The following is a 72,089-nucleotide window of genomic DNA, read 5'->3' as shown; positions in this document are numbered from 1 at the left end:
ACTGAAGGTTCTTTTCCATCTGCTCTTGCCATAAGTATTTATTTGGTAGGCTTGTCCTTCAGTGATTAACAAGCCAAGAGAGTGACAATACTTTTGATGAAAAACTTATCAGGAAGTTGAAGCATTCAACATTTACCTTAGCAACTGTAGAATGTAAAATTGCAAGCAGTGCACTTGATGATGCCTTTCTATTGTGCATATGTATTTACATGTGTCCTTTCCTACTCTGACATTTATTCAGAGGAAGTAAATGAACCCTGAAAAATTATGTTAACAATTGATGTAAAGGGAATTTTGACAAGATGTCTCCTAAAATCTAAATTAGAGACCCAACAAAAAAGTGATTTATGATGCCATCCTAAATGAAATTACTGTTAATCAGAACAACAACCATAAAACAGCTGGAGATAGGGGCAGCAGCATAGACATTGGACATTGGCACAAAAGGGCATGTGGCATCTTAAAGACAAACTTATTTATTATAAAACATGTGGAAGCACCTTGGAGACCAAAATTTTTTTGGGGGAATATATCTTCTGGAAATCAAACTTCCCCTTTGACTCTTCCCCTTTATATCCTAAGGACTTGTATCTAGCTGTTCTATTGTTGACCAACACAGCTATCCTTTGAGTTCTATGAAACATTTATTCTAATATTGTATTGTCGAAGGCTTTCACGGCTGGAATCACTGGGGTGCTGTGTGGTTTCCGGGCTTTATGGCCGTGTTCTAGCAGCATTCTTTCCTGACGTTTCGCCTGCATCTGTGGCTGGCATCTTCAGAGGATCCACAAAATGTTGGGCGCTAGCAGCAGATGAAACTGACAAAAGAGCTTTAATGGTTGTGTGGGAAAAAATAAGACATCTTCTCAGCTCCTGAGCTCTGCACAGCAAGAGATGATTTGCAGATTACTGGGGGGGGGGGGGGGGGGAACTTGGTACTTTTGTGTCCTTAAAATAGGATGGCTCCAGCAGAAATAGGGTATCCTGAGGACACCTTGGGGAAAAAGCTGTGTGGAATTCCTCCCCAAGATGCCTTTTCCCTCCTTCTCCACAGAATGTCTTATTTGTGCTGTGCAGAACTGGCCAGAGATATTGAACAAAGGCCTCTGACCCCATGGGCTTTCCAGAAAGATCCCCTTTGACCCTCCCAGGATATCCAGACCAAACCAACACAATAGGAAAACAAACCAGGTGACTTTCTTACTCCCTAAGTCTATCTAATGTAGATCTTGTCAAGCCAGGGGTGTAACGAGACAGCCCTGGGCAAACTGTAGCCCTGGGCAAAACCTAAGTTGGATGCCCCCCCCCCCCATGGGCGGCCACTCCACCATGACCAAAAATTGTTTTGCACCAGGACATTGGTGCCTGCAGGGGGTGCGTTTTTAGACATATCAGCACTGAAATTTCAGCATATCATTAGGAGACTGTCCTTATGCCACTCCCCAAGTTTGGTGAGGTTTGGTTCAAGGAGTCCAAAGTTATGGACTCCCAAAGGGGGCACCCCATCCCCCATTGTTTCCAATGGGAGCTAATAGGAGATGGGGGCTACAGTTTTAAGGGTCCATAACTTTGGCCCCCCTGAACCAAACTGCACCAAGCTTGGGGGGTGCCATCATCTCCAGATGATACCCTGAAATGTTGGTGCCGATACATCCAAAAATGCACCCCCTGCAGGAACATTCTAGAAATTTGCCCAAGAATCTTTGTTCTGCATTGAGTTTTCTGCATTGCTGTCAATGGGGGTTGCAGGCTGTGGGGGGCCCATTTCTGAAGGCACAGTCTCAAAACTTTCAGGGTCTCATCGGGAGACTGCCCTAATGATACCCGCCAAGTTTGGTGCAGTTTGGTTCAGGGGGGCCAAAGTTATGGACCCTCAAAACTGTAGCCCCCATCTCCTATTAGCTCTCATTGGAAACAATGGGGGATGCTGCACCCCCTTTGGGAGTCCATAACTTTGGACTCCCTGAACCAAACCTCTCCAAACTCAGGGGGTAGCATATGGACAGTATCCTGATGATACACGGAAATTTTGGTGCCACTAGCCTAAAAACTGCGCCCCCCTGCAGGCCAAAAATGGAAAACCACTAAAATACCCAAAAACGAGCCCAGCATTTTGATGCCCCCCACAAGGTGATGCCCTGGGCAGCTGCCCACCTTGCCCAATGGGCATTACGCCAGTGTGTCAAGCAGACCTATAAGGGGAAGTTATGATTTCCATTTAGGGCTTTAAAGTTGTGTTGACTTCTTTTCTGCATATATCGGCAGCCTAGATAGATCTAAAGTGTTCAGGAGTTTGAGAAAATATTTTCCTTCTTGAGGAAATTATAAAAGATTGCATAGTTGATCATCTGTCTGTGGATATATATGTGTGTATGTGTGTATGCACGTATTTATAAAATTTGAAATAAAATTCTGAATCTGTAAAGGTTAAGATGCATTTCTCTTCCATTCAACTTGTAGATATGAAAATGTGTACAATATGCAACCATAAGGCATTCATTACTTCTCATATCATGTGGGCATTAACAACCAGAACTGGCTGCAGCTCTGTTTTGCATGTAGATGTATCCACATTTGTTGCCTGTAATAAGTTGGGCAGACTTTGTTGAATGCTTTACTTACTTTCAGTTCACTAATGTTTAGGATAATTAATTTAAATTTCACAGAGCTCAAAGGGATAAAGGCTAATGTTCAGTAGCCATCTAAACCCTTGCAAACACAAAAGTAATGGAATGTTTGATGTGAAATTTGAAATAGTAATTAATGAGAACTTTTGAGCATTCAATTGAGTTGTTCTATGCATAGATATTGCTTTAAATTAATTGCACTTAAGACAAATGCCTGTAGCCCTTCTCTTCTGTTCTCATATTTCCCAGTACAAACTATTTGGTGAAGTTCATCAGGGCACTGCTCTGTGAGACAAGATTAATTACCTCAGTCTAATTGCTTTATAATTGATTCCTGAAACCACACATTATTGATCATTTAGTTTTATTTGTATATCATTATTGTAAAGCATAAGAAAACTACTAATGGGATTGTTTGTTATTATGTTGCTGATGACTTGAATAAAAGGAGAGAAATTACTTCTTTGAGTTATATGACACTTAAATTTAAATAGAGCAGAATGGCTAAACAGTGCCTCTTTGGGTTGTCTGTAATAATGATGTGCAGCTCATTAAGGTCTAATAGCTCTAAATCTTTCACAAGAAGATCAAGACAATAGTCTCAAAAATGTTTGGCTCTGCCATTCTTGAGTCTCATTGTCATCTCAACATTTCCTGGCACTACAAAACCCAGTTAGCTTTTTCTATACATAGATGAAATCTTAGGCCTCTTGCATTGTAACAATAGACTCATTCATTATTATCTCATTGCCATCAGGCTGAAGTTTATTTAATGCAGCTGATGTTTAAATGAACAATTGCTGATTCCTTTGACCAACCGTTCCTTTTCTCCATTAGCATGAACTTAATAAGTATGCCTATCACTCTTCTTTTTCTACCAGAACCCTCCTGAAAGTCTCTTTGCCCTCAACATTTGCATGACAGGCAGAGTTCAATATATTGTTACATAGAGTCTTTCAGGGTTATCAGTTGCCAGTCATAACAATAAAGAGCATTAATAAACTGAGTCCAAAGGATATAAAATTCACAGCCAAACATGAAGAGAAAATTGATATAAGATCTTTTAATGGTGGTATAACACTTCAGATGATATTGAGAAGATGGGTAAAAGCTAAAAGGAAAGTGCTGGAAATGCAAAGAAGTGGATGGTGCGTTTTATCATATGTGATAGATGTGCAAAAAACAAACAAACAAAAAATGGAAAGAAACGCATGCCAAAATTCATAAAACTCTGAACTTTAAATTTACTATAGAAGCTAAGAGTATATTGCTGGGGATTTGCCCAAAAATCCAAAAAAAATTGGAAGAATTGTTTAGACATATAGTGGCTTCAGCAATATTCTCAGTAAAATGGAAAGCTTAATGGATTGATGGTCATAATAGAAGAACTCAGTTCAAAGTTTGGGAACTTTTTTAGAGATTAATAATAACAATCGATGCAGTGAGTTCCTTTTTCTATATTCTATTTCATTTTAATTTACTTTACAATATTGTTTAAAATCAATATTTGATTTATTAAGCGCTATGTAGGGTATTTATGATTATGATAATCATTGTATTGTGCCCATTATTATATCACCATTTACTGTTCATAACTGTTATAATCATTAATATTCTTATTGTATATTGTTTAATATATGTATATTTTTCTGTTTCTTGTTATGTAATTGTGATCGTTGCTTGAATATGGTTTTTAATTTTTTCTTTTCTTTTCTTTTATTCTTAACTTTTTTGTTCTGTCTATATCTATAGCAGGGGTCCCCAAACTACGGCCCAGGGGCCAAATGTGGCCCCCTGAAGGCATTTATCCGGCCCGCCAGGCATGGCGGTGATGGCTCCATTCATGTGCAGTGTGGGCTCGAGGGAGAGGAGGAACCGGCTCCAACGGCTGTTGATTGCAATTACATGATGGCACCCCCAAATCTCCATGAATTTTCTGACCCAGAGTTGGAAACCTTACATGTGGCAACACCTGCTCCGCCCTTCCCTCTCAGCTACTCCATGTGTTGCTCTCAGGCTTTCTGTTCCGCCTCGCTCCCATTGGCATCAGCCAGGCTGGCGAATCGCTCGCTGGCTGCTAGGGAGGAAAGAACCCAGGAAGATACCTGATCCTGGGTTAGATGGAATGTTTCATTGGGAAAGTTCTGCTTTTTTTTACAGGGGAAGGTATTCCACAGCCTCCCCAACAATATTTGGAGCCCACCCTGTACTTGACATACTTTGGTTACTGTTCTAAAAATAGACCATGACAGAAAGGCTGAAAGGTGAAATCAAACATTTTACAATCATTTGTGCATGGGAATTCGTTCACAGTTTATTTTAGTCCGGCCCTCCAACAGTCTGAGGGACAGTGAACTGGCCCCCTGTTTAAAAAGTTTGGGGACCCCTGATCTATAGGATTAAATAAATACAGAAAAAGAAAGAAAGAAACTGAGTCCTTCACTGACTCTAAGAACCCAGAGAGCTGGAACCAGTCATGTAGCTAAACTCTTTGGGTTTCTGGGTGACATCTAAACCTATGTGGCAAGACTGACACATTTAACATCTTGTAAAGTGATGATGGTGGTTCAAGTAGGAAAAGAACTTTTCATTTCTAATCTCACAACCTAGTTAACAGAAAAGCAAAGGGGGTGAATAGTTTAGCACTCCAATCCTATCCATTGTTTTTATGCTTCAAATTGCCACATCTTTTTCTTACAGTTGTTTGGCAGTACCTATTGTTCAAATTCATGAGTTTTCTATAATCATATTTCATTTTGCCCTCACTGAAAATGCACAGATTCATTCCTTGCCTCATAGACATTTCCATGTCCCACTGCAGGTATAGTTTATATGGGAAGGGAGAATCATGTGGTCATGACTCATGTGTTCGATGGTCCAAAGGAGTTTACCGGATGACATGAAGAATTACTATAACCATCTAAATGGAGGCATTGGCCCTTTCCACACAAGCCCCTGAAAACGTTTTGCAAATGTTTTCAAAACCCCTCGTTTGTCTGCACCCACCCCCTTGAGAATGCATCCTGGCTGCCATTTTGTGGTCATTCCATTTTTTATAAACTTCTTAGATTAATAGATATGAAGTTTCAAAGCCTCCTATGTAGCTATGTAGATACAACCCCCTGAAATTAAAAAACCTGATGGAAATACAGAATGAGAACAGCAGACGCAAGCACAGAAAATGGTGCCAGTGGCACCAACAAGGAAGTCTGGTGACTGTAGAGTAGCATGGGACATGTTTTAAAAAGATCACACAACAAGTGAAAATATTTTCAAAAAAGGGAACAATATGCAAATAAAATGTTATCAGGCAGGAGACAAAAGGTCTTGAGCTCAAAACCATGAAGAATTCCAAGGAGAAAACATTTTATTTCCTGCCTGAAAATGTTTTATTTGTGTTATGCAGAAATGACCATTATCTGCAAGAGAAGATGGATCACTTTGAGGAGATGAAGAAAGCTAAATGTCACATAATGCCATTAATTTTACCTTAGGGTCTTTTCACTTCTAAAACACATTATAAGTTTGACTTTTTGAATGGGACAGCACTATTTTCCTGGACATACTTCTAAACTGTAATTATTCAAACAGAGTATCAGGCTGTGAAATGGCTCTTTTGTGGGTTGCACCAATGTGCCAGCAGATACTTTTTGGGGTTGCACCAATGTGCAAGCATATATTCCTTTATTTATTTAAAATATTTATGAACCATTTTTCCCTAAACGGTAGACACAAGGCAGTTCATAGTAATGTTTACAAATTTACAATCGTAATAACAATCCACCTTCTAGAGGAACATAAGTGACAACCTCCATCCATAATACGTTTCAGGCAGCTTTAAAATCTTCTCCTTTCTTCTCACACAATAGGTACCTAATAAATTATCTTCATTAAAATATATTTTTTTCTTGTAAGGTTCTCAGTAATTGGTCTATCGTCAGTGATATCATTTACAAGTTAATTTTAAAAATCTAAAAGAGGCTGATTGTCAGAACATTATTTTACATTATCTTCCTTATTACAGTTCAAATGGACGGAAGCTTATGCTGACTGAATAAAATTATAGATCTTCTTTAATTACATTCAGTTTCTAAAGTAAACAAACCAATGGTGCTTACTTCATAGACAAACAGGATCTTACATTCTCCAGATGTATGTCACTGATTTCAATATATTGAGGTAGCACTAGGATAGGATACACCTTCTAATAAAGTCAATGACAATAGGTCCATTGCTTTTAATAGAGAAAGATTAACCTCTGGAGTTCTGAACTGCACACCTCTTCATGACAGAAGTATTAAAACAATCTAAGTTGTTCCAGCATGTCAATTGTGCAGGTATGTTTTAGGTACCTTGGCACTTAACAACAGGGGCATAGGTGTCCCAAACTGTCCCATTTTCTTCAGAACTCATTCATGGTATGGATTAATGGTGCAGATTTACATTTCTATTCTGGGTTCCACTTGCCCCCTCATGGAGAATGGCAATACTTGCAATTACAACATCTGTTGGTATTTAAAGTATGGTCCTGCAGCATGTTTTGCTGCTGGAAGCTCTAATTCAATCAAGGCAGATTAAAAAAACCTACATTTGTTTATAAATATGGAATGGAAACCTTCTCAGCCTCAGCAATGAATGGAATAAGGAAATAGATCACACTATTATGTCAAAGCAATGAGATATGGCCTTAAAGCTTATATCTGCTTTCCATGGATTTATATAGCAAAAAATGATGTTTAAGATATGCTGGACACCACAGTGACTCTTTAACAAAGGAATTAATAAAGTTTCTAATTGTTATTTACTGGACATGTCCCTTAAATGTATGCTTTGGGCATATGCAGTCATGGGGGAGGGGTTTGGAGGAGGGCAGAATACATTTTTTACTTAATTTTGTATTCAAATATTCATTGATATTGGATAATGTTTATGTCTTTTTAACCTATTTGCCTTTCTCTTGGAGGCTAACTGACTTCTTATATATATATATATATATATATATATAAACCTTTAATGGCATAATTAAAACAGCAGCAATATACCAGAAAAATGGCGACCTCAGTGTAATGAATGATACAATCTCCAGTACAGTTATAACCGTTTGCTGATGACAGAGCACAAAAAGTTAGCCAGCGCTTCCAATACACTTGCAGAACCACAATCCAACATCGTTACCACAATTGATAGATTAATATTATCAATGGGGGGTTTTAACCACGGGTTTAGATATTTATTCCTGGCTAAACTGTGTAACGGGCAGTGTAATATCACGTGTTGGATTGATTCTTCGTAAGCTGAACTGCAGGGACAAAATCTTTCATTAAAAGGCACTTTCTGTATTCTGCCCTGAGTGGTAGCTGAAGGGAGAATATTGCACCTGGCAAGGGTCAGGGCTCGTCACAATTTGGGTTCTAAGACCAAATGGAAATACTTGGCCATGGTATAGGGTTTTAATGGTATACCCAAGTGCAAGGGAGAGCAGCGTTTATTAGCCTGCTGCATCAGGTGACTATACTCGAGATCATACAATCTCTTTTTGATAGTCAGCTTTAGCTCATTGGCATTCATTAAAACCAATGCATCCAAGGATAGACCCATTTCATGGATTTCGCCTCAACAAAGGACCACCACTCCAGTTTTGGCTATGAAAGAAAGAGCCTGGTAGGTAAAGCTTTTGGTGACAGTTGTTAAAGCACAATCGTATCCAGAATTGGAAAGTCATGCACCATGCTCTTGTATGGAGTAGATGTTGGCCCACCTCCAAACAGACCGCAGCATATGGGACTGAGTGAGGTAAGCCGAGTATATACTATAGAGAAAGCATGACTGAACTCTTTCCATATCGCAGCTCCATGCTTGTATCCACAGGGGGATTCCTGAGAGTAATTGCATGGTGATTTTAGCATTAAATGCCTTAATGGCTGCAGGTACAAATTCATGACCTTTGGTGCGAAAATAGCGGCTAATGGCCTTGCAACTAAGTTTGCTTGATTCAATGGCCAATTTCCTTTGGGTAACCTGAGAGGAGTTATAATTAAAATGGAGACCCAGGTATTTAAAATGTTTGACCTGTTCAAGCTGTTCATTATTTATTGGCCAACTAAATGGTCTCCAAGAACAAGCAAAAACCATTATTTTTGACTTTGCAAAATTAAGCGTCAGGTTATTATGACTACAATATTCAACACAGCGTGCCAGTAAGCGTTTCAAGCCAGCTTTTGTACGGGAGAGTAATATAGCGTCATCAGCATACAAAAGTAAAGGTATGGTCATATGATTCAAAGCAGGGCAGTGCGAGGAATCCTCCATCAAAAAGGAAGCCAGATCACTTAAAAAAAGATTAAATAGGGTTGGGGCCAAAACACACCCCTGTTTGACACCCCTGTTAATTGGTATATAAGGACTAAGTATACCATCAGGAGAGCATTTGACTTGACAGGTAGTGTCATGATGTAAGGCCATTACTAGTGTAAGTAGCCTTCTGTCAATTCCTAGATTAACAAGTTTTCTCCACAGTAGATCTCTGGAGACAGAGTCAAATGCCCCCATGGAGGCTAACTGATTGTGAACTGATTGAGGCCAGGAGGGTGGAGTGCTGCGGTAGGCAGCCCAAGTGGGCTTCGCAATGCAGGCCAGCCAAGGAGCTGCTGCAGCACCTGTCCAAGCCACCCTGATCCCCACCCTCCTCCACTCTCCCTTCTGGATCCCGTAAGTGGGGCACAGGGAGGCAGGCGGGGACATGGGGACCCAATCATGCCTCCAGGTGCCATTTAGGCTCGGTATGCCACTGCTTTTACTATAGCTAAAAGATGGTATTATAACAGTAAAAAGATGAAAGATAAAAAGATAAAAGTGAGGACCTTAGAATTCTATAGTGTTTCAATGCATAGCATATAGATAGCATTGCACATTAATTAATTTTTAAATATTTGGAAACCATTTATAGAAAATTATGTATAGATCTGTAGTCACTACTGATATTTTTTTTAACTTCATGTATTTTTTAAAGTTTTCTTCTTTCATTTTTTTCTGATGGGAGGTGAGAAATAAAGGCATTTTAAAAATTATGTTCTAAGTTCCAACACTAATAAATGGCCAGAGAAAGGTTGCATGTCTTTGCCCTGTTCTTTCCTTAAGTATGATGGGGGGGGGGGGGCACATTGACACTGTTGCTAGTGTTTACCACTGCCTTGGTGCTGGCATCTGTGTGAATAACTAGTGGTTATATAACAATGCCTCTTATATAACAAATTATTAAGAATAACAAAATAGGACATAAATCCTATATGATATACATGACAAGTATATGTAAGAAAACATCTAATTTGAGGTATGTGTCATGATATGCTTGTGATTCAGTATTTTCTGTACATTTCTTATACATTTGAAAGTCTATTTTCATTAGAGTGGATAACAATTGGAAAATTGTCAGAAATAATATTATAATTCATGGTAGAGCAAACTGTTTTTACTAAGGAAAGCTTCAGAAAGAAACCCTTTTGTAGAAAATGATACTGCTATAATAATATTATGCATTTGTTCCTGTGTCAGTTGCCAGTCCTGCCCCTTGTTTTCAGCAACAAATGCTGGTAATAAGTTTCCTATAAAAGTCATGTCTCAGTTTTTAAGGATCACTATACATAGTATGTTTACTGCTTCACTGGCAGAACAGATTCCATTCAGTTACCCCTTGTTGCCATTAGATGCTCTGCAACCAGTGCACACCTTTCCTTAATGGCTCTTCCTAATAGATTAAACACCCAGTTCTCATCCTTCCTCTTTGTTCATAAACAATACACCTAAATACCTAGGGACAGTGTTGGGTTTTGATACAAATATTTCTGACAGAATAAAATCAGCATTTTCATTTTCTGAAGCTTTGAGCCTCCATTTCTTACTGCTGTACTCTTACAGGACATGTTACTTTTCATTCATATTTCTTGGAAGTAAAATGAATTATTAGAGAATGTCAGAACTGAATGACATCAAAGTTCGGATTGATATTCAGTGTTCTTCAAAGCCTCTTCTTTTCCTTTTGACTCTGAGTCCCACACAGATTGTAGTTTGCATTCAGTAATTGTTAAACACCACACTGTTCTTTTCAGTCTGTGGAGAGAGCTTGGTCAGCATTTCCCTAAAAAGTCTCTCCTTTAAAAGAGATTTATAACTTGCCAATCAATATTGCTTCTAAAAAGCAATTTAGCCTTACGGTCTCATCCTATAAGCATATTTCAAAATACTTGAATACAGTTAGTTGTAGGGCAGGAACTTGAACATAGCCCCAAGCAAGTTGTAAGGTTCCAGAAGGAAATCACCAGAAAGACTGCTTCATTAAAACTCACCGATGTCAATTGACAAAAGTGGGTCAAGCTATTCCACTGAACTGGGAGTGTGAGTCAACTGAATTTTACATAATTACATCTCACTTTGAATGTCCTTAATTTCATTATCCTGCTATTTACAATTTTACTCTTTCATTGCCCTGTATATGTGATGACCCATTACATGCATCTGATGATATGGGCAGTAACCCTGAAGAGTTTTGTGAGAATAATTTTTTTTGGTAGGCCTCAAGTCTCAGGTTTATGAATTGACTGAATAGGAACTGGTTAATGCGGAAATACATGTGGAAATCCCTTCTCTAGTTGTTCTCAAATTAATTCCATTGTGGAAGGAATGATCAACTATAAATTATACTTTGATCTTCTTGTAGCTGAACCCTTTTCATATTTGCTAGGAAATAAATTACATTTAATTTGGAAAACAGGACTAAAGAAAACAAAATGAATTTCACTAGAGATAAATGTAAAGTTCTGCATTTAAGTAGAAAAAAATCAAATATATAACTATTGTGGTTTCTGCACATCAGATATAGAACCGGATGCAGAAGCTAGTCATCCTGTTTTGTGGAAGAACTTCACACGGGGCTCTTCCCAGTGGTGGGATTCAGCAGGTTTGTGCCACTTCAGCAGAGCCTGTTGTTAAAGTGGTGCTTGTAAACAACCAGTTGTTAAATTATTTGAATCCCACCACTGGCTCTTCCCCAAAATAGGTTCAGCCCATTATATTTCCCTCAACCTGGGTTTTACACAAATTGCTACACTAGCAAGCTTTTTGGCGAAACCAAAGGAGCCACAACAACCCAGACTGTTTGCAGTTGCTTCCTGGAGGAGTGGAATCGCCAGTGTGAAGGCAAACGTTAATTAATAATGTGTTACACACATTATTAGAGTGCTGTGAAGAAACCACCTATGACAACGAAGAGTTAGTTTTTATACCCCACTCTTTCTTTACCATAAAGCCTTCCCTTCTTTGGAGGTTTTAAAGCAGAGTCTAGTTGACCATCTGACAGCAAGACTGTTCCTGTGAACTCTTAGGCAGATCATGTGAGGGAGGGTAGAAAGGGATGAATCACTGCTTGGATCTCATGGCCCTTTCTTACATGACCATGGTAAGGCCAATTGCCACTTTGAGATCAGGAAGGAATTTTCCTCCAGGTCGGACTGTTCAGGGATTCTGGAGGTCTTTTACTTCCTCCGGGCATGGTGCCGGAGTCACTGGAGAGTGTTTGTGTGGGGGAAATAGTTGTGAATTTTCTGTTTTATGCAGGGGGTTGGACTAGATGACTCTTGAGATCTCTTTCAGCTATATGTTTCTGTGTTTTTAATTATGCCACAAGGAAGTATGATATATAACTATTTTAATAAATACAAAATATGTGCTTGTGTTATGTGCTGCCAAGTTATGGTGACCCTGTGAATTAATGACCTCTGAAATGTCTGCTCAGGTCTTGTGACCTGAAGATCACACCTTCCATTATTGAGTCAATTCCTCTCCATCCTTCCTCTTTTCTTACTTTGATTTTTCCTATTGCTATTGTCTTTTCCAGTGAATGTTACCTTCTCATAATGTGGCCAAAGAACAGTTGTCTCAGTTTATTCATTTTAGCTTCTACATAGAATTCACGCTTAATTTCCTCTATTTCCGCATATTGCCTGAGAAGAACACTTTGGTCTTCCGACAATAACCTTTTGGTGGTCCCTGGTCCCAAGGACATTATGTTGACCTCAACCAGCGCCAGGGCTTTTTTGGCCCTGATTCTAGCCTGGTGGAACTCTCTGTCTGTTGACACCAGGCCCTGCAGGACTTTAAACAGTTCTACAGGGCCTGTAAGATGAAAATGTTCAACTGGATTTTTGGTTGAGGCCACCTGCTGTCATTCCATTTTGCTAGTCTCCCAAACCACCAACTACCAATCATTAATTTTTTTTATCATTGGTGAACTGGATACCTTCCCCCTTTCTGTGCACCATCCTGGGACAAGTAAGAGAGCTGCTGAGACAGGGAGATATATATTATAGGCTATAGGATGTTGTATTTTATTCACTATCAGTAACTTAATGTTAGGTTTTAATAATATTTATTTTACTGTTTTATTGTTCATTATGTTTTTGAATTTTTGGGAGCCACAGAGCCCGACTCTGGTTGCGAATGGGCAAGATGTAAGTTCAATAAAGTAAAATAAAAAATCTAGAACCATCCTCCAATGCCATATTTCAAATGAATCAATTTTCTTCTGTCAGCTTTCTTCATTGTCCAAATTTCACATCGTACATAGTAAATAAATCATAAACAGCAACATAAAATCAATTCAAAAATAAACCATAAAGTACAAATATATAAATTTATGCTTTCAGTCCTCAAGAAAAGAGTTGTAATATTAGTGGACACAAAGGAGACTCCACCAAATGCGCACTTCACCTGTTGATGAACTTTATCTTCCTCGTAATTCCAGGCTGCTCTTCCAGACATGGAACAAAACAAAGGATTATTTACAAAGACTGTGGTGGTAGAGGTTGAAGTGGGTATTAAGGTAAGGGACACCAAATGCATCATAGTGAAGTCACAGTAATGCATATAATTACCTCTAAATTGCAAAAGATCCAGAGAAGCTTCTCTTTTGTGTTGCATTGTGAGATAAATTAGAGAGGATTACAATTTACCTACAACAGCCGAAATTTTGCTCTAAATACCCCTCCCACCCCTTTGTAAGCCTAATGACTTGGAATTAGGTCTTTCCAGAAAATAGAGACAGTTTCTTACAATCAAGAGTATTTAGGCATAGGATGTACCTTTGTTATATTGATGCCCCATTGTTAATGTAATTGAGATTAACTCCTTAAAGGCTACATGTTTAGCTAAGGAACATAGTAAAATAGCAAATAAATTATGTTGTTCAGTTACTTACAGCAAATAAAAAAGATAGAGGCAGCCCCACAGGCTCACTGTAAGTGGAAAAAATACTAAAAACACTAAGAAAAAACAAAAACAAAATTATACTACTACACAACCTTGTTATAACATAAATTTTAAAACAGACAAATTAATTCCAGAAAACAAGTTAGGCAGCAGCATTTCACACAAAGGTGTTCATCAATATACGTAAATCTTGTTAGTGCAAAGTCAGAAGTGGGCAAGTGTGGTTTTCAAATTAATGCATATTCTGTATAAGCACACAGTGAGATATGCATGTATTGCAAGTCCAAGAAATTCAGCAAGTACTTGGGTATCCAATATAAAAATGAGTTGGCCTATAGCAGGAAAAGTTAAGCAGTGACTGACAATGTTGTTTTTTGTGGCAAGAACTTTCATAACCAATTCTACATGGTTTGTTTGTCTTTAATTTTCTATCCTTTATAAGTAAAAAACTAAACCAAACCTCAGGGTTATGCAATATGTGGTCTAGCAGGATGCCAGGTTTAATTACACTGAATGTATTTATCTTCTGTAGAACTTTATAGGGTCAATTAGAAAAGATGACCATATTTTCCTCTGCTCAGCCCTGTAAGGAAACTTTTGTTTGATATCCAGTGACATTTGATCAACCACTGTTTTTTATATTTTCCAGTGGAGACTACAAGAAAGTGTGCAGACTTTTCCTCTAGCTGTTTTTTAAATATTTATTTATAGCCATCCACTTATAGCTATTGTAGATATTCATTCTACAAGTTCATTTTACTTTTGTCTTTTTATTATAAGATAAAAGTATGTGTTGAAATGTGCAAAACTATCACACAAATGTACCATCAACTTTGTTTTCCCTTTCTAGTACCAGCTCTCTCAGCCCCAGTACCAAGGACAGGCTAGCTGAGAAAGTGCAATTGAATCCAGATAATGAGCCATAACAAGGCATCATTGACATACAGCACAGTTGTTGCATTTTCCCAGGGAAAATGGATCTGTTCCAAAGCTTATGTCAGTCAATGGAAGGCTTCCATTGACTTCAGTGGGCATTTGGATTTGACGGCAGATGAGGGAAACTCCTGAATCAGGCCTAAGAATATTTTAGGATCAGTTTTAAATCATCTAAATCTGCCTGCAGGGCATGGGCAACTGTAGTCAAATGCTTATTGGATTGGTTGCAGATCCTCATAGTAAACAGAATAGTATTAGCCAGTGTGCACCAAAGAATTTTTGAATGATTTTGATATGTGCATGCAATTAATACAAGCGAAGAGGCTAACTTTACTCCACAGGATCTGTATTGGCAGTCATGATACTGTTATTATGGCTGGCATTTTTTTGTGATTAAGCGTGGCCTGTCCTGTGCTCTACAGGCATGGTCTCTGACTGCTGGACACTGTCTCCCCAAGAGAGCAGTATAACAATATAAAAACAGGTTCTTGTTTTAGGACTTGCTGAAGCTCCATGTATAGTTGGTCAAGCTTGAATGCATCTTTGTAACTGAATGTAGCCATCCTTCAGAGACCCAAAGGTTTCTTTGATTTTTGTAAGAAAAGGACCACATCTTTTACCACTTTTAGCACTGAATGCTGAGTTCTCAAATACAGTTATAATATTCTGAGGCAAGTGCTTTAAGACATCTTGATTTGTTCACTTAGTATAGACTTATAAACTGCCTTTCCATCTAAGTGTTCTCAAGGAGGCTAGAGGCTAGAAAACCACAACAGAACAAGAACAGGATACGGGCAACAATCCAGTTTGAAGACCTTCCAGAAAAGAAATATATTTCGTTAGGTCTGGAAGGCTTGTAAGGATGGCACCAGTCAATTTCAGGCAGAACAACAGAAAAACATTCTTGTGCAGGAAAAAAAAGCCAACCCTATGTCAGCTATAGCCAGGGATGTAGGTATAGATTTTTAATGGGGGAGGGGGTTCGGGGGTGGGGCCACACCCCCACCTGCCCCTAGGGCATGGCCACACCTCCCCAAGCCCCATCCCCGGCCTAGCGCTTATAAAAGCAGCTCTCCAAGGTCGGGGACGGCAGACTCCCCTGCCCTGCCTTCCCCTGCCCCCCATTAGCTGGGCTCCCAGCCAGCAGCTGGCAGTTCCTTCTGCCCTCCCCTCTGGGCAGAGGCATAGAGGGAAAATGGAGCCCGGTGCAAAATCTGAGTTTCCCGTCCCGTCCCCCCCCCGGGCAGCTGTGATGCTGGAATCCACACCCAAACAGCATCACTTTCAATGGTGTTTAAACTAGAGAGCCAAATTCTCCTTTTAAATCCACCTTAAAGGGAGAATCTGGGGTCCCCAGTTAAACAACATTGAAAGCGATGCTGTTTTGGGGTGCATTATCCCCACCCTGAAACAGCATCACTTTCAATGTGGCGTAGTGGTTAAGAGCAGGTGCATTCTAATCTGGAGGAACTGGGTTTGATTCCCTGCTCTGCCACTTGAGCTGTGGATGCTTATCTGGGGAATTCAGATTAGCCTGTGCACTCCACACACGCCAGCTGGGTGACCTTGGGCTGAGTCACCACAGCTTCCTGGGAGCTCTCTCAGCTCCCACCCACCTCACAGGGTGTTTGTTGTGAGGGGGGAAGGTCAAGGAGATTGTGAAGCTCCCTTTTGAAATTCTCCCTACAGTGAGAGAAAGGGATGATATAAATCCAAACTCCTCTTCTTCTAAACTGAGGACCTCAAATTCTCTCTTTAAATCCATCCCGAAGGGGGAGAATTTAAAAGTTTAGAATCTGAGGGAAATTGGGGGGGGTTGCCTGCTTTCAGGAGTGCAATTGTTAAGCTAGCAGCACCAAAATTTTTAGGGTATCTTTTAGGAGACTCTCCTAATGATACCACCCAGGTTACTAGTGAAGTTTGGCTCAAGAGGGTCCAAAGTTATGGGACCCTCAAAGGGATTTGTAGCCCCATTTCCTATTAGCTCCCTATTGGAAACAATGGCTGGGATGGGGCCTGCCTTTAGAGTCCATAGCTTTGCACCCCCCCTGGACCAAATCTTCACAAAACTCTGCAGGTGGTATCTGTAGTCAAAGAGACTCTCCTGATGATACCTTGGACAATGGGATTTAGGTAGAAGTTTGGTTCAGGGTGTCCAAAGCAGTATGTACCCTCAAAAGTGTAGCCCCCTATCTTCTTAATTGGCTCCCATTGGAAACAATGGAGGGATGGGGCACCCCCTTTGGGAGTCCATAACTTTGGACCCCCTGAACTCAAAACTCTGGCAATATCATCCAGGAGAGTCCCCAAAACAATCCCTGAAAGATTGGTGCTGCTAGCTCAAACAATGCACCCCCTACAGGCCAAAACCCAAAAAACACTAAACATGTTTTAAAAACCCACAAATGGAATTGGGTGGAGCTTCGGACATGAACGGGGGGGGGTCTGAACCCGAGAAACCCCCCCTTACCTATGTCCTTGGCTATAGCTGGTTTCTACTGAAAGGTCTCACACATGGCTTTGGAGCCATGGAAGGTTGATATCAATGGAGGTGGTCCTTCAGATACTTTGGCCCTAGCAATTTAAGGGTCAAAACTAGCATGGAAACAAATTAGGAACCAATATGAATGATGGAGTACTGGCTTGATGAAATTTTTCCAGCATGTCTCATTAAGAACCCTTACATCTTGATCAGTTGAAGTTTATTATCCATCTCCAAAGGATGGAGCACTTTAATGAGTTAATGTGGATAGTACCTAGGCATGTGTTGGCTTTTTTTCCAGGAAAAGCTTCAGCTAGCAAACTAATCTTACTGGTAAAAGGCTCTCAAACACCAGTTTTTTTCAGGGATAATATGAAGCCTAGATTACGCCCCCGGCTGTGAACTTTACCTTTTGGCAGTAGACTTACCACATCCAGAAAAGGTAAAACACCTATTTTTGGACTTTTATTGTTCCCCAGTCCCCACCTAAAACACTTTATTAATGTCTGGATGGTTTAAATCTATTTATCCCAATCCAGTCCTTCACAGTCTCCAAACACTAGTTCAGCATTTGCATAGAAAAATCATACAACAATTGCAAACACACACACAAATCATACAATGAACAGGACATGCCAGTGTCCAATGGATGGCATTGTCAAGATGCACTTTAATTTCAATTTTTACAAACTAATATCAGTGACATAGCATCACAAAGCTGTGCCAAACCCTAGAGCCGCACTCAGCACCCCCCCCCCACGAACTCCCCTCCAACTCAAACTAATGTTGAGCACTTGGGCGTGAGCAGTCTTATGGTGGGAAATAGTGACAGGTAGTTGCGGCAAGGCAGCAGGGATGGTGGTGGTGGGAAGTGGAAGCAAATTTTGCTTCTGGGGCAACTGCCTTGGCACCTCGAATGTCCACTCCAACGCCACAGCTGGCCCTGCCCTTATTTCTGCCCGAGGCTGAGAAGGTTTCCATTCTTCTGCATGTAACTAGTGAATAGTGCTTAAACATTCCCCCTTATCTGCAACTTCTCATAGGGGGAATTACTGTCTCATAACAATGACTCTGTTCTCACCATCTATTCTTATGCAATGTTTTAGAAATGCGGGGAGGGGGGATTATCGGTTGCACAATGTTGCAATTTACAGGTATAAACTGGGGTTCAGAGAGCAAAGCGGTAGCTTTAGCTTTCTAAACTTTGGGCTGACACAGTTCCAATAAAGCTCTTGAAACTTTCCTGAGTCTTGTTTGTTGACTGGAGTAACAGAAACTTCCACTGCCCCTGTGACTCCACCCATGCTGTGCCACTGGCTAATATACAAAACAAGGAAGTTCTTCTGCATCATGCCTGTGAAGGTTCATCTGGTCTTCCTTGGACTGTTTGTTTGCTGAAACTGGTGACATAGTATTCATAAGACTGACTTTGCTCTGGCTTCAATAGGTCATTTGGGTTCAAAGCACTGTCACATTTGATGTATTTGTACAACAAAACAAGCAGAAGAAAGCCTGTTCCTGTTCTGTAAAACATACGCCATGAGCAATACAGAGGAATTTAAACAGAGGTTCAATTCAATACCTAAGGCAGAAAGTGCTGTCTGTGGAATAGTTAAAAGAATCATTCAGAGCTGTCAACTTTTATCATAATATCGCAAGACCTTCATCATATTCCTCTTAAGCAAAAGGCTGGAGAAACCTGGATTCAGATTGTTACTGTTTAAACTTTAATTGTGTATATTCATCACAATCATACTTCATAAAAGAGGGTGTTTCAAACCATTGTTTAAGTAGAATATTTATCTGGAAAAATACCAAAAGGCAAAATTTAGATTTTGGGCTTGTTATTTTATCTTTGTTTTTGACTGAGTATATTTTAATTATCATTGAAAGTCATCTTGAACCAAGTGGAAGGGTGGGTTATATATGTTTCAATAAATAAGTAAATAAATAACAGCATTTTGTAATTAAAGGCCATCAGCCAAAATGTTTTCATACACAAAAATGAGAAATGGTTTCCATAATCCTTGGAAATATTGGTTTTTAATAATTTCTTTATGTGGCGTTCCCCCTGCCCCGCCTGCAGCCCGGGCTGGCAAACCGTCCCTCCGTCGCCCCAATCGAGGTGTAGCTCGCCAGTGGTCTCCTTGCCTTTGGGGCTCTTCACTAGCCGGTAAACCACAGGGTGGTTTAGGGCACCAACCACGCCTGTTGAACCGTCCGCCCACAAAGCCTCTGCCGCGTTCCCGTCCGCTCCAAATCTCTGCTCTCTCGCCTCCCTGCTCCAACACCCACCGTCCTCCGCCAGCCTCCCGCTCTTCCTTCCTTAAATAGGTTCCCCTCCTGATTGGGGCTGTTCTCGGCCTCGCTCTTCGGCCCGGCCGCCGTCAGCCGGCCGCCCGGCGCAGTTGCGCTGCAGCGCTGCTGCCGCCCGCAGCGCCAGCTCCGCCGCTCGACGGCGCGCTCCTTGACGGGCCGGCTGCTGCCGGGTCCCGCCAGTTTAATCTCCGCTGGCCCCGGCTTCCGGCTTGGCGAAGTCCGGTGTTGCCGTCGTGCCACGGCGAATTTCTCCTCCCCCCCCCCCAATTCAGCAGTTATATTGATATAACAGTATGTGTGGCAGGTTCTCTCAGTGCCCAACTTTCATTAAAAGAAAATAGGTCTTTATCTTCTTCCACTGAGGAGCTATTAAGAGAAAAGCATAGCTCTGCAACTGTAGGTGCTAGAGACTAACTTTTTAAAAATGAAAGCTGGGAATTCAGCAAACCTATCACATCTGTTGTTATACTGTTATATCAATATTCAACTACCAACTACTCTTATGGTAGTGGAAACACTGGCGTAATGCCCATTGGGCAAGGTGGGCAGCTGCCCAGGGCATCACCTGGGGGGGGGGGGCATCAAAATGCTGGGTTCGTTTTTGGGTATTTTAGTGGTTTTCCATTTTTGGCCTGCAGGGGGTGCAGTTTTTAGGCTAGTGGCACCAAAGTTATGGACTCCCAAAGGGGATGCCCCTATCCCCATTGTTTCCAATGGGAGCTAATAGGAGATGGGGCTACAGTTTTGAGGGTCCATAACTTTGGCCCCCCTGAACCAAACTGCACCAAACTTGGCGGGTATCATTAGGGCAGTCTCCTGATGAGACCCTGAAAGTTTTGAGCCTGTGACTTCAGAAATGTGCCCCCGACAGCCTGCAACCCCCCATTGACAGCAATGTGAAAAAAAATCAATGCAGAACAAAGATTCTTGGGCAAATTTCTAGATGCTCCTGCAAGGGGTGCATTTTGGATATATTGGCAATTCAAAATTTCAGGGTATCATCTGGAGATGATGGCACCCCCCAAGGTTTGGTGCAGTTTGGTTCAGGGGGGCCAAAGTTATGGCCCCTCAAAACTGTAGCCCCCCATCTCCTATTAGCTCCCATTGGAAACAATGGGGGATGGGGCACCCCCTTTGGGAGTCCATAACTTTGGACTCCCTGAACCAAACCTCACCAAACTTGGGGGGTAGCATAAGGACAGTCTCCTGATGATATGCTGAAATTTTGGTGCCACTAGCCTAAAAACTGCGCCCCCTGCAGACACCAATGTCCTGGTGCAAAAATGTTTTTGGTTGTGGTGGAGTGGCTGCCCATGGGGGGGGAGGGGCATCCAACTCAGGTTTTGCCCAGGGCTACAGTTTGCCCAGGGCTGCCTCGTTACGCCCCTGAGTGGAAATGGCCACCACAGACACTGTCAGGGCAAATGGCTGCCATGTCTGTGGGAAAATCCAAGTTTTACTACCCACATAGCAGCCACCCAGGCTTAACGAAGATTTTTCCCAAAACTTTTCAGCAAACCACATTTGAGAAACAGTGAAGAAAATCTGGGGAAACCCAAGTGATGCATAAATGTACTATAATGTTATGAGAAAGCAGGGGAATTCTGCAAAAGGATAATTCGTTTAGTGATTTTTGAAAATCTGGGATTGAGGGAAATAAAACAGGCCAAATGTACATGCACTCAACCACACCTTTATTAATAAACTAACTAACTAACTAACTAACTAACTAACTAACTAACTAATTAATTAATTAATTAATTATATTTGTATACCGCCCTTCCCAAAGGCTCAGGGCGGTGTGCAGTCCCATTGGGTTCTGTGGCAGCAGAGTTGTGGGATGGATGGCTGCTGGCTCATCTGACCCTCAGCTGGGGTAAGTGCCCCAGAGAGCACAAATGTGCTAGCATGTGGTTGTGCCACTGCCACAAGACATTTTGCCTCCCCCCTTTTTGGGTAGGGCTGCCTACCTGGAGAGGGAGTTAGGGATAAGTGCTTCGTTCCCAAGATGGATGTTTTCACTCTTCACCTTCATTCTCTTGTAGAAATGGTGTGAATTGATTACATGGAATGACTGACTGGTTGCATTGGGCTCAGCCCACACAAGCATTCCCCTGCAACTCAGGGAAGACTGATTGCATCAACCAGATTCTGTGGAATTATATACTTCCATGGAACACTCAGTTTGCATTAATTATCTGCATAGTAGAAGACTGAAAAATAATTGACTGATGTCTTGTTATGAATAAGGACTGTATTCAACCTACCAATAAGGCTGGCTACCACTTGTATATCAGTCCAAGGGAATGTTTGCACTGCAAGTTGGATAGATTCTGGACATTGATATCTTCAGTCTACAATAGTATTGTATGCAGGGGCGTACCTAGGCAAACCGGGCGTTCTCGGGACAAAACCCGGAGTTTGCCTCCCCACCCTCGCATATGGGCTGCCAATTCTCCCCACCATGACCAAACAATGATTTTTTGTACCAGCTCACAAAACACCTCCCACTCCCATCAAAACATACATGGCTCTCTCCCCACCAACTCTTTTCCTAATTTCCTAATCACAACAACCCTATGAGGTAGGTTGTTAGCCTGAGAAACAATTCCAAGCCAGTGCAAGTGGGTATTAAGCATGTAAATCTCTCACAAATCACCCCCAGCAAAATATTTACCAAACAAATGTCAGCATAATCTCTCACAAAACAACGCCAGCGGAATCCATCCCCAAACAGCATTACTTTCAATGGTGTTTAAACTAGGGAGCTCAGATTCCAGTCTTTTCCAAACCTTACCTTAGGGGAGAAACTGGGGTCCCCCGTTAAAACAAACAGCATCACTCTTTGAGGGTTGGAGATTCAGATATAACAAATAGCAGATTCGCTGGAATCTGGGCAAATTTAAACATTTGGACAAAAATTGTCCGGGATTATGTCTTGCTCCAAATATGAACAAATGCTAAGGCAAGCAGTATTTGGGGGGTTTTGGGGGTATTTTTAGGTGTTATGCCAGCCTGTAGGAGTGCATTTTTAAAGTTAGGGCAGCACCATGATTAGGGCATCATTCAGAGAATGCCCTGATGCATACCACCTGAGTTTTAAGCGGATGTTTGGTTCAGCGGCAGCAGTTATGGACGCTTCAAATGGACATTTCTTCATTGTTTTCAATCGGTGTTAACCTGAGATGGGGTTACCCATTTGCGGTCCTCATAACTTTGGTCCTTCTGGACATAACTTCTCCAGTCTTCGGTAGCATCATAAGAATAGTTAATGATGATACCCTGAAAATTTTGGTGATCACTAGCTTTGAAGCGGAATACAACCGTCCAGGAACCCCAAGAACGCGATTGTTTGTTCTTCAGCGCTGGTTTTGTTCCATGAAAGTAGCCCATCGACAAATTTTTCCAGGCGCGCTGGTGTTTTGGTTCGGAACAAATAGAAGCGCCCAGATCAAAGCGCCCCAGGATATGTCTCCTGGTATATAGCATCCGCTCGCGTCCGCTTTGTTTCGAAGTGGCGGTTAGTTTAGAGAGAACCGTGAGAGAAATCAGCCCAGCGCATGTGTTCAGAGCCTATGCGCCCATAACCCCCGGAAGCGCGTTTCCAAACCAGGTTACTATTACGTCAGAGGCCCTCCTGGAGCCACCCTGAAAGTCCGTGCCTCTGTCTTACGCAAATGTCGTTTTACACATAAGTTCCCCATTGGCCACAATGGAACAAAGTCACTGCAAAACAAAAGCAATCTTGGGCAATTTTTTTAGGGTGCCTGGAAGGTGGTGTATTTTTAAAGCTAGTGACACCAAAATTTCAGGGTATCATCTGTTAACTATTCTTATGATGCTACCCAGGTTTGGTGAAGTTATGTTCAGGGGGACCAAAGTTATGGTCCCTCAAATGGATAGCCCCCATCTCAGGTTAGCTCCCATTGAAAACAATGGGGTTGGGGGCACCCTCTTTGGGGGTCCATACTTTGCTGCCCCTAAACTAATCATCACCAAATTTGGTTGGTATCATCAGGACAGTCTCTGGATGGTACCTTGAAATTTTTGTGTTGCTAGCCTTAAAAATGCGCCCCCTGCAGGCCAGAATGTGAAAAAACACTGGAAATTTAAAAAAAACCAATAAACGCATCTCTGAAATGTTGGCGCACCAACCACGCGATCAAATGGGGGACATAGTCATTGGGCCCGGGGACATAGGGTACCCCCTGTCCCTAGGCAGGAACGCCACTGATTGTATGCAGGCGTATAGCTAATAAGGACAATATTGAGACTCCATGCAATGTTCTTATTTTACACAAACTTCAGGTATGATGAACTAGAATCAAGAAACTAGAATCAAGATACATTCAGACAAACGTCTCATCAGTCAGTAAAGAAGACTTGAATTCATGCATTTTTATTATGGAATAGACAACAGTGCTGTCGTATTATGGCCCTTTTAGATGTATAGGATATTTTAAGACTTTTATGTATTTTCTAAAAAATTGCAAGCTTCATCTTTGCTTTCTTTGATTTTTTTCCCCTAAGGACCTTCAAGCCAAATTAAAGATTTATACTCCTGTCTTTTGAAGTTGCCAGAAAGTATTCCATCTTACCTTTTATTGAGTAATGTTCCTGCTGCTGATTAAGTTTCTTTCTTGACATTTTAGACTTGAATTTTAGCTTTATTTTGTTCTGATTGATCTTAAGTTGTATTTATTACTGGGAAAGTGCACTATTTTGCTCTCTGTAATTTATAAAACTGCTAGCCAGATCATCTTTGGAAACAAGAAAGAAAAGAAATTCGAAGTTTAGCCATGCCTGCCAGCAGAGCAATACAGATGATATGACCTCAACGCTACCTAAATCTACTGCTATGGGAACTGGTTGCAAAATCATTTATCTAGACATTAAAGGTGAGCTATCAGGGAAAAAGGAGAACCGTCTTTCCCTCCCTTTCCTTTAGTCATTGAGGTTATTGTGTATTCCTTTATAGTTAGATTTCTGGTTATCCTTTGTCTTACCTCTTCTCCGCAGTCTCCCAATTTGGTATTTTATGGCACTATTGTATATTCTGTATGTTTTTTTAAATTGTGAATTATATTTTGATTAAGGTTTTTATGATATAATCCACTCTGAGTAAGACTTGTTCAGAAAGAGCAGGTTATAAATTGAAAAATAAATAAATAGGTTCAGTCTCAACTTCCTTGTTTAACATATTTTACTGTGGTGTAGTGGTTAAGAATGGTATATTCTAATATGGAAAACTGGGTTTAATTTTCCACTCTTCCATGGGAGCAGCAGACTCTAATCTGGTACACCAGGTTTGTTTTCCCACTCCTACATATGAAGCCTTCTTGTGACCTTGGGCTAGTCACAGTTCTCTCAGAACTCTCTCATCCCCTCCTACCTCAGAGGCTCATTCTGCATGGGCCAGAAAAGCAGTTGCACACCGGCACACTCCTGTGTGGGCAGCCCTGGAGCTGCCCCAGCCTGTGGAGATGACTTTGCAGGGAGGCACCTCCGTTTTGTTTGTAAATTTACCCTCCCTTACCCTGTGTAGCTCTGCAGGGGTGAGGGGACATGCCCCTGTGGCCATGGCAATGCCTTGGGGGTTGGAAGGCAGGAGGCGTGTCCCGTTGTCCCTACAGAAAGTAAGTTTACAAATGGAGGGGCCTAAAAGCAGCCCCTTCGACCTGTTGCCGCTCGCTTGGCACCGGTGCAAAACATTGTTTTTGAAAAGACTTGCTCACTGAGTGAGTTTCAAAAACAACGTTACCCCACCTTGTTTTGGAAGCTGCAGCCATGAGAAGATTGCCCCAGGAACTGTGTTTTTACTGTTCCTGGGGCCCTGTTTTTGGCCCATTCAGAATGGGCCAGAGTGTCTGTTGTGGGGAAAGGGAATGTGCTTGTAAGCCTCTGAGGCTTCTTATGCTTGAGAAAAGTGGGGTATATATCCAAACTATTCTTTTTCTTTTTTTCTAGTTATTTCTGTAATGGTCTCAGATAGTGTGTGATGAAAAAATTAGAAAGATTTGATCACAAAATGTTGAGCATTTATTGTAGAAATGCAGAAAGGTGAACTACAGACTGTTTTAGAGTGCCATCCTTAACTAAACCCAGCCCATAGATAGAACCACATCATATTGGTAGTTTTAAAAAAAACAGTCTATAATTTTATAAAAAGCACTGGTATCCCACCTTTACATTCCAAGTGGATCTAAAGCCTGGGTCACAATGAAAAATAAAACACCATACAATAAAAATCAGAGTCTAAAATACACTCCCCCCTCTAAGAAAAAACTAAACGGCAAAAAGAAGCAGACAGAAGTAAAGTAAAACTAAGGAGATATCAGTAGTGTTTCAGCTCCTAAACATGTCTGGAAAAGCATTACTTTAATATTATGCTAAAAAGCTAGCAATGGAGCGGGGAAAGCAGACCTCTATCTCAAAGAGTCCCTCAGCCACTGCAATAAAAATCAGAGTCTAAAATACACTCCCCCCTCTAAGAAAAAACTAAACGGCAAAAAGAAGCAGACAGAAGTAAAGTAAAACTAAGGAGATATCAGTAGTGTTTCAGCTCCTAAACATGTCTGGAAAAGCATTACTTTAATATTATGCTAAAAAGCTAGCAATGGAGCGGGGAAAGCAGACCTCTATCTCAAAGAGTCCCTCAGCCACTGCAGAAAAGTCCTGTTCTGTGTAACCACTCTATACATTCCTGACCATAGAGGAAACACAGAGTGGGACTTTTGAAGATGATCTGACCTGTTCATGTATTATATGATTTTAGGTTAGACAAAGACTTTATATTTGAAATATGCCTGGTATTTTGTGCTGGAAATTAAGTCCTGAGACACATAGAGGAGCCCACATTTAGATCCAGACCACAAGAAGAAAGGGGTTAAGCCTTCCCCCACAATGTTTGGCCAACCTAAAATGGCCTAGTAGAGCTGCTGTTTCCCCCACTGGGAAAACGTATGTGTTGTCATCTGTACATATAAATTTTCATAAAATGGTGTGTGCTTAGTAGCACCTATACCCTCTGTGTTATGGTTCAGATCGTGAATTGGTTCCACACATGCCTGGGAATTAGATTGCCAGAATGGAACTTCCAGAACATGCCTGTCACAATTTCACGTGGTGGATACATGGACTTAATATACAATTGACTCGGAGTATGCAGGGGGGCATACAGAAGGAGGCACTCCTTTCAGAACTGTAGTCCCAGATTATTTAGGTTAGATTACATTTTTACTCCTGTCTTTCAGAAAGCATAGACATATTTATAATTGATGGAGTTTAAGGAGAATTTTTTTCAGCGTGAAAGAACTAATTATTTTATAAAACCACTTAATTACATCTTTGCTGTTTTCTCAGCTATGGCAGAATTCTAACAGGAAATTTTGGATGATAAAGATAGGCTTGCTGACTGTATTCAGAACCTTTCATTTCACAGACAGTTTTCACAAGGGGAAACCAGGTATTTTGGAGATTGTTTCAATATGAAACAAGTGACATATCAACCTAAAGATGCCAGTGTAGTGAAGTTTTTAGTGTGTCATGCTAGTGTAACCCCTATGATCAGAATGAGTTGACCCAGAAAGGGGTGGAGACTCAAAGCAGCAGAGGCTGCAAAAACTGGTGAAGTTGGAGGAAGCAAGGCTACCAGGCTGGGACCTTGATTTAATCCGTTATAAGCTCTTAACACCTTGTTTAAGGGCTTGCTATGTATGTAATTGATGGGAGTTCGTTTGGGGACCTTCATCATCTTGGATCCCATTCACCAAGCCTCTGAAGTCTTCATAAGCTTTAGTAACCACAGTATGAGGCTTCAATACAATATCCTTTTGTGTCAAATTCTTGACACAGACCCCTATTTTCATATTTAACACTGTAGGTTTTACTATTTGTGGAAAGATGGATAACCCTCCTGGTCCAGCTGCCACTTCTGGGTCTTCTAAAAGGACTGTTGTTCCTATTTTCTGTGGTGAAGTTTGCAACACACCTGTCACTGTGCATGATCTTCCTGCTGGGATATGAACAGGCCTTCCCCGCTGTAGCAGCACTTCACTTCCCTCTTCCACTTCAGCCTTCTTCCTTTGACTTTCTAAATAGTAGCTGCAAGCTTCTTTCCAGAGCCGATACATGGGCAAGTCCGTGCAAGCTGCAAAACTGCTCCCATCTGGATTAATATTATTGCCTGAGTCACAATATCATCTTAACACACATTAGTACCAATAATGGCTGAAACTTAAGTTCGATTCATGCGTTGGTCTGGGCACACTAGAGCTAAAATTTCATATATTTTCTCCTCTATATCTTTTGGTATTATTTGAAATATGCAAGTCTAGAATTATAAATCCCAAATAGGGATACTTGTCTGGACCTCCCAAGTGCTCTTCTATTTTCCAATAAATCCCCACAGAAAGTTTCAGCTCTCGATGAGATAAAATGGGCTTTATAAAAGGTCTCACAAATGCACGCCACTTGTGAACCTGTATCTATTAAACAGCTGCATTTCACCCCCATCCAAATATACACAATCATTGCATACAGGTTCTATCAAGTTTCGTAATAATTCCTTTGCACCCAAAAATTCATGTTCGTTCCATATGCCCATTGGCTTGCACTACCGCTCTTAGCATGATCCGTCTAAACAAGTTTCGTCTTGGTTACCAGCTATATTTAGTAATTTTTGATGAACCATTTATCAATATGGCTGATTGACACAATCATCGCTTAAGATGACCCTCCTTAACTATTGTAGTTAAAACGACCACACACCTTACTGGGGTCTTTAGAGGCTACCATTCTCCTTTCTCTCAGACCCTGGGAGAACTGAGGCTTTGAAGTGCCACAGTCCCTTGCTTGTTGAAGCTTTAGATGAAGCCATCTCCCTCTCACTTCTGGGTATTTAGATTTCCAGTCAATTCTCTTTGTTAGTAAATTCACACTCTTGTCAGTCTCCATCCGTAATACTTTTATCAATTGTTTCCACAATTTTATGCGGAAAGGCTTTCCCTTTTCATGCATCTCTTTAAGCTTCAGTTTCCTTTCCTGTTTACTAGAAATTTCTTTCTCTAAAGACCTCACTGCATGAAGGAGAGCAGCATATGGACAACTTCTTTTAACCACTACTGCACCCTATGTTCCTTATTTTAAGGGCTGTTAGTACGTTTCATGCCAGCATCCCCTAAAGAATTAATTCCTGAACATAGAACTTAAACTCTTTCCATCAGCAATCCCTCCTTCTTCTGATATTTCCATTCAGCCAGAGCATGCAACCCATTTAAATATGCTGATGCTGGGTTCTATTAATGTGCTGAGAGGTCTCATGAAATTTAGCTTTCACTTCAGAAATTGGAACAATACATGTTATGGTATACGAAGTAGCAGTACACTCTCCCCTTCTCTTGAAGTTAGAGCATTTCCCAAGCACCCAAAGCTATGGGCAATGCAGGAGGCAGCAAGCTCTCTATAATTTTCCTTCTTTTAATACTTTCAGGAACACTGTCAATCTCCTTATTAATTCTCTTGCATGAACTCGCCATACTGAGTATTCTATTTCCCCCACTGGTTTAGGTGAAATACCAGAAAATGTTTTTAATTGCAACCTTAGATCACTTGCTGGAAACTTAGCTATACCGGCAGTTTGAAAATCTCTTTTCAGAAGTTGTTGCAATTCAGAGTTTTAAAATAAGGGTAGAGGTTAAATCTCGGAATCCCTTCCTTCATGTAACTGCGCCAACAGTGTTTCCCTTTTTATCTCCCTGTGTAGAGGGTCTCCAGTTCTTCCCGTCCAAACCCGTCGCAAATTTCGCATCGTTAGGAATTACATCCCATTTAGCTTGCTCGTACATTTTAAAGCACTGGTTGACTATCTTGCAAGCAGAATCATGTGTTTCAAACCGTTCGCCGCTGCCACTTCTCTTTCCCTCTGCCCTTTATCCTGTCCGTTCGACGCAATTGCGTATCGTAAGTTTCCAGGCTTCCGTTGAAGGAATCAGTTTACACCTCTTGAACCATGCCACATGTCGTTATGTGCTTCATGTGAATCAACCGCCCCACTTGCTGCAAACTTGGTTGCAAAAGCGGTTTCAGGTATTTGCAATCTCGCTTCCACAAGCCCCACGCCGGTTAAGTTTGCCTATTTGTAACCTCTAACTGTGGGTTCTGTGGGGCAGAACTTCGAAGGAGTTACGAAGCGCAACTAAATTTTAAAACAAAATTGTTTACTTAACAAATAATACTTTTAACATTGTATATTTAACAGCCGCGTTTCGGCAAGTCCTTCTAGGTCGTATTTCAAAGTCTGTATCTGAACGTCTGTCGATAAATGCCAAGTCCAATTCTTCCTGCAGAAGTTTACGGCGTAGTTAATTTCAGAGGCTTGGTGAATGGGATCCAAGATGATGAAGGTCCCCAAACGAACTCCCATCAATTACATACATAGCAAGCCCTTAAACAAGGTGTTAAGAGCTTATAACAGATTAAATCAAGGTCCCAGCCTGGTAGCCTTGCTTCCTCCAACTTCACCAGTTTTTGCAGCCTCTGCTGCTTTGAGTCTCCACCCCTTTCTGGGTCAACTCATTCTGATCATAGGGGAAAATAGGACTGGGAAAACTTGGGTCAGATCTCCATGAAGCTGACTAGGCATGATTTTTCACAGTAAAATGCCCCGTTGTTAGCATGGAGAATAGTCCAGGGCAGCCGGGAGTTCTTCACGGCTCCCGGTGCTGCAGCGTGTCTGCCACGTTGTTGCCTTGGTGCCACCATGACTTTGCTCTGTGAATTTCCAGAACTGCAAAGGTTGAGGTTCTTTTGAAATACCCCTTTGTTGCTCTGGTGGCTTTTGCTGTTATGCAAAACTCCTCTTCAGCAGAACCGGGGCCATTTTTCCTGCCTTGTCACTCTGGCCAGCCCCACCAATGGACAGGTGCTGAGAATCAGCGCCCTCCCCGCTTGCAGTGGGAAAAAAGGAGGGAGCAACCTTGGTTTTTAGACAGAAAAGTGGTGTGTGCAGGCGCCGCTGAAAGCCCAGCCTGCCGATTCTTGTGCATACACCAGCGAACCCAACCGTTCAACAATGTCCCGAGGGGATGTGTAGGATGGCAGTTGCCTCGCACACATAAGAATTTTTAGACCGGGGGGGGGGGTCTGAGGGCATCAATTCTCAGCACCTATTTTGTGTTCAGTCATTTAAAACTAAAATAGTGAAAGCAAGTAGGGGGAAGGGGGGAGATTCAGCCAATCAGAACGTGGGAAACGGAGATTGTCTGCGCATGTGTGGAGGACATTGCAGAAGAGCTCGTGGTGCAAATGGAGAAGCACTGGGCTAGTGAAGAAACAGTTGGGGCATAATGTGTTGGCCCTGCCTTGAAACCCAGGAAGAACCGGGGAGCAGTGAAGAGTCAAAAGCAGGGCAAAAAGTGCCACAGCAGGCACACTCCCAGATCTACCATGGGGCATTTTGGCCATGAAAAATCAGCCTAGATATTCTTTGGCCAGTTATTCTCTGTTTGTTGTCATGAGGGAAAACATTTAGGAGAATCACATATGCTGCCCTGCCCTTACTGGAAGAAGAGCAGGCAAAAAAATGTAATGGTCTTTAAATCACCATTAACATTTTGTATGAAAATGTCACCTCAGTTTTTTGTGTGTTTTAATGAATAGTGTTAAGTTTTTGTGTGCCTGTGGTTTTGAAAAATTACATATGTAATTCTTCAGTCATGTCTGTTCCAGTGAATGCTACAGCAGTTTCAGTGACCCATGGAAAATGTTACAAACCTGGCCTTTTCTATTTAACATGAAAGAGTTCATCTTCTGCAATAAAGAAAGTCCCTTCTATGCCATGCATACAGAGAACAGGAGGAAATAACCATGCCGGACATTAGCCTGTGGTTATAGAGAACAGTTTAAGCAGGATGATGCCAAATGTTCAAAGATATCAAAAAGTAGATTTACAAAGTAATATATAGTTACATTTCCATTTTCCATTTAATATTAGACATATTTCCTATAACAGAAAAACATTTTTTTAAATGGAGTGTGGCAAGAAAAGGGTAACAAGAGGAGAAAGTGGTATATTGGTAGCACAGAAGACTTAGAGCCGTGCATTCTTGGTTCCAAGTACAAAACTATATATTTGTTTTGGACAATGGTATTCACTTACCCTCAGTTTTTCTACCTGAAAAGTAAATAGTAAAAAAGTAACCTCTGCACCTCTCAAAGATAGTAGTGAAGCGTGTCCATGCTTGCAAAGTCATAGTGCTGTCTTAAGTGGAGTTATAGCCTTTTAAGCCCGTTGATTTCAGTGTCAGACTACAAATTAAAATAAGCTGTTTGAACACATGGTGACAGCTCTGAGAATCAAACTTAAAAAAACCCCTGTATGAATAATAGCTTTCCCCTTCATGCTGTTTTGGATATTTATGGTAGAGAAAGAGATGATTAGAAACTATATAAATCTTGGTAGTATGATTACACAGGCATGTTACTCACTGACTCTAGAATCATGAACTAGGTCTACATTTTTCTATGTATTTTCCAGTCCACGAAAATCAGTAATGCTAGTTTCGTCCCATAAATTAATTCCAGTACAAGTGTGGGCCGCAACCGCATTAAAGAACCAACGCATCCTTTCCAAACGTCAGCCTTCTCTTTCCTTGCCATTTTACAGACCTAAAATGGTGCTAGGAGCTTCTCTTTGTACTACTGGGGGCACCTTGTGCACCTAGGTTTCCCCAGTGGGGCAAACAGCAGTTAACTGGGACCATTTCAGGTAGGTAATGGAAGGGAAGAGACACATTTCCCTACATTCCATGGTCTGACCTGAGTTCCGGCTACACATGTCTAAGATTATGTTCCCAACACAGAGCTCACAGTACTTGTTTGATTTCATGGAGCTTGAGAGGATGCAGGAAAAATGTAACTTGTAGTTAGGTCCTGAACAACTACAACTTCATCTACACATTAATAGAATTAATGTTCTGCAACAAATGGGACTCCTTCCTAGGCTAGGAGTTTTGTTATCTCCAAGATGCATACCATATCTTTTTTTATTTCTGATTACAGCATACAGGGAGAAATATTTTTGCATTCTTAAATCACCCCACAGAGATACTGTAGGTGCCAGTCTAAAATCGCATTATTTACATAGTTCTGTGAGGACATGAAAACATCAGGGGTGGGTGGAGAGAGGCACTTCTCCCTACGTGCTGTGATACCAAACTGAAGAAAGCTGGTGTGCATCCAGGACACACACAACTCCCATTGGTAGACCAATCCAAAGGGGCGGGGTCAAAGAGCAGTGGCCAGGGATGCTGCTGTAGCACTGCCTCCAATAAGCCAACTGGCAGCACAAGTGCCAGAAGAGGAGGAGAAACCCCTTTCTCTGCCAGGAAAGCCCATAGAGTCTTATGACTTACTCCACCCTTTTTGGCGGCACAAGTCTGTGCAGCTGAAGGGGAGTGTTCCCATTCCAAAACTCCTCCAGGAATGGCCCCAGAATACCCCCCTCCATGCCAGCATGGCCTTCTGTGGTGCCGAAGGAGTGGTGTGGAGGAAAACTTCTGGGTTTCAGCACTGCTGAGCCATACGGTGCCCTACTGTAGGTAAGACACTCTGCACCAGCATCCATGCCACTTTGCATGGTGCTGGTGGCACTGGCACCAGAGCAACTTTCCCCACCCCACCCGCTGCTTCCAATGTGGCTTTAGCTTACCATTCCCCCTCCTCCAACCCCTGGACTTCAGCCTGCATGTATGATCTAAAATCCTTGTGTTGTTTCCCAACAGCCATGAGGACTTTTGATGTGTAGATGGACTCTTAGAAGAGTTTGGGCAAAATAAGTACAATCTTAAACACAATATAATTAATGGATGAAAGTAACATGTGCCACATACTATTTTCATGGGCCTCCTCATCACAATCCACAAAAGAGCTATACAACTCACCTGAAAGTTCAAACAAGTGGTGGAGATAAATGTGAGACTACTGAGAATTCTCCATGAGTGGAATATGGTGAGTGTGTGACAGCACCAGTGTAGGAATGCAATTCATAACTGTGTATAGTTATGCCTTTACTGTCCTCCTGAGTGCCAGCAATAAATAAAATCATGGTGTTTGACTTCTTTTGTGAACATTTTTTTAATTTCATACATTGATATTTATTTACTTTTAATGACAAGTTGTGAAATGACTATCCTCAAAAGGATCCCCAAAAGCAAATGAGATATTTATGTTGATTGATTTGCCTCTCTTCCAAAAAGCATCTGAGGCAATATACAACATTATAAAGCAGAATCTGGCCCCCAGGTCTACAATTTCAACAATTGGCAGTTGAGACCATTGGTGAATTCCTATAAGAAAGCTCTCTGAGAAACAACAGAGATTCTAACAGCTAAACGAGAAGATCCGATAGAGTAATAATTATGTCACTTTCAAAGATAAATGCAGTGAAGTTTCTCTAAAAGAATGCACATCAGATGCTATAGTTTTGCTTCTGCCCAACCTTTGTCTGTGTAATCTAAGCTTTAAGTCAGAACTTTCAGTCAAATATGTAAAGCTGTGTGATGTTATCCTCAATTAGGGGCTTCTTTGTTTTCGTTATCCGCTTTTATCATCTTTAATCTTTTTTCCAGCATTTCTGTCCATTCATTTCTGAGTCTAATTAGAAGGAAAATATCCAGTTAGCATATGCTCAGACCAACCAGGAAAAACCTGTTTTTTTTAAAAAAATAAAAGCATCACTCAGTTCTGTAAAGATATCCCTTTAATGCATCCATATTTATTCCCTGCTTTCCTGTTTATCTGTCTAAAACAGAAAATATTATTTTCTCCATCAGTAGAGGAACATGTCCTGAAACAGATTATGCCCTTACTCCAAATATTCTTGCAGTACTCTCACATTAGGCTAGGTGGCAAGCAGTGCTCCCAACTATCCCAAGGATCCGCCTCCCATTTATCCTCCCCTGAGGTTTTTGATAGGGTGTCCCTGCACCTCGCTATCTGCTCCTAACAGATCACTGACAAGATCATTAAGAATGTGCAGGAGGCAAAAATGGAAGTACCAACATTGGGGCTGGCCTCTTTTTTTTGACAAAAAACAATTTCTGTTCTCCGGACCCCCTGGGACACTTCCAGAGGCAGAGATTCTAGGAGTTCATATAAATGCAAAAAACTGTGACCCTCAGTCACATGCAGTTCCATGCTCCCTCTGGCTATGTGGATTCCCATCACTCATACTTAGATTCTATGTATTCTGACAGACAGAAAGAGGAATGGTTGGGTGAAAAGCCCTTGGATACAGTAGCGGTTTCTGTCAGGACACACTCCTTGGGCCACATCCAAGAATGGACTCCTCACCTGAGGATGACTAGAACAAACAAGGGTACATCCTTTGGGATAAACAGTAAACTCTAGGGACACCAATCCCACTGAACCCCTTCCAGAGTCTCTGGATTCTTATTTCTATGTTGGAGGACATGCCCCAGAGACCTCAGCTCTAGATAGTGCCATCTACATAGCAGATTCCATGCATTCAGGCCCCTTTCTTGTGGACCTAGACCACCAGTATCCATGTTCTTCATCCCACAGTGGAAGCAGAGGAGATGATGAGTCTCTAATGAGACTGCTCAGTGGTGATGAAGCACCAGGCTGTTAGAGTCCTATGTTCCAGCTACATACAGTGTTTTGCTGGACTGGATTTTAATTAAGCTCTCATTAGAGGAAGTCCAGGAACAAATGAAGCTTTCCCCACTTCAGACTATTTAAGCCCCAGGCTAAGCAGATACATTTTCTGATTCAATTGACTCATATGGCCAGTATATTCCTGTGCTTTCATTCTGGAGCTAGCTGTGCCTTTAGCTCAATATGTTTTGGATGACAAGACTCTGCTTCTACTTACCATGCTGACCTTTGCTCCTAAGGATGCTGAAAACTGCTTTGAGCACCTGCTAGAACAGTTTCTTCTCTGACTTGGGTCACCCCTTTCCCCTCTAATGTACCCCAGCCCACTACAGTTTTAAACAACACTTGATTAAACACCAGTACATTAAACAGCTACTCACTTGGTCAGTGCACTTTTTTGTTTACGTTCTCTTTCAACCTCAAGATGCTGAGTTTGCTTCTCAATTGTCTTTTCCCAGAAGTTTTTCAGCCCACCAGTTTCACAAGCAAGTACCTCATGACGAAAGTATTGGCTGTTCATTTTCTCTAAATAAGGAAGACAAACCACCACTCTGAAATTAAGAGTTAACAGATTTGTTTTAACCTTTAATAAAGTTGGTGCTGTGGCCTACTTTGCAATGTAGATTTCAGTAGGATGAATTAGCTTTTCATTCATGAAGCCTCAGCAATTGCGGTTTGTAATTGTTCATCTAGCAATATCTGTGACAAAAATATCTTTCACTTCCATGTAATTGTTGTTGTGACCTTTTACATCAAAACACGGGATAAAATTATTGCTCTACCTTTTAGCATATTAATGAAGGCATTTTGTGGCATCCATATATCAAAAGAAGCAATGAAAAAGTAGCAGTGACATTTCCATAGTATTGCGGAGATATCAATTACTTCAGATTACTAATACACTAATTTCCTACTCCTTACAACGCCACTGTTCTTACCGATCCGTTTATCCCTGGTATGTGTACACCTGTTAGGTTCTATTTCAGTCTTCTTCAAAATCTAGAATAAAAAATTAGGTATGGTTTTATTGTCGAAGGCTTTCACGGCTGGAATCACTTGGGTGCTGTGTGGTTTTCGGGCTGTATGGCCGTGTTCTAGCAGCATTCTCTCCTGACGTTTCGCCTGCGTCTATGGCTGGCATCTTCAGAGGATCATCTGAAGATGCCAGCCACTGGTGGGGGGGGGGGGGGGTGGGGGGGGGGGGGGGTGGGGGGGGGGGGGGGTGGGGGGGGGGGGGGGTGGGGGGGGGGGGGGGTGGGGGGGGGGGGGGGTGGGGGGGGGGGGGGGTGGGGGGGGGGGGGGGTGGGGGGGGGGGGGGGTGGGGGGGGGGGGGGGTGGGGGGGGGGGGGGGTGGGGGGGGGGGGGGGTGGGGGGGGGGGGGGGTGGGGGGGGGGGGGGGTGGGGGGGGGGGGGGGTGGGGGGGGGGGGGGGTGGGGGGGGGGGGGGGTGGGGGGGGGGGGGGGTGGGGGGGGGGGGGGGTGGGGGGGGGGGGGGGTGGGGGGGGGGGGGGGTGGGGGGGGGGGGGGGTGGGGGGGGGGGGGGGTGGGGGGGGGGGGGGGTGGGGGGGGGGGGGGGTGGGGGGGGGGGGGGGTGGGGGGGGGGGGGGGTGGGGGGGGGGGGGGGTGGGGGGGGGGGGGGGTGGGGGGGGGGGGGGGTGGGGGGGGGGGGGGGTGGGGGGGGGGGGGGGTGGGGGGGGGGGGGGGTGGGGGGGGGGGGGGGTGGGGGGGGGGGGGGGTGGGGGGGGGGGGGGGTGGGGGGGGGGGGGGGTGGGGGGGGGGGGGGGTGGGGGGGGGGGGGGGTGGGGGGGGGGGGGGGTGGGGGGGGGGGGGGGTGGGGGGGGGGGGGGGTGGGGGGGGGGGGGGGTGGGGGGGGGGGGGGGTGGGGGGGGGGGGGGGTGGGGGGGGGGGGGGGTGGGGGGGGGGGGGGGTGGGGGGGGGGGGGGGTGGGGGGGGGGGGGGGTGGGGGGGGGGGGGGGTGGGGGGGGGGGGGGGTGGGGGGGGGGGGGGGTGGGGGGGGGGGGGGGTGGGGGGGGGGGGGGGTGGGGGGGGGGGGGGGTGGGGGGGGGGGGGGGTGGGGGGGGGGGGGGGTGGGGGGGGGGGGGGGTGGGGGGGGGGGGGGGTGGGGGGGGGGGGGGGTGGGGGGGGGGGGGGGTGGGGGGGGGGGGGGGTGGGGGGGGGGGGGGGTGGGGGGGGGGGGGGGTGGGGGGGGGGGGGGGTGGGGGGGGGGGGGGGTGGGGGGGGGGGGGGGTGGGGGGGGGGGGGGGTGGGGGGGGGGGGGGGTGGGGGGGGGGGGGGGTGGGGGGGGGGGGGGGTGGGGGGGGGGGGGGGTGGGGGGGGGGGGGGGTGGGGGGGGGGGGGGGTGGGGGGGGGGGGGGGTGGGGGGGGGGGGGGGTGGGGGGGGGGGGGGGTGGGGGGGGGGGGGGGTGGGGGGGGGGGGGGGTGGGGGGGGGGGGGGGTGGGGGGGGGGGGGGGTGGGGGGGGGGGGGGGTGGGGGGGGGGGGGGGTGGGGGGGGGGGGGGGTGGGGGGGGGGGGGGGTGGGGGGGGGGGGGGGTGGGGGGGGGGGGGGGTGGGGGGGGGGGGGGGTGGGGGGGGGGGGGGGTGGGGGGGGGGGGGGGTGGGGGGGGGGGGGGGTGGGGGGGGGGGGGGGTGGGGGGGGGGGGGGGTGGGGGGGGGGGGGGGTGGGGGGGGGGGGGGGTGGGGGGGGGGGGGGGTGGGGGGGGGGGGGGGTGGGGGGGGGGGGGGGTGGGGGGGGGGGGGGGTGGGGGGGGGGGGGGGTGGGGGGGGGGGGGGGTGGGGGGGGGGGGGGGTGGGGGGGGGGGGGGGTGGGGGGGGGGGGGGGTGGGGGGGGGGGGGGGTGGGGGGGGGGGGGGGTGGGGGGGGGGGGGGGTGGGGGGGGGGGGGGGTGGGGGGGGGGGGGGGTGGGGGGGGGGGGGGGTGGGGGGGGGGGGGGGTGGGGGGGGGGGGGGGTGGGGGGGGGGGGGGGTGGGGGGGGGGGGGGGTGGGGGGGGGGGGGGGTGGGGGGGGGGGGGGGTGGGGGGGGGGGGGGGTGGGGGGGGGGGGGGGTGGGGGGGGGGGGGGGTGGGGGGGGGGGGGGGTGGGGGGGGGGGGGGGTGGGGGGGGGGGGGGGTGGGGGGGGGGGGGGGTGGGGGGGGGGGGGGGTGGGGGGGGGGGGGGGTGGGGGGGGGGGGGGGTGGGGGGGGGGGGGGGTGGGGGGGGGGGGGGGTGGGGGGGGGGGGGGGTGGGGGGGGGGGGGGGTGGGGGGGGGGGGGGGTGGGGGGGGGGGGGGGTGGGGGGGGGGGGGGGTGGGGGGGGGGGGGGGTGGGGGGGGGGGGGGGTGGGGGGGGGGGGGGGTGGGGGGGGGGGGGGGTGGGGGGGGGGGGGGGTGGGGGGGGGGGGGGGTGGGGGGGGGGGGGGGTGGGGGGGGGGGGGGGTGGGGGGGGGGGGGGGTGGGGGGGGGGGGGGGTGGGGGGGGGGGGGGGTGGGGGGGGGGGGGGGTGGGGGGGGGGGGGGGTGGGGGGGGGGGGGGGTGGGGGGGGGGGGGGGTGGGGGGGGGGGGGGGTGGGGGGGGGGGGGGGTGGGGGGGGGGGGGGGTGGGGGGGGGGGGGGGTGGGGGGGGGGGGGGGTGGGGGGGGGGGGGGGTGGGGGGGGGGGGGGGTGGGGGGGGGGGGGGGTGGGGGGGGGGGGGGGTGGGGGGGGGGGGGGGTGGGGGGGGGGGGGGGTGGGGGGGGGGGGGGGTGGGGGGGGGGGGGGGTGGGGGGGGGGGGGGGTGGGGGGGGGGGGGGGTGGGGGGGGGGGGGGGTGGGGGGGGGGGGGGGTGGGGGGGGGGGGGGGTGGGGGGGGGGGGGGGTGGGGGGGGGGGGGGGTGGGGGGGGGGGGGGGTGGGGGGGGGGGGGGGTGGGGGGGGGGGGGGGTGGGGGGGGGGGGGGGTGGGGGGGGGGGGGGGTGGGGGGGGGGGGGGGTGGGGGGGGGGGGGGGTGGGGGGGGGGGGGGGTGGGGGGGGGGGGGGGTGGGGGGGGGGGGGGGTGGGGGGGGGGGGGGGTGGGGGGGGGGGGGGGTGGGGGGGGGGGGGGGTGGGGGGGGGGGGGGGTGGGGGGGGGGGGGGGTGGGGGGGGGGGGGGGTGGGGGGGGGGGGGGGTGGGGGGGGGGGGGGGTGGGGGGGGGGGGGGGTGGGGGGGGGGGGGGGTGGGGGGGGGGGGGGGTGGGGGGGGGGGGGGGTGGGGGGGGGGGGGGGTGGGGGGGGGGGGGGGTGGGGGGGGGGGGGGGTGGGGGGGGGGGGGGGTGGGGGGGGGGGGGGGTGGGGGGGGGGGGGGGTGGGGGGGGGGGGGGGTGGGGGGGGGGGGGGGTGGGGGGGGGGGGGGGTGGGGGGGGGGGGGGGTGGGGGGGGGGGGGGGTGGGGGGGGGGGGGGGTGGGGGGGGGGGGGGGTGGGGGGGGGGGGGGGTGGGGGGGGGGGGGGGTGGGGGGGGGGGGGGGTGGGGGGGGGGGGGGGTGGGGGGGGGGGGGGGTGGGGGGGGGGGGGGGTGGGGGGGGGGGGGGGTGGGGGGGGGGGGGGGTGGGGGGGGGGGGGGGTGGGGGGGGGGGGGGGTGGGGGGGGGGGGGGGTGGGGGGGGGGGGGGGTGGGGGGGGGGGGGGGTGGGGGGGGGGGGGGGTGGGGGGGGGGGGGGGTGGGGGGGGGGGGGGGTGGGGGGGGGGGGGGGTGGGGGGGGGGGGGGGTGGGGGGGGGGGGGGGTGGGGGGGGGGGGGGGTGGGGGGGGGGGGGGGTGGGGGGGGGGGGGGGTGGGGGGGGGGGGGGGTGGGGGGGGGGGGGGGTGGGGGGGGGGGGGGGTGGGGGGGGGGGGGGGTGGGGGGGGGGGGGGGTGGGGGGGGGGGGGGGTGGGGGGGGGGGGGGGTGGGGGGGGGGGGGGGTGGGGGGGGGGGGGGGTGGGGGGGGGGGGGGGTGGGGGGGGGGGGGGGTGGGGGGGGGGGGGGGTGGGGGGGGGGGGGGGTGGGGGGGGGGGGGGGTGGGGGGGGGGGGGGGTGGGGGGGGGGGGGGGTGGGGGGGGGGGGGGGTGGGGGGGGGGGGGGGTGGGGGGGGGGGGGGGTGGGGGGGGGGGGGGGTGGGGGGGGGGGGGGGTGGGGGGGGGGGGGGGTGGGGGGGGGGGGGGGTGGGGGGGGGGGGGGGTGGGGGGGGGGGGGGGTGGGGGGGGGGGGGGGTGGGGGGGGGGGGGGGTGGGGGGGGGGGGGGGTGGGGGGGGGGGGGGGTGGGGGGGGGGGGGGGTGGGGGGGGGGGGGGGTGGGGGGGGGGGGGGGTGGGGGGGGGGGGGGGTGGGGGGGGGGGGGGGTGGGGGGGGGGGGGGGTGGGGGGGGGGGGGGGTGGGGGGGGGGGGGGGTGGGGGGGGGGGGGGGTGGGGGGGGGGGGGGGTGGGGGGGGGGGGGGGTGGGGGGGGGGGGGGGTGGGGGGGGGGGGGGGTGGGGGGGGGGGGGGGTGGGGGGGGGGGGGGGTGGGGGGGGGGGGGGGTGGGGGGGGGGGGGGGTGGGGGGGGGGGGGGGTGGGGGGGGGGGGGGGTGGGGGGGGGGGGGGGTGGGGGGGGGGGGGGGTGGGGGGGGGGGGGGGTGGGGGGGGGGGGGGGTGGGGGGGGGGGGGGGTGGGGGGGGGGGGGGGTGGGGGGGGGGGGGGGTGGGGGGGGGGGGGGGTGGGGGGGGGGGGGGGTGGGGGGGGGGGGGGGTGGGGGGGGGGGGGGGTGGGGGGGGGGGGGGGTGGGGGGGGGGGGGGGTGGGGGGGGGGGGGGGTGGGGGGGGGGGGGGGTGGGGGGGGGGGGGGGTGGGGGGGGGGGGGGGTGGGGGGGGGGGGGGGTGGGGGGGGGGGGGGGTGGGGGGGGGGGGGGGTGGGGGGGGGGGGGGGTGGGGGGGGGGGGGGGTGGGGGGGGGGGGGGGTGGGTGGGGGGGGGGCGTGGGGGGGGGGTGGGGGGGGGGGGGGTGTGGGGGGGGGGAGTGGGGGTGGGGGGGGGGGGGGGGGGGGGGGGGGGGGGGTGGGGGGGGGGGGGGGGGGGGGGGGGGGGGGGGGGGGGGGGGGGGTTGGGGGTGGGTGTGGGGGGGGGGGGGGGGGGGGGGCGGGGGGGGGGGGGGAGGGGGGGGGGGGAGGGGGGGGGGGGGGGGGGGTTGGGGGGGGGGGGGGGGGGGGGGGGGGGGGGTGGGGGGGCAGCAGCGGCTGCCTCCGGGGCAGGGGCCGTGGAATGGTCGCTGGCCGGCCGACTCAGGGGAGCCGGAGGTGGTGTGGGAATGCAGCGGCGGCCTTGCAGGGTCTGGAGAACGGCCTGAGAACGCTGGCTCTGAGAGGCTCCCCTGGGCTCCCTCCTGCTGCACAACCCTTGGATGGCGGGCGTGGCGCCCGAGAACCATGGGAGAGGCCGCCGCTCCGGGCTTCCAAGTTCTCCACCCCAGCCTCTCCTGGCCAGCAGGCGTGGGACTTGGCGCATATGCGTGCCATGCCCCAGGGAGCTGGCCGCCTGCCAGCCAGGAGTCAGAAGAGGAGGGAGGCCGGGCGCCAGGATGGCGGCGGTCTGGGGGTCACGCGTGACTTTAATCACGCGAGGGGAGGGCAGCCCGCCCAGCACCTAAGCAGCTATTCAGCAATCAGCAGGTGAGGCGCAGGGTGGCTGCCCATGGGGGGGCCCCCACCCAACTCAGGTTTTGCCCGGGGGCGCAGGTTTGCCTAGGTACGCCTCTGCCTACCCCTGGGCTAGTGTTAGATGAGGTGAAGCCATTTTATTTTTAGTCAGATTAGTCTCGTCTAGTCTAATGACGGCACAGGTACTCTAGGATTTTTGATTGACCTGGGATGCTCTACATGCAAAGCAGGTGCTTAGAAACTATTGTATCTCCATTAAATTATAACTAAATGAATCTAACATCAGTACTTGCACTCAAAGGCCCTTTCTGCACAACCAAAATATGTATTTCCTGTGACAGGAAATAAAATGTTTCCTTCATGGAGTTCCACATGGTTCTCCCCCCGATTACATTGTGAACATGTTTTATTTCCAGCCTGAAAACATATTTTGCATTCTTTTTTTATTATGGTTCTTAAGCCTGAAATTTTCATGACATGTGATATAGATAGTGTGTTTTCCACGCTTCTCTGCCATTCCCCAAACTTTCTCTTTGGCACCATTTTCTATCTCATCACTGAGGACTCTCCACTCTCTCTTACCTGATTATTTTCATTTCTGGGGGTTTTTTAGTTGGGGTTTTTTAAAAAAAATCTTTGAAGACCGATTTTGCACGTTGAAATTGCTACTCTGTTGGCACTGTGAATGCCCTGATGAAATTGGGAGTTTTGCACTGCCCCTCGTGTAGTAGTGTGGCTGCCATGTTTCTGCCCCAGAGCCACCCCACAGCATTGGTTTTTCTTTGTGAATTTCCTGAACTGCAAAGGTTGAAGTCCATTTGAAATGCCCCTTTGTTGCTCCAGAGGCTTCCGCTGCCATGCAAAACTCCACCATAGCAGAACCAGGGCCAGTTTTCCCACCTTGCCACTCTGGCCCTCCCCACCAATGAACAGGTGCTGAGAATCGGCACTCTCCTCCCCTGCAGTGAAAAAAACCGGATAAATCTTGGTTTTTAGAAAGGAGGGAGAAACCTTGGGCAGAAAAGTGGCGTGTGTAGGTGCCGCAAATGGGAGGGTGGCAAGCCTCTTGCAAATGCAAGGACTGTATATTTAGATTTTAAATGGAGTGGGGGAGGATGGCGATCCCGTTGCACACGCAAGGATTTTAGATGGGAGTGAGGGCACCGACTCTGAGTGCCTGTTTTGTGTTTAGAGTCATTTAAAACTAAAATGGTGAAAGTGAGTGGGGGGAATCAGGCAAGTTTCAGCCAATCCAAATGTGGGAAATGGAGGCTGCCCACGCATGTGTGAAAGAGACTGAGGAAGAGCTCGTGGTTCTTAAGTGAGAAAGTCCCGGGCTTGTGGGGAGCCATTCGGGGGTTCCTTCACTGGCCCTGACTCGAGCAAAGGACAAAGCTGGGCAGCAGTGGGGAACTACAAGCAGGGTGAGAAGCCCTGCAGCAGGTATGCTCCCCAGATAAGCCACGGAGCAATTTTGATGCGCAAAATCGGCCAAAGTTTCAATTGCACAAGCTATGGGGAAGTGCAGCATGAGGCACTGAGGTGTCAGACCATCAATTCCACAGAGAATTTTTAAAAATGGAAAAAGTACAACATTGTTTCAAGGGTTGAGTGTGGACAAAGGGGCGGGGGGATCAAAAATGTTTTGCAAACATTCTGCAAATGTTTTTGGGGACTTCTGTGGAATAGGCCAATGTTAATCATGCCAGATAACAGCTGGGACATATGCATGATCAAATAATGTATCTTGTACTTAAATTACCTCTTGTCAATCATTTGCTGTTTACTTACCTCATGTGATAAGGGAAATGGGACCTATTAGAAAATGTAAAATTTAACTTTGATTGGTGAATATTGCCTTATTCAGAACTTCTAAATGTGAGATGATGTGTAGACAGTAATGTTTTGTTAAACTATGTGAAATGCTTCAAGTAGTCCTCTTGTAAATCTCTGGAGTTAGAACTGACCTGAGCTGGCCTGTTACAGCTGGATTAGTTCTGACTGAACAAGATTTAATTTAAGCCTGTGGTGACAAGCCTCCTAAAGGACAACAATGAGAAGCCTGCTTTCAGGCGATCATTTCTGACATAGCACTATTTGTAAACAGGCCATGCAGATGTATCGGCTGCCAAATGAAAGAAATAACTGGATGGACTTCAGAAAGTGTTTTTACTGCACAAGATAACACAGGAAGGCTTATTTTTAGATTTAATCGTATTAGAGTCCATTGATTATTTTTAGACTGAATTTGTGAAGGTAGGCCTCTCAGGGGCAAGAAAATTTCGTTAAGTGGGTAAATGGAAATTTGGAAATGCTACCAATGTTATGTTGAAAGCAACAGAGATCAAACATTAGCATCTTGATGGCATTGCTAAGAGATCAGAGGAAAGAAACAAAATCCATCTGGCTCCTACAGCCAATTATAAAAGGCAAGTAGATACATAGAATAGTCCTTATGGAACTGTACCATTTCTAGATTGTACATGGAGTGTCACTTGTTTGAAGGTGCTACCATGAAAGAATCTTTGCCCTTGAAAAAGGGAGGTCTCCTATAATTTTCTGTGTTCAGTTACATTCAATGGTTTTCAAATAAGGGATGATTCAGTTCTATAAGAGGGCTGTACCAGCACTCTTAAATTGGCAAGATGATTATTTTTGGGTTTAGAAAAGCAGTTTTGATCCCCAAGTGTGTGATTTTAGCAGCACCTGTCTCTACTGGCTCTAGCGGCTAATAGAACAATGGCAAGCTTGATGTGACTGAATCGCAGACATCCAGTGATATGTTCCAGGATAGGAGGTAGGAGAGGATGTACGTTTTCTTGGAATATGTCCCCTGTTTTTGTTGATTTACTATAGCTCCCAGGATGTTGTACAAAAAAGCTTCCTGGATGATATACCATATATACTTGTGTATAAGTTGACCTGGATATAAGTCAAGGTGCCTAATTTTACCACAAAAAACTGGGAAAACTTATTGACTTGAGTATAAGTCTAGGGTGGGAAATGCAGCAGCTACTGGTAAATTTCAAAAATAAAAATAGATATGGTTGGGCGCTATTTTGGGGTTTCTGCCACTGACCCCCCATCTCACTAATCCCAAGGTCTCTGCCACTGACTTCTCCATCCCGCAGCTTGTCCAGCTCACCCAGGTTGACTGGCTGTCATCCACCAAAAGCCAGGGGCCGGCTGCTGCCGAGAAGAAGGTAGAGGCAGAGAAAGCGGATGAAAGGGGGAAGGCAGAGAAGAGGTAGAGGAGAGGGAAGCAGAGAAGGAGGCTGAGAAAGCGGCTGAAAGGGGGAGACAGAGAAGAAGGCAGAGGAGAGTGAAGCAGAGAAGGAAGCTGAGAAAGTGGCTGAAAGGGGGGAGGCAGAGAAGAAGGCAGAGGAGAGTGAAGCAGAGGCAGAGAAAGCAGCTGAAAGGGGGAAGGCAGAAAAGAAGGCAGGAGAGTGCGAAGATGGGAGAGGGGGAACGCCACACAAGAATTAAGTGGGACCCTCACTCATGTATAAGTTGAGGGGGCTTTTTCAGCACAAAAAATGTGCTGAAAAAGTAGACTTATACGAGTATATAAGGTATATACAAAGAGACAAGCAACAGAGAATTGAATTTTTTATTTTTGCTTTTAAATTACAACACCTACAAAATATTGCAGAGGGTCAGTCAAGTCTATATGTGAATCTATAGGTTATGTGATCTTCTTAACAAAGCTAAATGAATGATTCATTTTGAGCTACATGCTCTATTTTAGTGTTTGTTTAATGGTGGCTGAGATGAAGGTCATGGTAAGTGTCAGGAGCCTTAAATCAGCAGAGCTGGAATCAACAAGTCACATGGCAACTTTGTATTAATTTCTGCTAGTCTGTTGCATGCCTACCAGAGGCATATCGGGGGCAAATAGCAGCTGGGGACAACACATCCTCCGAGCACCCCATGCCCCCCACGCCTTCTCACGCTCAGGGGCAGGAATGGGCTCAGGAGTGGCTTGGACAGGCACCGCAGCGACTGGCCAGCTCCTGGGCTGACCAACTGTCATAGTGTCCATCTGAGCCATCTCTCAGCCTCCCTGCAAGCCAGCTTTCATGGAAACTGGGGGAGGGCGCTGTCGCAGGTGGTCCAGGAGGCAGGTTGGCATGGGGGAGGAGGGGGGCAATTTTGTGCCCCCCACCATTTTGCCTGGGGTCATTTGAGCCCCCTGTCCCTGTGGGCAGTACACCCTTGATGCCTACCCTTACATTTTATCCTGCACTGTTTACCAGCAGCTCAGGTGGCACATATGGTTCTCTTCTACAGTTTATTTTCACAGCTGCCATGTTGGGGATTTAGGCTGAGAGGGAGAGAGTATCTGGTCAAAGATCATCCACTGAGCTTCATGGAAGAATATGGATTCGTCTTAATGCAACAGTTTAACTGCTTTACCCCACCAGATCTCCAATATTCAAGGCATAACCTAGCTTTTCTTATGCATAACTCAGATAAATAATAGTCCACATTAATTAAAAAAGCAAGTGCAATTGGTAGTGTAAAAGTAGTGCCCACAATTATTAGGTGTACTTAATCCCATTTTGTTCATTGGAATTAAGTGTGCCTAAAACCCTTTTGGGTTATAGCCGTTGGATAAATCACTTGCACACCAAAGGCAGATAAAGGGAAATAATTTATTAGGCGTTGTTATTAGACTTTAAATCAATTGTATTCTGCTCAAAGGTCAGGAAACCTAAGTAACTGGGATCCTGAAATTATATTCCTTTGTAGTTTTTGTATTTTCATTGTGTTCCTAGTTAATCTATGTTATTTCTCATTCCTTGCTCTTGAAAATAATATGGTTGGTTTCCATGGAGTGGTGTTTGAGGATTAATTTGGCAAATGCCTATCTCCAAAATGTAATTTGAGAGAAAGACATACAAATGAGAGAAAGACATACAAAAATGTATATTCTAAAAATGACTTAAGCAGATTTAAAGTCTGTTAACAGAGGTATTATTGTTCAATGATTGGATGGGACTAGTAGTGGGACATGTCTACTGGCTCCCTTTTTGATCTCCATGCATTCAGTTGAAGGTGTGAACAAAAGTGTGCAACACTGTTGCTTGAAATGGTGGGAGTCTGTCCCTTTTAGAGTTGGGGAATTAGCAACAGCAGACTTGGCTTATCGAGGGGTTGGGTAACTGCAAAATCTTTGTTGCCAACTTATACAGAAAGTTAGTTAAACAAGAAATCTGCAGGAGAGTGTAAAGGTTTAACAAATTAATTAAAGGAAAAATAATACACATACAATCACACAATAATTAAAGCAGCAGAGCACACACACAGTCCTAGGGTATAGAAAGTGTTGAATAGATAGGTCTGATACAGATGGAGGGAATAGGGGGAATTTTCAGGGTAACACTATACCAGATCTTGGAGCAGAATGGTCTGATGAATAGAGCTGAGCAAACTGCACTAGATTTGGTAGAAGAAACAACCTGTTGGGCACAATATCAATAGACAGAGAGGTGTCCCAAAATATTGAACACAGGTTACTGAGAGAGTGGGTTTCTTATAGAGAAAAAGGGACCCTCAGGGTTATGCACTCTTAATTGGCCAAGACCAAGGGAAGTCCCTCTTTTCTAGGGAAATACAAATGAAATACAAATCAACAATCAGCAATACCCAAGTTGATGGGTGAAATATTTGAAATCAATGTTTGATGCTTAGTGTTAATGGGCTAAACTAGGGAGTGACTCAATCAAGGCTGCAAAACAATAAACATGTAAATTAGATGGTCTTTAGAGTGAAATTAGTCAGTGGAAGAAGTTGAGATTAGAGTAGAACTGGCAGGAACACATTAGCAAGTTATTGGTCTTTAGTAAAACAGATACTCCAGGGCTGGAAGTAGAAAGCAAGGTTCCCAAAGCAGGTATTATCTTGACTTCAATCCCTTTAGGAAGGGAGCAGCAAGCAATTATGTAAGACTAGATGTGGATTAGGGCAAGACCAGAAAGGATTTTCTGTCCTTATAAGTATGCTAATCAGTACAGAGAATGGACTTCCCATCTTTGGCTCTGCACTATTAGGCACCCCAAAGGTTGGCAGGAAGGGTAGACACACTGTTGTTTTAAAACAGGGTTCTCCCAATCCACCATGAATTAGTCTGGTAACATCAGTAGATCCATAAGTTGTTCGACACGCTCAACAAAGGTCCAGCATTCTGCATTTCCACTGAGCTATTCCACTGAAATTTTTTATTGAATAATAGTGAATAATGTTTTATTATCAACTTGTATGAATCATTTGTCTTCATCATGAAGCCACACATGAGACTTACATAAGGTGTGGGCTCATTTAGAATAACATGTACAGTACTGGGCTACAGCTCAAAAATGACAATGAATATCTGGAAACAGTGAGGAAAAGGACAATGCAAAAAACATGGAGTTGGAGTAGCTACCTTCAGAGGCAAGCATCTTGTCCAGTGATGGTGAATCTTTTGGGCTCAGCATGCAAAAAGAAAAATCAGAAATGTTGGCAGGACAACCCCTGCTCCCCCTCAAACAAAAGAAAAGATATTTTTTAACATATTCATTCATTTTAAAAAATTCAATCCAATCATATGGGGTGCTATATATTATATAAAGAAAAATCAGATAATTAAAAATGACTCAAAATCAACAGGAAGAATAGTGGTTATTGGATGTTGGTGAATACTAGCGGGTCACCCAAAACCTCATGGTGTGTCACCTTTCACACGTGTGTCATAGGTTTTCCATCACTGATCTGGAAATTTTAGTTTAGAAAAATGCAGCTGAAGAGTGACTTAAAAGTTGATTTGTATAACTCCTTTTGTCTACCATAAGGAGACTCAAAGGGGCTTACAGTCCCTTCTCTCCTTACAACATGTACTTTGTGAAGAAGGTGGAGCTGAGAGAATTCTGAGAGAACTGTGACTGGCTCATGTGGAGGAGTGAGGAATCAAACCTAATTCTACTGGTTAGATGCTGCTGCTCTTAACCACTACACCACACATGGTTATTCATGTTCTTAAATTCTTAAAAAGAAATGAACTTATGAAAAGACTGAAGAAAACAATAAGGGAAGTTACGTTGTTGAGATAATACTGAGAGAGAAAAAGAGCCCTTTCCCACACAACCAAAATAAAATGTTTTGAGGCAGGAAATTAAACACTTCCTCTGTTTTTAGCCCCAAATATTTTATTTCCAGCCTGAAAACGTTTTAAATGCATCTTCTTTTCTAGTGATTCTTTTATTGAAACATTTAAAAAACATTTCGGTTTGCTTTATCTCTTTAAAACATTTCCCACACCTCTCTGCAGTCATCAGGTTTTTTAATTATTCTTTTTTTTGGGGGGGGGATATCTTTGAAGACTTGACTGCATGACCTTTGAAGAATCACAGCACAAGGCTTTGAAACATCTAGGCATTGGATCCATGGAGAACTAAAAAAAAGATGGAATAAGTACAAAATGACAGCCAGGAATCATTTCGAGTGGGTGAGTGTGAACAAATGGGGGGGGGGGGGAGCGGGATTGAAAATGTTTTACAAATGTTTCACAAACATTTCCATTGACTTGTGAAGAAAAGGCCAGAGTGTGCAACAAAGAATTCAATTCTGAGACATTAATGCGTTTTTGTTCTCAAATAAGAAGAGTTGCCAAGATGAAATTGTTATGAGTGGGGAAAATGAGATCCATTTTGATATGTCTGTGAATGAGACTCAGTTCTATAACTGTTCTTTGGCAGTTTGTTCCTTTAAGTGAGTTATTTAAAAAATGTTCTATACATGTGTATTTGCATACTTGATCAGCCATAGCACACGAATGAAAACTGCAGATTTAAGTGCATTAAATACAAGTGCAAACTATTCCTAGTATGCAACAGTGTCACAGCAGTCTGATTTTTGCAGTACATTTTTCCAGTAGTGTTTTTCTTCATGCTCAATAGGAATAATTTTGATTGGTATTTCAAGAAACCAAACATGATGATACTAGAAAGACTTTGCATTGTTATTTAAACCAAAGGAACTTGGACTTGAGTTCCACTTTATGAAATTACCCTACTGTGACATTTTGTAGAATTTATGCAAGGGAGCATACGGCTCCTGTCAGCTGTATCATGTGGAACAATATCAGTAGCATTACTAGTATAGTTAATCCCTGAATTTAATTCAGCATGGGGTTACAGCTGGAGAGCAGCATTACAGTTATAAGGTCAGGCTCTCAAGTTTGCTTCTGTTATCCTTTCCCTCCTAGAATTGTTTGCTTCAGCTATAACAACAAATAGTTGGGCTTTGCCACTCTATCACTGTCTCTCAACAAAGACCTCAAAATAAAGGCTGATTATGAAACCTTTTTCATACTTGAAACATTTAAGGAGGTAAAAACAGACACATCATGCTCATGATAGCCTGTTTCCCGCTCACAGTATTAACCTGGCTTCTCAACTTGTCTTATACATATGCATATGCAAGTTGAATGCCAAATCAGCTCTTAATCTTGTCCCTTCTTTCATGCCTCTGCCAAGCACTATATTTTAATGGTGTATTTATGAAGCCACTTAAAGAAAAAGAAGAAGAAGAAGGAGGAGGAGGAGGAGGAGGAGGAGGAGGAGGAGGTGGTTTGGATTTATACCATATCTTTCTCTCCTCAAAGCAGTTTACAAATTCTTTTATCTTCCTCTTCCCACAATAGACAACCTGTGAGGGAAGTGGGGCTGAGCGAGTTAGAAGAGAACTGTGACTAGCCCAAGGTCACCCAGCAGAAATGTAGGAGTGCAAAAGCAAATCTGGTAAGACTCCTCAGCTCAGGTGGAGGAGCAGGGAATCAAACCCAGTTCTCCGCATTAGAGTTCACCTGCTCTTAACTTCTATACCACATTGGCTCTTAACCACATATACAAATAACTTAGGTTATCCCACACAGAGCAGCATATGTGGCTCTCTATTCCTTCTTTTATGTAGATTAGGATGATAATAGAGAGTGACTTGATCTACAGACACTACACACACACACACACACACACACACAGCAAGAGAGAGAGAGAGAGAGAGAGAAAACTGTGGCAAAAGTGCCATTGTAATTGGTAAGGGAGCAGTATTTTGGTGGTGGATATAGATTCTAGTCACAGCCAGATTTTCACTGACATGTTGGATACTGCAGAACAATAGTCCATCTAAGAAACCACACGAGAACTTTATAATGTACAAGTGTTTTCAGAATACCAATAGTTTCACATCACCTCTATCCAAATGTTATATTATTATTAATCATTGATTGGATTTATTGGTTTTGCTGAGAATATTTGTGTCAACAATTGTTCCCTTCCAGCATGATTCCACTATTGGACTGTAATTTCAATAAGCAGATTTAATTGCTGCTATTTTTAAACTCTGTTATCAGTCTTTCTCATTCTTTGAATTGTCTGTAGCAAATGCACTTGTAGGCTCCAGTAATCACTGGAAAAAAGACAGACATAGAACAAGCTCAACCCTCCTCCCTAATAGTCTGCAGAGACCACTCTCCAAACTGGGACCCATTTGCTGACAAAATCTTTAACCTCACTGATGGAACTTTCCTCCATTTCCTCAATATATTAACTGCTCCAATTCCATTTTTCCCATCTGCTTCTCCAGTAACTGTTTTTCTCTTTCTGTTCTTCTACCTTGAAGTATTTTTATATATTTTGGTACACTTCAGACTAACATATTATTAGCATCAGCCTAATTTTAAAATATTTTTAATAATTGCAAATGTCAAATAGAAAAGAAACAGAAGATATGACGACAGTGGTAGCAAGTCTACACATACTCATCAACATCATGACAACTTGTGCCAGGCTCTCAAATGACATTTGTTTAGTTCTGATATGAATGTTGTACATCAAGGGAAAAAGTACCAAGAGTATTCTTGTGGTATTCTTATGAAGAATAAGTACACCTAAGTGGAGGACGGGGTTGGCGGGCAGGTTTGATGTCATTGTAGCTGCTAAGAATGCAGGGTAATTTTTTTCCAGGTTGCATCAAGCCAGATGCCTAATTTGATACTGGTTCTGAGAAATTTGAAGTCTTTTCCTTGGTCTGTATTGACTAATAGAATCAATGTTGACTAGTTTTTATAACATAGTTACACTGAGCTGGTTCTCATGGTAATTTTCTCTCAGTAGTAATATACCATTATGTAGCTTATATTCAAGCAGACGAAAAAGTGTATACTGAGCAGAGCCTTTAAAATTATGGTGCTATCTTTTGAAACTCAGCATCTAAGGAGACTTATAGGCATCCTCAGTTCACAAGATCCTAAGATCCTGGTTTACCCCACTATAGAAGTTTTTGAAAGACTTTAACATTTGTGACATGAAAACTTCTACTTAAACTACTGGGGCATGTTATTTTGGAGTAGGAAAATTTCTAGTTATCAATTGTGACTGTCCACTCAGAAGCAGTAGTGCTCCAGATTCTACAGTGCTCCACGCTGCTGTACACACTCAAATTTCCCTTTCCCTTTGAGTAAATGTTTCAATGTCAAAATAATCTTTATTATGCTTAAGGTATTCCTTATGTTTTACATAACTGCAGTAAACTAGCTTGGGCTAGTTGAGAGGGGCATGGAGGTAAGAGGAAAGTAATGGTTTTCCATTTATACCCTTGAATGCCTCATTAGGAAATGATGAGACAGCTCAGCCTAGTAAGAGCAGCTAGCTACAGCCTTGCTCTTCAGTAACAATAAAGACCATTTTATTCATACAGGTGTTGGCTGATAATCTTCTATTGTAATTGCAATAATTTGTGCTTACTATGGTTTGCATTAAGACATTAACTTTGCTCCTGCAGTAAACTGCCACATGTATAGTACCACGGTATTACTTTCTTCCTTCTTCTGCAGCCCCAGTTCCCATCAAAGGAGGGGAGGGAACAGCTGCCCCCCCCCCCCGGAGTATTATGAGTGGGAAATTAGAGGGCTTCTACAAGAAGAGTGAACAGGGAAAATTTGCATCCCTATTGCACATGTGGATCCTCTCAATGAGATTCAACCCACTAATTTTTTTTTGCTGTATTACTGATTTTATATGTTAAAAGCCACCCTGCAAGCTTGAGACCACATGATTAGGGCAGAAAATGTATTTAATTAATTTAGAAATAAAACTGACCAATAGAAACTGTCCCAGCATTGATTATTTAATTGGGGAAACATGCATGTTGATGGATCACATGCATAGTCACATAGCACATTATATATCGATATCCACATATCTATATCTATGAGAAATAAGCTGTAAGCAATATCCACATTTTGTCTACACAGACTATAAGCAATGTCCACATTTTGGGTAATGGGCTATAATCAATGTCCAGAATATCCACTATGTCCAGATAGGCTGTGAACAATGTCCACATTTTGTTATTACATCGAGAAAAACATATGGAAAAGGCATGTATGAGCAGCACAAGTAGAACTTTCCTACACTTCACTATATAGTTGTTCACACTTTCAGCTGTGAATGAATGAATGACATCATATATGCTTATGTGGATCAGTCTCCGAGGAAGTGTGTTTGGTGATGAATTCTTAAACTAATAGAATTAACAGAGGTCTGGTAAGGCCAAGAAAGTATCTTTGTAATGCCACATATATAGCAAACAATTTCTGGAACACATTAAAGAAAATTATTGTCAGACTTTGCGGATTCTGCAGCAATGTGACTCATTTAAGTATGTGACACATCAGAGAAGTGCTCTGAGATATACTGTCAACTGGCTAGGCTATGGGACATAATCCTAAAATATCTGTTCTGTGCCAATGATACTGAGCTTTATCAGAATAGTGTCAAACTGGGCAACTTTCCCCGACTGTCTCTCATGCTTATTTATGTATTTATTCTAATGCACCAAGCAGCCCCTCTACATTAGCTGTACTATATAATGAAATGTACAATCCAAGTCAGAAACAAATATGTTTACTTACCTGTCAGATGATTTCTATATCACAGCAACATATAATTAACAGGTCTTGCTTGGTGCAAGGAGTTTGAAAACAAAAATGAAACATATATCTCTGGACTTTTTATTTAAAGTCAGGGAATGGGGGAGGGCATCATAAATCTTTCATCATAATGTCGCTATTTTGAAAGAACTAGGAGGTCAAATTCATTGCCTGATCTATACAGCCCCCTGCCTGAGATGACCAGGAAAAACACAGCCCTCTTTAATGTTTCTGCCCCTCCCACATTATCAGATACCAAAGAAGGATGACCTTGAAAGAAACTGCTTCTAAATTCAAAGGACAATGTTGAGGATGTTTAAAAAAAACTTCTGTGAAGTCTGACAAATTCCATACCACTGTTACAACTATCATAATTGAAGATTATATAAACATTTATTTGCTTTTCATGGTATAAATACCCAGCGATCTTTTCTAAATATTAGTACTGGAAAAAAACAACATTAACAAAAATTGAAACAGAGATGTATAATAAACACAATAACTGGCAAGAAAAGCAAACATGTGAAAAGCAGCACATGAGTCCAGAGCATATCACCTGCAGTATCTGGACCATTAGATAATAAAATGAAATTTTGCAAAAAGCATGGACAAACAAGTCAGTGCAGAAAATGCAAAAAACTTGTGAAAAGATGTGTAGGAAGCATCTATAGGTGTGTGATGCAACAACAGAGAAGGTCCTGTCTTTATCACAGAAGGGGCACTTGGAGCAGGATGTCAAAAGATTATCTCGAATTATAGCTGTGAATTACATATAGGTTCAAGCATTAGTATCAAGGTTCACACATACCAACAACTTGTGAGGGCGGTGAAAAATATAATCCTGTATCAGGCTGCATAAATCATCAAGAAAGCTTGATTAGATTTAAATGAAGATGGAGTGAAAAGTGGAACATTAACAATAGATATCCAGAAGATGCCACATTACTTGCAGAAAATAGTGAAGACTTCAAATAACTACTGAAGAAGGTTAAAGCAGAAAGTGCTAAACCAGGATTATAGCTGAGATGGATTGATGGGCCAAAGGTAGATTTTGCACGGGCAAAAAGAGACAGGTGTAGGGCAGCATACAATCCATTTGGGGGGAACTCTTCGCACAGGTCCCACCGAGCCTGCCACATTTTATTTTTCCCAGCCTGTTTTTTTAAATTGCGATCCTTTGGAAAAATCCCAGATTGTTTTTTTAAATCCCAGATTTTTTAAATCCCAGATTGTTTTTTTAAATTGCGATCCTTTGGAAAAATCCCAGATTGGAACGGCTCCCATGTGAACAGCCAGGCATGAAGTACTTTATTTCCCTCCCTTCCACCATGCCATCCATGGACAGGGAGAATCTGCCTGCTATTGCTCAGCCCTTGCAGGGAAGCTCCTTTTCCTTTTTCAAAAAAAATTCAAGGTTGCATCTGTGTAGTTACGCAGGTGCAGCTGGTTGTATCATGGGACGATCAGCTTGGCTGTGGGGGTTCATTTTTGCATGCCTGTGTAGCCAGAGGGGAGATCCAGCAGGTTCTCACCAGTTCCTGAGAGTGAGTTACTAATTATTTGTGTGTGCCGAGAGGGGGTTACTAATTGGGTCCACTTTTCCATCTCCACGCCCTCGCCTCCCCCTCTCTTCTTCTTTCTCGTAGCCCGGAGCTTGCTGGCTAGTAAGAGGAGGGACCCTTTAACTACTGTTGGGTCCAGGGGACTCATCTTTTACTTGGGTTTGGTGGTGGCTATTTATTCTTTGGCACCTTTGTCTGTTCATTCTTTATGATAAATTGTGATTTTACCTCATGAGATGTGCTTGGCACACAATTTAAAAGCTCTGTATTCCTGTATGTGAGAATGTTATGCTAATCTATGTCTCTAATCCTGGATTAATTAATGTGAAATATTTGCAGAATATACAGTATGGATTGCTAATTCTAGTTCACAATGGATGATGTTCTGGTTTATTTTTTACTTTAAACAGAAGGAGAAGAAGAGTTTGAATTTATATCCCCCCTTTCTCTCCTGCAGGAGACTCAAAGGGGCTTACAATCTCCTTGCCCTTCCCCCCTCACAACAAATACTCTGTGAGGTGGGTGGGGCTGAAAGCTGTGACTAGCCCAAGGTCACCCAGGAATAAAAAGGGAGTGTTAATGACTGATTTTAGGTATTTATGGGGCTAAAGGATTACAAAGCATTTTGTATAAGTGAAAGGTTAAAGGTACTAACTACTAATGCTTACTCAATTTTTTAAAAAGTCATGACCTGTGTATCCTGGCAGTAGCCTTGATATCTAGCTCTTGAATATGCCTATGCAGTAGGAATGGTCCATCGGATCCATGTTTTAATGTATTTGTGTTTTAATCTAAAGTGCAAATTATTTTGAGTATTGAATGTATTAGCCCTTCAGAATATAGTTAACAAACAGTGGTGATGGTGAATCTTCACTAAACACCACTCATGATTTCACAGTTGGCATAAAGTCCTGTTGTTTCCTATGTGGCTGGTTAGTGAAGGTAAAAAACGGTAAAAATTCTCCCTGTTGGGCTGTTTTAAAAACATGTTTTAGAAATATGGTAAAGTTCCTTGTTTAAAGAAAGTATCCTTCTTTTGATTTCTAGAAACAAAATTAAGTATTTGAAAGTATTATTTGACAGGCAATCAATTAAAGGAGAAGTAGTTGTTTCTGTTGGCAGTAGACGATAGGACTTGCTATAATGAGTTTAAATTATGGACAGAAAGATACCAGCTGGAAATTAGGACCTTTTTTTTTACAGTAAGAGTTTTTTACAGTAACAGATAAATTATTAACGCCCTACCCCCGGAATGCCCGCCCAGCCCCATTGTGCTACGCCACTGTTTGAATCTCACCACCATGGGAACCTGTTACTAAAATTTTTGGATCCCACCACTATGTGTAGCTATGCCAGAACTTTAAAAAAGAGAGAAGTATCTTTGAGTGAAGGTGTGATAGCAACCCGGATTGTTTCCATGGCCTCCTATTGCTGCCTGTATGGAATGCATGTGAACGGGAAAACAGGGAAACAAGTTCCTTTATCATAACTGCAACCCATTATACATTTGCTGTGTGAAATCGACCAAAAAGAAAGCCAAGGCTCTCAGTTAGTAAAATCTGAGCAAGGCTGTAAACAATAGGATGTTTTAGAGGTCATTAATTCACAGTCTAACATGACTTGACAGCATTTAACACCCTTCCCACTCCCTTGCACTGCCATTCACACCTTCCCTCTTGCCTCCCTTTTCACATTGCTGACTCCTTCCGGCTTCTCTAAATGCGAATATCAAGATATCGATACCTCGTTATAGCAATAACAGAGAGTTGGTTTTTGCAGGGAACAACATTCAGGGTCTCTTTTTGGCTCCACCATACATCCCCTGCTTTACTTCTGCCCTCCCTGATGATTGGGAGGGCTATTTAAAACTTTTTTCCAAACAAGCCTCTATTTTAAAACAAGTTTATGTCTTCTCCTGCTGCAGCAGCAGTGGGGAGAAAGAGTGAGAGAGAGAGAGAGGAGGGAAAGGGAGGGGGATTTAGCACATTGACCCCTTCTTCAGCAGAGTGGGGCCCAGGGAATTGCTTTACCTCTTTAATTCGCGCGTGTGTGTGGGGGGGTCATTTTTGGGATGGGCTAGATTATCGATATAACTACTTCTTACTTTATATGTGATATTGATATAACTGCAATTTAAAGAGCTTTTATAAAGCCCTTTATCTTGCACCACGAGTGTTAAGTGATCTATGCAAAGGCCCATTGAAGCTTCAGGAAGCAAGTTGTGGGACAGGCAGAGAATAGCTCCTTGCATGTAAACAGAGAAATGCAAGGAGACCACAGTACAACCTCACTACAAAGCTAAGAGCCCTGAGGTAAGCATTCCATGCATAATGAGCCACTGTTTATGCACTCAGTCAGATAGCATTTGAATGGGAAGTTTGGATATCAGTGGACAAATGGGATATCTTGTTCAAATGGGATAGTATATTTAATTAATTTTTTGTTTAAAACATTTATTAGCAGCCTTTATATTTTAAAGAACTCCCAGTAGCTTACCATATAAATAAACAATGATAAAAATACAAAGAAGACCACAAGTTAAAAAAATAATAATACATTTTTGAAAAATAATAAATTAATTTTAAAAACCAACTTAATTAAATGAAGTCCCAAATAAAACCATCTGCAACTATCTCCTAAAAGTGAGTGAGTTTCAAGCTCTGAGTTGCGAAATACTTGGAGGTTTTGGGGGTAGAGTCTAAAAAGGGTGGGGTTTGATGAGGGAAGGGACTTCAAAGGGGTATAATACCATACAATCCACCTTCCAAAGTGGCCATTTTCTCCTGGTGAACTGATATTTATCACCTGGACATCAGTTGTGATACCAGAAGATCTTCAAACATCACTTGGAGGTTGGCAACACTCAAAGCAAGGGGGCCAGGCACATTGCCCTGGGGAGGTTGTTTCATATTCAGGGGGTTGCCACCAAAAGGACAGCATCCTGCCATGTAAAAGTGTGTATAAATACAGAACAAGAGATCTGATGCATGGAAAATGCAAACAAGCCAATGAGAGGAAACAGTTCCAAATATTGCAGAAAATAACTTCACAACTTCAGAACAGTTAATCTAGCAACATTTTCTAGATCAAACCTAAATAAAGATTGTGGGAATCATAGAGAGCATCTGAAAACAGATCACAACAACAGAATATGATTATGTTACTACTATGTTGCAGATGGAATCAAGAAATGGCTTTCCTAATCTGCCTGTACTCTGATTCACAAATACTGAAAACACCTGTTTACTTCTATTAACTTGGAACTCTGTAGAATTCATAACAGTTTGACTATGCATGATTAACCTTTGGCCACAGTGATGTTTTACTTATTTGTAGCTATCAAATTCTCTTTTCGTATTCAGTGTGTGCTCTGATCCTTGCGTGGGTGAAATTCAAATGACAACTTATTTCTCATCTCCCAGATTGTAATAAACTTTTGCAGGATTTGATACTATATATCAAATGGTAACCCCTTTTTCATCAGTGTACTTTCATCATGCACAGCTGAAAAGGATAGAATGAAAAACAATACATATTAGTCTGGTAAAGGGATCTTGTTAGAATACTAACCAGAGCCTATCAATTACTTAAATAATACAAAATAAAACTGGTGTTTCTGGTAAGTCCTTGGCAGTCTCTGTTATTATGAAATCCACTCCATCATTGAGAACATTAATTTGGAGACAAGAGTTTGCTTTGTACTTTTCTTTGATAGTTTGTTTTTGAACTGTTCATTGATGCAGTTTGGTTCCATGCCAGTCTTGGCTGAGATTTAAACCTTGGGATCCACAGCTGAGTATAACTGAAACTTCTGCTATCCTTAAAGAATGTTCATATGACACCCGCCCAAAATCAGATCTTGATTTCCTGGTTGCTATCCCATCTTCAACCAGTTTTTCAAATTTCCTACCTTCAAGGACCCATTTATGATTTTAGGCTCTAAAAGTCTAGCTTTTAACTCAGAAAATTTGTTTTGTCATAGTCTATCCCCTACTCCTGGTTGATGACAATGTGATACAAATTGTAATCAGTAGAATAAATGGTATATGTTGAGTGTTGATTAGGATTTCATAGTTGGATGTCTCTGCAGACTCTTGGCCTTCCTTAAATTGAATTAGGAGCCCTCCTAAGCAGCGGGCTATCATCTGGTGAGCATTTGTTTTCCCTCTCCTATATTCCTGCAGGGTGACCTTGAGTCAGCACAGTTCCCTCTCAACACGCTCTCTGTCACACCTACCTCACAAGATGTCTGTTGCTGGGAAAGGAAGGGAAATGAGTTTGTAAGCCCCTTTGAGTCTCCTTACAGGAGAGAAAAGCAGGGTATAAATCCAAACTCCTCCTCCTCCTCCATTCCTGACTGCAAATTTCTCTTCTGTTCCTATACTAACACATTCCATGAGTAAGGTTCACAACCTCAAAGTGGGTCCAGCAGATCTGGAATTACAACTAATCTCTAGATCTGAAAGATCAGCTCCCCTGTATAAAATGAATGCTTTGGAGGGTGGACTCAGTGGCATTATACCTCATGGAGCACTCTCCCCTCTCCAAATCCTATCCTTCCTAAGCTCCATGGACGTAGGTAAGGGGGCGTTCTCGGGTTTGAACCCCCCATTCATGTCCGAAGCTCCACCCCTCCGTTTGTGGGTTTTTAAAACATCTTAGTGCTTTTTTGGTTTGTGGCCTGCAGGGGGCGCATTGTTTGGGCTAGCAGCACCAAACTTTCAGGGATTGTCTGGGGGACTCTCCTGATGATACTGCCCAGGTTTGGTGGGGTTTGGTTCAGGGGGTCCAAAGTTATGGACTCCCAAAGGGGGTGCCCCCATCCTCCATTGTTTTCAATGGGAGCTAATAGGAGATGTGGCTACACCTTTGAGGGTTCATAACTTTGGACACCCTGAACCAAACTTCACCAAACCTGGGATGTACTATCAGTAGAGGCTCTTATTGATACCACCCAGGTTTTGTGAAGTTTGGTCCAGGGAGCCCAAAGCTATGGACTCCCAAAGGGGGTGCCCCCATACTCCATTGTTTCCAATAGGAGCTAATAGGAGATGGGGGCTTGCTCCCTCACAACAAACACCCTGCGAGAAGCTGTGACTAGCCCAAGGTCACCCAGCTGGCTTGTTTGGGAGTGCACAGGCTAATCTGAATTCCCCAGATAAGACTCCACAGCTCAAGTGGCAGAGCAGGGAATCAAACCCGGTTCCTCCAGATTAGAATGCACCTGCTCTTAACCACTATGCCACATTGAAAGTGATGCTGTTTCAGGGTGGGGGATAATCCACCCCAAAACAGCATCGCTTTCAATGTTGTTTAACTGGGGACCCCGGATTCTCCCTTTAAGGTGGATTTAAAAGGAGAATTTGGGCTCTCTAGTTTAAACACCATTGAAAGTGATGCTGTTTGGGGGTGGATTCCAGCATCACAGCGGCTGCCCGGGGGAGGGGGGGGCGCAAAACTCTGATTTTGCACGGGGCTCCATTTTCCCTCTATGCCTCTGCCCAGAGGGGAGGGGCAGGGGAGGGCAGGACAGGGCAGTCTGCCATCGCCGACCTCAGAGAGCTGCTTTTAAAAGCGCTAGGCTAGGGGTGGGGCTTGGGAAGGCGTGGCCATGCCCTAGGGGCGGGTGGGTGTGTGGCCCCACCCCGAACCCCCCCATAAAAAATCTAAAGCTACGTCCCTGCTAAGCTCTACCACCAGATCTGCAACAATTTCCACATTGTGTTGGCAATCTTATCCATGATTTATTCTGAAACTTTTTGACACTGTTATTCTTGAGGAATATGTCTTAAATCTCTTGCCTTTCTTAAGTAGATTTGGCCAGGAAGATCTGAGATGATGGTGGGATATGACCACTCCTCTTTATCTGAGACTTTCCTGATTCTTCCAAAATTATACAAAAATGTGATTAGTGCAATAAGTATGTTGAAGAAATAATAATATTTGTTTCATCTGAGTCACATCTATCATTTTCAGCGGCAATTGAAAGTCTTGCCAATAGCCAGGTTTAGGCTGGTGCAGTTTGGAGGACTCACCCTGCTTCCAGGTCAGGCACTACTCAACGGTGAATCACCTACTACTGGCCACCCTCTATGCCCCCTCTGTCAGTGTATTGGCCACTTGCGCCAGTGAAGTGGGGACTCACATCAGCATGAGCCCATGCCATTTCCCTTAGTCCGGGGGTCGGGAACCCGCGGCTCGCGAGCTTCAAACGGCTCTTTTGAGCTTGTGGTGCGGCTCCCGGCCCCTTCCTGGGGAGCGTGGGGAATCCCCCCCTTTGCAAAGAGGGAGAGAAAAAGCGGCAGCCGGCGGGTGTCCGTCCGTCGTTTGGGAGGGGGTGGCCTGTGCGCCGGTCTCCCTGCCCTATCCCCGGCTGCTCTGGGGGGCGTTTGGCCCGCCCGATGGGCAGCGGCAGCTTCTGCAGCCTCTTTCCCGCCATGGCAGAGCTGGGGAACTCTCAGCTCTGCCATGGAGGGAAGGAGGGCTGCAGAAGCGGCTGCTGCCCGTTGAGCAGGCCAAACGCTCCCCAGACTAGGTGGGGGCAGGGCAGGTGCAAGGCAGCCTTCATGGCTGCGATCATTCGCGGGTGTGTGTGTCCATCCGCCGTTTGGGAGGGAGGGAGGGAGGGGGTGGCCTGGGCGCCAGTCTCCCTGCCCTGTCCCCGGCTGCTCTGGGGGGCGTTTGGCCTGCCTGATGGGCAGCGGTGGCTTCTGCAGCCTCTTTCCCACCATGGCAGAGCTGGGGAACTCAGCTCTGCCATGGAGGGAAGGAGTGCTGAAGCCGCCGCTGCCCGTCGAGCGGGCCAAACACTCCCAGAGCACCCAGGGGACAGGGCAGGCACAAGGCAGCCTTCTTGGCTGGGATCCGTGTGTGTGTGTGTGGGGGGGTCTGTCCACCGTTTGGGAGGGGAGGGGGTGATGTGTTTTTTGTTAATTTTTAGTTATTTTCTTTAAAAAGTTCAAAATGTTAAAAATGTGTTCTTTACATAAATAAAAATATTTTTCTCTGTAGCACTTCATGGATTTCATAAGCAACACACTATAATTGTTTTATACAAAGCATAAAGGTAAAAATATATATATACAGTGTTATCTTCATTTTAAATGTCAAAAAGTATTTGCGGCTCTATGTGTTTTCTTTTCTGTGGAAAATGGGTCTGAAAGGCTCTTTGAGCGTAAAAGGTTGCAGACCCCTGCCTTAGTCCCTTAACCGCTAGCAAAACAGATACAAAGATCAGAAGTTAAATTTGAAGGTTTTGTTTTATGTGCTGAACACAACACATAATATTTTATAAGACAAGTTTTTTTTCCTTTTTATTTTCATTCTGCTGTGCTAATCTTAAAAAACAAAAACAACAAAATTAGGGTCATAGTAGTACGTTTCTGGTTGGCCCTTCAACCCATACCCTATTTCATTATTTATTGAATGTCCTAAAGGAACAACAAAGAAATATAAAAGAATAACAGCATTGTGTAAAAAAAATTCAGTCACTGAAATATGAACTTGGAAATTGGAAGTCATCTTCATTTTCTATAAATGCTGCAGGTATCACAATATTTACATTGGATTTTTCACCTCTACATACTTTCCAAATGCTATCTGGGTTTCTTCACATGTTGCTGAAATAAAGTACAACAAATCTATTTTATATCATTTTACAGAGAAAGCTCAAGGTCAGGAAAGCATTAGACTGGAGACTTGGCATGCTTTATTTGCTGATTCCAAGTTTTTTTTATCGATCCAACTTATATGACATCTTAAACATTTATAGAGAGATCTTTTAGTTTTTATTGCAGCAATAATCCTGCTACTGACATAAATAGATAAAATTAGATACATTCCATATCCTGGTTATCTTGCTTCCTTCAAGTAAAGAAAATATTTTGTGAGTTTCAAAGAAACATCCATAACTTGATGGGGACTAGGACGGGCAATATTCTCCTGCTGGTAACAGTGGTTGTGCCACTGCCCTTGAGTCTTGCACTAATGACTAGTTCACGGGTTGTTTTCTGTGACTTTTCTAAAAGGTTGCAGAAACTTGCTAATTGCAACCTGAGTTTGTGGACTCTTTAGTTGTCTGTCTTCAGAAAGCCTTTTGAGTGCCATATATTTCTGACTTTTAAATAGAAAATAAGGGATCCATCATAATTAGTGGGCAATGGTGTCATAACAAGTTATCAGTTTCAACAGAGATAGTGAGGGTTAATGTGTGTGAGTAAAAAAAAAATCTTTAAAAAGAGGAGTTTTGTCATAATGCACTCCTAGTAAGATTGGCAACTCTGATTTAGGAAATTCCTGGAGATTTGGGGGTGATGACTGACTGGAGACTGAGAGAGGGTGAAGATTGATTAGTGGAAAGATCAAAGTCAGGATGTGATGCCATATAGTCTGCATTCCAAGGCTGCACTTTATTCTAAGGAAACACATCTTTATAGTTAAGAGATTAGTTGTAATTTCAGAAGGACTCCAGGCCAAATGTTGAGATTGGTAACTTAATGTACCAGGCATATAAAACTCCCTCAATTTAAAAGTGTTAATTGGACATGAGATCCTTGACTAAAGTTCTAGGTTACAGTGCTGAACATCTGCTGCTGTATATTTTCCTGTAACATTAGCAGAATGTCACTATTGGGAAGAAGTGTTGCTGAGGCGCACTCTGTTTTCCGCCCCCCACAACTCCACCCCCTCATCTTTTCCAGCCAGCAGAAAACAGCTTTCTGCCGGCTGAAAACTGGCCAGCCTGGCAAGGCAGTGCAAGGGGGAAGAGGGGCAAGGTTGGGGGCAGTTTTCCACACACTCCAGGCACGCACCTGGTGCAATATGCCCCCTATCCCCTTGTAGCTCCACCACTGCTATTGGGCAGGTGAAAACCAACTACAATCGGCTCCACCCGTGGGAATGCCTTTGGCATGTCCCCACTGCATTTTGCCCTCTGCTGTAGCAAGTGTTGTGGGGATGGCAATTCTGCTGGCACAAGCCCACACTGCAGCCAGGAGACAATTTGCACCCCCAACCTAGATTGGGCCATTAATATCATATTTTGTAATGTTGTTGTTCGGGTTCGGGCGCAGCCCCTGTCCCCGGGCCCACCGAGTCTGGACTTCCCGCCTCGTCGCAGAGCTGGGGGGGGGGAAGGACAGGCCCGCTGCCACCCTGACGGGTCGGGAGACCAGCTGTCCTTGGATGAGGTGGCCGTGGCTGGACCCGGCATCAGGGCATGAGGTGGAGGCCCACGCCGCAGCTGAGCCAGCAGAGCCCACAGCTGAGCTGGCTAAGGAGGGGGGCATGATGCCAGAGCTGGACGAGCGCAGCAGCTGGGGAGAAGATGGGGCAAATTGAGGGGGAAAAGGCATATAAGGCGGGAGAGGAGGTGCGTTCAGGGATGGGAGAGTGGATGGAAACAGAGGGGAAGGAGGAAACCTGGGGAAGTAATGGAGGGGAGGATGGAGGAACAGAGTGGCGAGAGGGAGCCTGTGACAGGGACAGAGAATGGGTAGGATGCAGAGGGAATGCCAATGAGGGGGAGGATGCCTAGGCACTCCCATGGGCACCAGAGACCCAAGGGGGGGGGAAATCAGGGCGTGGCTGTGGATGGATGCCCTGGCTGGCCACCCTGCGGGCACAATTGCTGTTTGGCCCACAGGGCCAATTGGAAACATCAGTGACTGGGGCTAACAACCCCCAGGTCAGGGAAGGCGGGAAGGTCACACGGCCCACAGATGAAGGGGCGGAGGCAGAACGCCACAGTTGTATTAGTATCATTTTTGGTGTATTGCCAATTAAACCTTTGTAGGTTGACACTATTTGTATGTTTTTCCTTTACTTCATTTAAATCCCGGAGCACTTATATTGTCCTCATTTTATCCCAACAACATTTATCTTAACCTCATTTTATCCTAATGACAATTCTGTGAAGTAAGGTAATCTGAGAATATGTGATGGGTCAAAGTCACCCAGCAAGCCTCTGTGGCAAACCTAGGGATCTGAGCCGCCTTGAGCCCTTCGGGGATGAATCCAACCAATAAATAAATAAATAAATAAACCTGGAGTCACTCATATCCTAGTACAAAAGTCAATTTTTTGAGATAGTTTGCATTGACCCCTTGAATGCTCCAACTATCCTCGGGTACACACTCAGGTAAAACTGCTGACTGTGCAATCTGGTTCATGGTTTTCTATTAGGTACTGTGGTTAATCAGGAATGCTCATGGGGAGAAAGCTGGTATTGTACGAACTAGATCTAAGGCAAGTGGGAAGCTTTTAATGGCTTTACTAGGAGTCATAGAGAAAAATCAAAGAATGTTACAGGAACATTAAATGAACTCTTTTTGCAACATTTTCATGAAAGGCTCTGAGCAGTTACTAAAGACCAACTGTGATTAGATTCCAAAGGAAAGAAGTTATTTACAACCTGTTATTTTAAACTTTCAGTAAATGATTTCATTGAGAAGGCCTTATTGCCTCATAGAAAACAACTCAATGGCTCAGCAGTTAAATTATTTTTTTAAATTATCATTATGCCTTTTAATGGATACTCCCTGGATGTTCCAACGAGCCTCCATTTAATTTATTAGTGCTTTATGCTCAGGTGTGTGCAGTACAAGAAGCTGAAATCTTCACATTACTTGGACTAGTATAACTTTTATGGAATAACTGGAATACATGGAGTAAGATTGTGGCCTCAGTATATCAACTACTATGATAGACATTTTGGGTGGTAATCCATGTCACTTAGTCAGATATTTGTACAAGGTACAGATTTAGAGCTGGTGTCATTGCAAGTGAAGGTGCTCTATTCAATCAGGCAGCATAGTGTTGAGGTGCTGTGTTGTGAGAGGGGAGTGATTATTGCTTGGCAAGGGCAGAAAAGAGGGCTCAAGATGGAAAAAAGAGAGATGAGAAATCAAGGAGAATATATGAAAATTAAGAGGGAGAGGTCTATAAAGCATACAAGACCACATAAAGCATCCCTTTCTGAAGATTTGGAAGCATTAGAAAAATCACCTCTAACCTCAGAACTAGGAGCTCAGAAGTTGCAAATAGTAGTCAGGTTTTTATTTTGTTGAAACAGGAGCATGATTTCTTGACAAATAAAAATGATTTTGCCTTTGTTTCTGTCACTCTGGAATTACAGTTTTACATTAACTGAGAAGGTGCAGTTTGAGCATCCTCTGTGCCAAGATACTGCACAAACCAAAATGAATTCCTAGAAGGATCAATGATTATTTTTTTAACTCCCTTGAACATTTTTGCCCAATTTGTGAAGTTTAGGCAAAGGGTAGAATATGACTGACCTGCGTCTTTGAATCACAATAGAGCTGATAAACATCACTTGAAATGCCAGAGCTGTTCCTGGTGATAAAAAGTGATGTGACATGTGAAGTTTTCAACCAGTTACTTTCTTTGTAAACAATGAGATACCAAGCCTTAGAAGCTACTGTTAAAATGTCTTTGATGTGAACAGAACACAAAGATAACATCTATAATTAAAAATGAGCCAGGGTTATATTAAGCAAAGCTCTGGGGGCAGATCTAGTGTGTACTAGAAAGCTGAAATTCAAACTAATATACACTCACATCTGCCAGAATACATTTCACTGGATGTATCTTGTATATTAATTGCAGGCTGCTAAGCTTTGAGTTATACAGAGCTATTCATCAGGTTATTTCATATCTTCTGTTTTTTGTGATGACATGCCAACTTATGTAGACATCCCCTTTTCTGTGTAGTCTTCTCCTTTGCAAAGCGGCCAACCCAAGCCTGGCACCGGCCTGCCTGAAGAAGCTGCCCTAATCTGCAGGGCCAGTGGAGGTGACCAGATTCTTTTGCCCAGGCACTTAGTGCTACTTCCTTAACTGCCTACCCAGCCCACTGTGCTGGCAGGCAAGCAGGCAGGTGAGCGAGAAGGCAGAGGCGTAGCTCCAAGGGGAAGGGAGGGTGGTGCATGCAATGCACCAGGCATACACCCCTGTGGGGGTGTGGTGAGGGCATTCTGGGGGCATTCCATGGCGTGGCGTGGGCAGAGGACGCACACGAGCACCGGGCACTTTCCCGCCTTGCTACACCTCTGCGATGAGGCATCCTGGTGGCAGCTGGAAGCCCAAAACACAGCAGCATTCTTGACTGCTGCCATGGGGCTCAGCAGCTGGGTGGGAGACAGGAGGATGCCTTTTTTTGCCTGCTGGCTCTCTCCTATTGCCAGTTGCCCGCCCACCTCTGCTGTTGTTACCAGCCAACAACTCTGCACTTGGGCTTTTGCTCCCCCTTGAAGCTGAGGGTGGGGGGAGGTGACGGTGAGAGGGCCCAAGAATGTTAGGTTTTCCTGTCTTGGCTCCTTCTGTAGTCCCCCTTCCCATAGGTCAGACAGTCAATGATTCCCAGGCAACAGACTTCTGGTACAAGGGGCGGGGCGCGGGTGGGGGGGGGGCAGGGAAGACCATTGAAAGTCCATTGATTTATTTTTAAAAAGTGAATTACCTCTGTCTGTCTTTGCTGAGAGCAAACTAAAATTAGAGCAATATTTTTTTGCTAAGGAGCCAAGAGGTTGTACAGTTGTGGTATAGCGCAGGACTCTCAATTCATTGCTCTGAACTCAGCCTTGGATTCTTAGACTGCATGAAACTCCACTGCAGAAGTGGTAGTGATGGGAAAAGAATTAGCTCTGCATTGGAATTAGTTCAAGGGATTAAAAGACAAGTTGTCTATCAAATGTTGACTGATATTTAAGGCCATGATGTGTCACCTATTAAAGAGAATCAAATACAGTATTTTATTCTATGTTGGCAATCAAAAATAGTCCAGTAGCGAATGCCAAATATAAAACTCTGAAAGAATTACTCCATAAATATTCAGTGATCCAAGGAGGGCCAGTTTCTCTATAGGGAAGCATGTGATTGTATATAGAAGAGCTCAGAGTCAACATCTAGTATAACCCAACCAAGTAGCCAATTTATGATGACTAATGTTTTGAAGGCAAAAGATGAACAGAGGTGGTTTGCTATTGTCTGCCTCTGTAGAACTGATCCTGGACTTCCTGGGTAGTCTCCCATCCACAACTAACTCTCTTAATTTCCGAGATAGGGTTAACTTGGACTATGCAGGTCAGGGCACCACAGATCTTTGGTAAGAAGCAGTATTAGGAAAGATATTAGTCTCTGAAAAGAAGAGAATCAGAATAGATGGTGGATCAAACATGGATAATTAATTTAAATGTCTGATTTATTGTTTGATTTATATGTTTGTATCTCATCATTCCTCATGGCTTGAGATGGCTTACAAAGCACAGATTTAAAATATACAGAATAAAATAAAACTGCATATAACTCCTCCGCCTAATTTGGCATAAAGCAGCTTCAAATTAATGTCTAGCAAATGTAGGCTTGCCAACTGCCTTGAGAAATAAAAGTCCCATTTCTTTAATAAACCTAATATCTATGAAACCAGTATTAAAGGTATCGGACATTTTTTCTGCAGGAATTTGGCAACCACAGAAGTGAATTAGTTTAAAGCCCTGTTAATTTTGGTAGAAGTGTTTATGAAGGCAGGCAGATCTCAACTTTGCCAAGGGAAGAGGGCAATCCTGCTGGCAGCTTGAATGCTCATTCCCTCTTCTGCAGCATTTTTGTAGAAGAAGCTGGTCTCACTCTATTAAATATTATGCATCAATGCTTCATTTAATATATTCATTTATCCGGCAGACGGGGTACAATTTCAGTGCTTGCCCTGGATGCCATTTGCTGTAGATATATCTCTGCATGTACATGTGTTTAAAATAAAAAAAATTAAAAAGCGTGAAACCTCAGCTTGTGAGTTCTGTGGGGCAGTACTTGGAATGAGTTGCAACAACAATTTTTAAACAACAAAATGGTTTACTTTTCTTTACAATTAACACTTTTAAAACATCAACATTTAACGTTACAATTCAAGGTCCTGTTCAGGTTGCATTTCAAGTCCTTCTATTTACAGTCTACTGATATTGCCAAGTCCAATTCTTCTTTGCAAGTTGGCTGGCTCCTGAAGACTCCAAGGGCTTGATGAACAGGTTGCAACATGATGAAGGTCTCCAGGAGAACTCTCACCCATTACAACCACAAAAGAAACCCTGAAACAATAAACTCCAACATTTACAACATAGCAAAAACAAACAACTACCTTCCCAGTAGTGCCCAACAATATTGCAATTACCTTAACAAGGTGTTAAGGGCTTATAGAAATCAAGGTCCGAGCCTGGTAGCCTTGTCTTCTGCAAAGAGCTCTTTCAGCCTTTCTGCTGCTCTGAGTCTCCACCCCTTACTGGGTCAACCCATTCTGGGCCAATCCATTCTGGGCATGGGGGTTACAAGTGCTTCCCAAGGGTCAGTATACACATTTTCTTCTCTAGACAAATATTAGTGTTAGAAAAAAAATGTGTTAAGCTGCTGTAGCACTACGCCAAAAAACGCTAGGTAGAGATTTGTCAATATGCCACAGCTGAGGTAACAAGTCAACAGTACTTCATTTCTTCCTCTTAGCATGCTGTTAACAAGGTAACGCTTGTGGGAATTGGCTGAGTTCCCCCACTCACTACATTTTTTCTTACCATCCTTGACTGTACCTGACTACTTCCTTTAGGGCCTGGCCAAGCATGCATGATCTTTCTAGGTCAGGGGTAGGGAACCTGCGGCTCGAGAGCCGCATGCGGCTCTTCTGCCCTTGCACTGTGGCTCCACGAGCTTCTGCAGCCATTGGCGTCTTATCTCTGCAGTTCGGCCTGCAGTAAGGCAGCAGGGCGGCGCGGCTTATTCAACCGCCTCGCTGGGCGTCGGGCTGGGCCGCGCCATGGGCTTCTCCCTCCTCGCCTGCCCCATTGGAGCGGGGCGGGCGCTTTCTCCGGGCGGCCGGGCGTAGGCTGAGCCTCGCTGGTTCTCCTTGCTCACTCTGTGGCAGCAGGCATGGACGCGATCCATTCCGGGCTCTCTCAGGAAATGAGCTGAGTAAAAGGTAAAAACCCCAATATATACAGTGTTATTCTTTATTTTAAAATTCGCCTCAAAAAAATTATTTTGTGGCTCCTAAGTGTTTTCTTTTTTTTTTCCGTGGAAAATCGGGTCCTAAAATGGCTCCTTTGAGTGTTAGCTAGGTTCTCCTAAATTCCCTGTTCTAGGTGGCCTTTATCTCTTTCTTCAATCTGAGAATACTCTTCTTTGCCACCACAGGAATGCAAAAGCTCTCTGGTTCAAACCTCTGGTGCATGACCACACTTTCCTCATTATGGGATATTAACGGGATATGGTAGCTACTTGGACAGTTCCCTCCTTGACATGGTTGTAAGGCCTACTTCAGTAGACAATGCCCTTGCCCCTGATGGTGCCTCCTTCTTCTTCTGAGCACAGGGCATGGGACTAGCCTCAGAATCCTGCCAGGGTATTTCATCATAACATCCCCATATTTTCTGGTCTTCTTGTGGCATTGCATTTTTATATCTACTACTATGCGGGATTGTTATTTCTCCTTGGGAAGTCAGCTAGGCTATAAGCATTCCCATAGTCTTTCACAGACAATTTGATTTGAAGGCCTACAAAAATGGTTCATAGCATGCATATCTCCACTTACACAGTTAATTACGCTAGTGATATAGTGAATATGCAACTCTGGCATAAAGACACCACATGGGTGGTCGGGTTGTGAGCACTGCCTCAGCAAAGGTTGGAAGATATGGAAAGCAGTGCCTGGAGAGTGTAGAATTCTAGGAGAATATGACATCACTTCTGGATGACACTCTACGAGTTTTACCTAATCTCTATAGTGAAAACTATAGTGCAGTGATGGCTAACCTTTTTGAGACCGAGTGCCCAAATTGCAACCCAAACCCCACTTATTTATCGCAAAGTGCCAACTCGGCAATTTAACCTGAATGCTGAAGTTTTAGTTTAGAAAAAAAGGTTGGCTCCCTCTTCTTCTGCCCTACCTGCTCGAGCAGGGGCCAGCCTGCTCTAGCCTCCAGCAAGTCCCATGCACACCGCTCTGTGCCTCTCTAGCATCTCTGCCTCCTCTGCACCCTCCCCCCCCTTGGGCAGCAGCCACCTGGAGCACAGGCACCAGGCCCGCCAGTCGAGTCCTCCCTGCTCACCGCGGTGTGCACACATCATTCTCAGTGGCCCAAGCCAGCCTAGATGTGTGTGTGTGTGTGGGGGGGGATGATTTTCTGCCCTCCACATGACAAACTCTGTGAGTGCGTGCCCACAGAGAGGGCTCCAAGTGCCACCTCTGGCACCCGTGCCATAGGTTCGCCATCACTGCTATAGTGGCATAGGGAAATTCCCGAAGTGTTACTATGGAGACCATTTTCTGCTCATTTTTATTCTAACGCCTCAGTTTCAGGGACAAGGGATTAGGACCAAAGAAAGAGGGTTACCCACTGTGGAGAGGCAAATGGCAAGGCTAGTGGTTGGGATATCCACATGTTTTCAAACGTAATGGCTCCTGTGTTGAAAGTTATCATGCAGAATCACTTTCATCTCTGAATAAGGGTTACAATGTTTAAATCAATCCTAAGCAGTATTTTTTAGTTCACTGAGTAGATAATATTCAAATTCTTCCTCTTTAGTTTACTTGGGAAAGTAAAAATACACATATACATATGCCATTGTTGGCATCAAAAATATGTAAACTAT

At 45.5% G+C, this 72,089-nt stretch overlaps 1 protein-coding gene across 4 annotated transcripts; it reads right to left on the bottom strand.

The window, feature by feature from the left end:
- Positions 1–33,757: 33,757 nt before the first annotated feature.
- LOC125436889 (protein FAM240B-like) lies at positions 33,758–54,005 on the bottom strand. 4 transcript variants are annotated; one of them, XM_048504245.1, is made up of 4 exons: positions 53,857–53,996; positions 36,237–36,297; positions 35,679–35,849; positions 33,758–34,275 (listed from the first exon to the last, which is right to left on the bottom strand). In XM_048504245.1, the coding sequence occupies exons 3-4, from the start codon at positions 35,816–35,818 to the stop codon at positions 34,191–34,193; spliced, it is 225 nt and encodes a 74-aa protein (XP_048360202.1). In that variant the 5' UTR covers positions 35,819–35,849; positions 36,237–36,297; positions 53,857–53,996; the 3' UTR covers positions 33,758–34,190. The 4 variants fall into 4 exon arrangements, with proteins under 4 accessions (XP_048360202.1, XP_048360200.1, XP_048360201.1 ...); XM_048504243.1 differs by having other exon boundaries at positions 35,679–35,823; positions 53,857–53,991; XM_048504244.1 differs by lacking the exon at positions 36,237–36,297 and having other exon boundaries at positions 35,679–35,823; positions 53,857–54,005.
- Positions 54,006–72,089: the final 18,084 nt, after the last annotated feature.

Source organism: Sphaerodactylus townsendi, linkage group LG07 (genome assembly GCF_021028975.2).
Source record: "Sphaerodactylus townsendi isolate TG3544 linkage group LG07, MPM_Stown_v2.3, whole genome shotgun sequence".
Classification (NCBI taxonomy): Eukaryota; Metazoa; Chordata; class Lepidosauria; order Squamata; family Sphaerodactylidae; genus Sphaerodactylus; species Sphaerodactylus townsendi.
Note: the sequence above shows the minus strand (reverse complement) of the source record. Positions and strands in the feature narration are given on the sequence as shown.

Bases quoted from the DNA above. Each gene is read 5' to 3' on its own strand.
- LOC125436889 (XM_048504244.1), bottom strand. From the start codon at position 35,818: ATGAACAGCCAATACTTTCGTCATGAGGTACTTGCTTGTGAAACTGGT. The intron at 34,276-35,678 runs GTGAGTAGCTGT...CCTTCTAATTAG, and splicing joins CAAAAAAGTGCACTGACCAA to ACTCAGAAATGAATGGACAG.